At 35.1% G+C, this 72,089-nt stretch overlaps 5 protein-coding genes and 1 non-coding gene across 12 annotated transcripts; 2 read left to right on the forward strand and 4 right to left on the reverse strand.

The window, feature by feature from the left end:
• Nucleotides 1-17,531: 17,531 nt before the first annotated feature.
• LOC111876491 (protein DOUBLE-STRAND BREAK FORMATION) lies at nt 17,532-19,718 on the reverse strand. Its single transcript, XM_023873015.3, has 5 exons — nt 19,604-19,718; nt 19,288-19,495; nt 18,465-18,608; nt 18,157-18,298; nt 17,532-18,041 (listed from the first exon to the last, which is right to left on the reverse strand). The coding sequence occupies exons 1-5, from the start codon at nt 19,666-19,668 to the stop codon at nt 17,881-17,883; spliced, it is 720 nt and encodes a 239-aa protein (XP_023728783.1). The 5' UTR covers nt 19,669-19,718; the 3' UTR covers nt 17,532-17,880.
• Nucleotides 19,719-19,751: 33 nt separating this feature from the next.
• On the reverse strand, nt 19,752-19,825 carry TRNAI-AAU (transfer RNA isoleucine (anticodon AAU)). Its single transcript has one exon. It is a non-coding gene; the product is annotated as a tRNA-Ile (tRNA).
• Nucleotides 19,826-24,102: 4,277 nt separating this feature from the next.
• On the forward strand, nt 24,103-26,472 carry LOC111876490 (protein FLC EXPRESSOR). 2 transcript variants are annotated; one of them, XM_023873014.3, is made up of 4 exons: nt 24,103-24,729; nt 25,670-25,833; nt 25,915-25,967; nt 26,077-26,472. In XM_023873014.3, exons 1-4 carry the CDS (start codon nt 24,218-24,220, stop codon nt 26,251-26,253), a joined length of 906 nt encoding a protein of 301 aa, XP_023728782.1. In that variant the 5' UTR covers nt 24,103-24,217; the 3' UTR covers nt 26,254-26,472. The 2 variants fall into 2 exon arrangements, with proteins under 2 accessions (XP_023728782.1, XP_023728780.1); XM_023873012.3 differs by having other exon boundaries at nt 24,105-24,729; nt 25,903-25,967.
• A 2,091-nt stretch (nt 26,473-28,563) lies between these two features.
• LOC111876489 (preprotein translocase subunit SECE1) lies at nt 28,564-29,429 on the forward strand. The gene has a single exon (XM_023873011.2). The coding sequence runs from the start codon at nt 28,708-28,710 to the stop codon at nt 29,230-29,232; it is 525 nt and encodes a 174-aa protein (XP_023728779.1). The 5' UTR covers nt 28,564-28,707; the 3' UTR covers nt 29,233-29,429.
• A 1,806-nt stretch (nt 29,430-31,235) lies between these two features.
• On the reverse strand, nt 31,236-32,796 carry LOC111876488 (prefoldin subunit 2). Its single transcript, XM_023873010.2, has 2 exons — nt 32,542-32,796; nt 31,236-31,840 (listed from the first exon to the last, which is right to left on the reverse strand). Exon 2 carries the CDS (start codon nt 31,831-31,833, stop codon nt 31,408-31,410), a length of 426 nt encoding a protein of 141 aa, XP_023728778.1. The 5' UTR covers nt 31,834-31,840; nt 32,542-32,796; the 3' UTR covers nt 31,236-31,407.
• A 4,824-nt stretch (nt 32,797-37,620) lies between these two features.
• LOC111876487 (uncharacterized) lies at nt 37,621-41,177 on the reverse strand. Of its 6 annotated transcripts, none has more exons than XR_008226294.1 (10): nt 40,308-41,177; nt 39,956-40,087; nt 39,442-39,873; nt 39,134-39,333; nt 38,827-38,926; nt 38,674-38,735; nt 38,470-38,555; nt 38,221-38,295; nt 38,083-38,137; nt 37,621-38,004 (listed from the first exon to the last, which is right to left on the reverse strand). XR_008226294.1 is itself a non-coding variant. In XM_042898036.2 (10 exons), the coding sequence occupies exons 4-9, from the start codon at nt 39,202-39,204 to the stop codon at nt 38,111-38,113; spliced, it is 453 nt and encodes a 150-aa protein (XP_042753970.1). In that variant the 5' UTR covers nt 39,205-39,333; nt 39,442-39,873; nt 39,956-40,087; nt 40,308-41,177; the 3' UTR covers nt 37,621-38,004; nt 38,083-38,110. The 6 variants fall into 6 exon arrangements, 2 of the variants coding, with proteins under 2 accessions (XP_042753970.1, XP_052623206.1); XR_008226293.1 differs by having other exon boundaries at nt 38,221-38,342; XR_002845029.2 differs by having other exon boundaries at nt 38,221-38,342; nt 38,470-38,587.
• Nucleotides 41,178-72,089: the final 30,912 nt, after the last annotated feature.

The raw sequence follows: 72,089 nt of genomic DNA on the forward strand, positions 1-72,089 counted from the left end.
CTATAAGAAATGTATTGTTGAAGATTTTTAAGATTTTTTTATTAATTTTTAATTATTATTATTATTTAATGATAATCAAGTTTCACTTTTGTTAAATGGTAATATCTAAATTTTTTAAAGATGTTTTAATTTATGTTGTATTTATGCAAAAACAAAATTATAAATTTTAATTGTTCAACTACTTACTTAACAATAACGTCACAACTTTTATATCATTTTTCTTCTACGATAATGTTAATCTAAAAAAGTTTCTACAAACCAAACAACCGTCGATTGTTTGAACAACATAAAATCATTTTTTTTTTATATATAGATGTAAAACATTACATATGATGTAACATCCTAAAAATTTCAACTAATTTAAAACTTTCAAAAGCGACTCATTTATTAATAAAAGTGTTTACAAATTATTCTTTCAAAACATTGTTTAAAATCAGTGTCTCCCAATATAATATCAGTTGTAAAACCAATTATGTGTATGGTCATGCCTTTGCCTTGCCACCGTCCACTGAGGTACCTGAAACCATAAACCAAAAATATAAGCATGAAGCTTAATGTGTTCCCATAAAATACCACTGCACAAACCGATAATAAACCAACAGTCTGCATATATAGTCTTTAGCATGACTGGAATGTCGCACTAGCCTACAGTCTATCTGGTGCGCTCACAGAACCTTCAACATGAATAGTACGCCTCACTGGTCCTTCAGTCTATCTGGACCGTTCTCCGGGCCTTTGTCCTGACTGGTAACCCTTTCGGGCCTGCAGTCTATTTGGGACGCCCTGTGTCTCTTGGCCTTCAGTCTACATTGGTCCGCATCAACCCAACCACACATAAACCATGTCGACATATACATAACAGATAAGCATACATATAACATATCGATATAAATATTATTGGGTTTGTTGACTGGCAACACAAAGTAGAACAGTCTCAACCCACCCACACTATGTCATCATATGCAACAGGTAAACATATAGCCAGTAAACAGATAACAGGCAGATCTAACTGATCACTAAGCATAGCACCATCCTATATACCACGATACACATCTAACAGATCACTACAACATACCAATATGCAATAAACCAGGATAACAATCCAATGGGCCGACCTTGGTGCCTTCGACCCCAAAGTCTAGTGAGGAAATCTCACCTCAAACTGTCTAATATCTCATATAAAAGCTCAGATTGCCGATCCGGAAAATCTCGCGCACTAGCACTAACAAATAATACCAAATTAATAATTGGTCCACAACCCAAATCTTGGGTTCAAGCCCGATTGTTCAACACTTAGTATAAAAGTCCACTTTACCCTTTCCTCACTTGGCCCATAATCTGAGGCTCACCAATAGCATCAAAAAGCCCACTAAGGCCCAACTTCCTAATCGACCTAGAACCCATCTTAGGCCTAATCCAAGGAGGCCCAAACTCCTAAAAGATACCCAAAGATCCAAATGTGTAACTAGAGGTGGCAATCGTGTCGTGTCGGGTTCGTGTCGTGTCGAAACACTAAACGGGTTGAAAGGGCTTGACAATAACCCGACCCATGTAATTAACGTGTCGTGTCGTGTCAACCCGTTTATTTTCATGTCGAGTTTGTGTCGGGGTTCGGGTTAGGGTTATACCTTGAAATATGTCATGTCATGTGAGGTTAAAAGATTGAGCATGTTGAAAGAGTAGGAGCTTGGTAGGTGGAAAGGAAACTAATTGTTTGGAGACAGAATAGATGAAGTCATAGCAAGTCAGATGATAAAATTAAAATAATGGGAGTTTGCGAGGCGGATGACAAGGTCATGACTCATAAGGATGTGAGAGTGGTGAAAGAGACTGGGTAGTTTAGGAGAGAATGGAAAAACTGAAATGAAATTTTGATCTAGACGGCTAAGTTATTTCAACATTACAAAACAATTCAATTCGAAGGTTTTCTTTTACTTATGCTTTTGGTTTTGTATCTTTCTAGTTTATTTAAATAATTCAAAAAACTTGCATATAAATAAACGGGTCATTTTCGAGTCATATTCGAGTTGAAATCATCAACCCTAACCTTACCCATTTAATTTTCGTGTCGTGTCGTGTCAACCCGTTTAATTAAACGGGTTGAAATATCTTACCCAAACCCGTTTATTTCGTGTCGTGTCAATTTTTTCCACCTCTATGTGTAACACCTCGTTTATTAAATAAATAAATAAGAGAATTAACAAATGAACAGTAGCCCCAAAATCAATAATAATATAGCAAGGTGTTGGTCTCGAGGGTTAATTGTCACGATTTTAGAAGTTGGGGGTTAAAAGTGTAAGTTTCGGATGGGTTTTGTAAGAATTTACGTAGGCAAGACTAAAAGGTAAGTTTTGGGACTTCATTTGAAGAGATTCTAGAGGCTAAGGGGTTGTTTGGTAAGCTAGGGATCGAATTTGAGAGGAATTATGGAAGCAGAGTTCAAAAGGTAAAAATTTGAATTTAGATTGAAAACAAAATTAGGAGGAGGGACTGAAGTTAGACAATCGGATCAAAGTTTGGAAGGATGCAGGATATATCCGACGACTTTTCCTTCCCTGTCGTTCTAATAGAATAGGAACCCTAAACCTAACCTTCTAGCAGCCGCCACCACCACCTTGTGACTCCCCAGCCGCCATCTCTCTCCTTCACGTTCGTTTTCTGATCAGACGAGGCCGCCAGCGACCACCTTGCCAATGGAACGCCACCATGATGCTGCTGCCGGCCGGAGACGTCATAGACAACTCAGAGAGCCACCGAGATCGAAGCTGAATCTGGTTCATTATGATTGGGTTATGCGCGAATAGGAAGCCGTCGGTAAGGTTAGCCACCTCTTTCTTTTCTTCTCTGTCGTCCCTCTTGCTATTGATGTCGTGAATGCCATTGCCGCCGCCGGTGGCTTTTGGGGCTGCTGTGGTCGTCCATTTCGGCGACGCCAGCCGTTTAGGATGTGACTGGATGGTTAGGTGTTCAATGATATGTATTGTTACCATATTTCTTGGAATTTTGTGTGCGTTTTGTGGCCGGAAAACCCACTGCCACCACCTCTCGGTGGTGGCTGCCACCGATTGTTGTTTTTCTGCCACCCTTGGCTGCCACCAGTCACTATAGGAGGTGGTTGTGTGTGTGTATTATGTGTGAAGTTATTTATGCAATCCTTAGGCAGGAACCACCACCACCATTGGAAATGGTGGCTACCGCCACCCTCAGCTGCCGTTATTGCTGCCATCTCGGGACGCTGTCGTCGCCATTCGCCACTAGGTGGGTGGTTGTGTCATATTCCAAACAAAGAAGTGTTGTGTGTACCGTTTCTTGGCCGGACTTCACGAGAAGAAGCCATCACCACCACCGTGAGGTGGTGGCTGCCAACATTTACCACTGCCGACCACCACTAGAGTGGTTGTGTGTGTTAGAGTAGTTAGTTGTTTATTTGTGGATTAAAAGCTTGTAATTGTAATTAGCAAAAGAGTAATGAAAAGAACCATAACCACCACCACAAGGTGGTGGCCGCCGCCGTGAGCCGCCATTGACCACCACTACCCCGGTTGGTAGTGGGTGGTGCCCCAATAGCAAAACCCTAATGGGCTTAAAGATTAATTTTAGGCCTATTAGGCCATGTTTGGGTGGAAACCCTAATTAGGGTTTAGAAAACCCTATATGTGAGCATTTGGGTCTTGGACTTATTGGGACCCACCTTTGGGCCATTGGGATTGGATTGTATGTTAAGCCCAAATTATACCATATCATTTATCTAGTAGAGTAAAGGACTTAATGGATTAAGTCCTTAATGGGTTAAGTGAGAAACACTTAACCCTAATCGTCATTTTATGTGAAACCCTAATTTCACTTAGGCCTTAAGTTGGGCCTTTCTATTGGGTTTTGGTAATTGGGCCAATAATGGGCCATCCTAGAATGATTATATGGACTAGAATATTTAGATGGGCTTTAGGGTAAGGCCCATATGAGGGTTTGGTTCCAATTTAGAAAATTGGGCCATAGAATGGCCATAGTTTGGACCTTGATGGTTCTATTGTATTGGGCCCTTAGAATGCCAAGAGTTGGACCAAGAATAAATGATTGGGCCTTAAGGCAAGACCATGTAGAGGTTTGGGCCCAATTTGGAAAATTGGGCCATAGTTGGGCCTTGGTCCATTATTAGACTTTTGGGCCTTTAGATTGGGCTTTGGGCTTGAGTCAAGCAAAGTTAGGGGTAAAGTAGTCTTTTACCCCAACCATGGACTTATGGATATGTGTTAGAACCCAATTATTAATTGGGTGATATTTTGATGTTGACAGATTCGGGAATCTGTCATCCAGCAGCTAGGGTTTTGTCGGCAGGACTTCAGCAGTGTGAGGTGAGTTTCTTTCTAGTAGGAACGGGTTGACGGCCACAATGCCAGCCCGTTTAGATGATAGTAGTTCCGGAATTCGGTCTGATGTCGGGGTGGTCCCTAGAAGTAGTTATGTATGCTTGATGTCTTTGTGATTCATGCATGTTATGATATTTGTTATATGTTCCGGACTACGGTTCGATGTCGGGCAAGCCCGGTGCAGTATATGTGATTATGTTATATGTTTATGTTTATGTTATAGTCAATTTATAGCGCACTTTGGTCTGATGCCGGGAGGGGCCCGATGCAGTGGGCGGGGCCTAAGTTATTCCAGAATTGGGTCCGATGCCAGGTGGGGCTCGATGTAGTGGGCGGGGCCCAAGTTACGCCGGACTTTGGTCCAATGCGGGGCGGGGCCCGATGCAGTGGGAAAGGCCCAGTATATGTTATATGTGTTATTGTATGGTATGTGGTAGTTTGGGGGAGCTCACTAAGCTTCGTGCTTACAGTTTTTAGTTTTGGTTTCAGATACTTCTACCAGCAAAGGGAAGGGCTCGGGATGATCTCATGGCACACACCATAGCTCTCAGCCTGGGATTGATTGAGACTCTGATATTTTTTCATTTGGTTTTGATACAGTATTTGATATGAGATTTTGAGATACATGACACTTGGTTTTCTTTTGATTATGGATGATTATAGTTTTTGATAATGTTTTTCAAACGAAATTTTTGGCTTGTATTTTTGGGATGTTTCAAAATGGGCCCAAGCACCAAAAATGCCCACACATAAAAAAACTAGGGCCCAACAAGGCCCAAATGCCCAAAAAACCACATCTTACGTCGTGACCAGCCTTGGTCACATCATGAGAGCTTGCTCAATCATATCCTAACTCATCACGGCTCAACATAGTCAACTCAGCCAAGGAAAAGTCAGCAGAGCTGCCCTCACGTCGTGAGAATCCTTTCTCACGTCGTGAGCAACCAGCAGATGACCAGAAACGGGACCAACGCTTCTCACATCGTGAGACCTTGAGTCATCACATCGTGAGAACAACCCGATGCTAAAAATCCAACTTTTAAGTCCTTAAATTCAGCCTTCAGTCCTGTTTCTTTCAGAAGCTAACAAGGAAGCCAAAGGCCAATAAAAATGATTACTTGATGGATATGCATGCCCTAAGCATGTCCTAAACCAATCTTAGGTCAAAATGACAAGAAATTGCCCCAAACTCAAAAAGGATTCATAAATCACAACCAGACTCCAGATGAATATGACTAAATCATAGAGAATGACTCATTGATCCATAAAGTTGCCAACTTTATGGATCCCAAGTGTGCAATCTAACATAAACATGCAAAAGGGAGCTTAGAACATAGATCTAGCAATTTGAGATCATAAAGATTGGATCTTAGACACCTAAAATGGTCCAAAACATGCATAAGATGATGATGATGAACCCTCCTTGTTGAACCAACACTCTAGATCCTCTTCTTCTTCTTCTTATAGCCACCAAAACCCTAAAATGGATTCAAAATCACCAAGATGGATTAGGGTAAGGGTTTTCGGAGTTAGGGAAGGTGGAGGCTGAGAAATGAACCCCCAAACCGATATAAAAGGGCTTAAATACATGGGAAACCCTTAAACTGTTGGATTAGTGTCTAAGTCCATAACTATTTTGGTATGTACATGACCCGATTATGAGCATGGTCCTTTTGGCTTGCCTTCACCATAGCAACTTGTAGGATGAATTAAGGAGAGAAATGTTTAATTATGATTTATTAATATATTATGAGAATAATATATTAAAGAAGAAATCATATTGTTTAATTAATATTAGTTAAGAATTAATTTTGTGGCTAAAACAGATTAATTAAACTTACGAGAATGGAATTGTAATTATAAGATAATTGCAATTGGGCTATGGATCACCTTGGAATAATAGGTTGGACGAATTCTATGGGGGAAGCCCATTAGAAATTGTCCAAGGCATGTTCCAGAAGGGGTCCATGGGCTGCTTAGGGCTTAAGCAGTCAAATTAGGGTTTCCTTGTTAGATAACCCTAATTGCCTACCTATTTAAGGATCCCCTAAGCCCCAAAAACGTGGTGACTGGATCCTTAGGGTTTCCTGGACGTTTTGGAGCCTCCTTTCTCTTCTCTTCTTCATTTTGTTGCTTAGTGGTGTTTGTGACTCCATTAGAGGTGCAACACTTGAGGCACTAAGCTTTCTGAAGCCAAGGATTAGATTGTTATTGCTATATAACAATCAAAGGTAATTACTAAACCCTTATTTCAATTCTTATATGATAGATCTAGGGTTTATAGCTTTGGATATTCAATTGCATGTTCATTAGACAAACTAGATCCAAAAGCTATTAGGGTTTACATGTACACCATAGGAATGATGTATTGCTCGAAACCCATCAAAAACTTCATGGGTTTGGGTTGTAGCGCTCCTCACGTTGTGAGCTCTTATTGCTCACGTCGTGAGCTCATTCCTGGATGGAATCTTCATGTAGCCCTCCTCACGAGCCTCCATGCCTCACGTCGTGAGGACCCCTTTTTCACCAAAATCTAATATTTTGCCCCTCTGAAACCCTAATTCGATTCATCCAAGAAAATGGATGTTACAACTCTCCCCCACTTAAATTAGATTTCGTCTTAGAAATCACTCCTTACCACCTCTCATCCACACCGAACAACTAGAACACTTCATCCACTACCCCCGAAGAAAAACCATTACCATTCTGCCTGAAATTCGAAACTCTAACCCTGTCTGACTCCCTAACAGACAGCCCATGTTGAAACACTGACATTACAATTCCACTTCGTGTTCCGACTGGCATAACACTTCCATTCCTTAATTATCTTGTTGTTTCCACTGAAAACAAAATTACTGACTGGTCCTTGCTATCGAAACCTTTCACTACGTAGAAGCTTAGATAATCCTTCAAGTAAATGACTCTTCTTGAAGTTAACGAATCCATGAGCACAATGAGCTACAAGATACAATCCGATAGATAAACATTCTAGTGTTGAACAAGATAATGATTCCTTAACTGCCAAACCGATACATTGTTGTTATAATTATGAAGTCCCATAACTTGCAGACCTACACATAGGTAGAACCATTCCAAAGCACAGTCACACGAGCCTTTTTTACCATCCGAACTGAAAACATCCCTTTTTACACTGAACCCTCCAGATGATGCCCTTGGCATGCAGATTCCTTAACTCACATCTTACTGAAATAAAGGCCTTGTATGAATACACTTGAAATTCCCAACGCGAGTTTCTACCAAAAGCCAACTAGAAAATGGCAACTAATAAAATTTTCTCATAAACCTTTCCCTAAGACTAATGAGCATCCATCCATGAACCTACCCCTAGTCCCTGGCTAGAGACACCACCAAAACATGCAGAAAGGATACTCAAAACATATCGATCGCGAACTTCATTCGAATCCAAATCAATAAGATGTACCAAAACCTTAAAAAAAACCCTTGACTCCCTGTCATGTCATTATCAACCACTGCTACTACGAGCAACGATGTTTAAACCCCTAATAACAGCTTGCGAACAAACTGGGTTATAATGCATACATTCCGCTAAGACTTTCTAATACCTGACAAATTCTCCCAACAACCCTTAACTGTTCCCTTTATCCAACCCAACTGATTTGATAGTCTCCCGACTTCCATCAACGCACCAATACCGAAGGTACCATAAATAGGAGAAATGAGTAATCATGATTATTGGGCCCACAACCCATAAACATCCCTCTCGGCAACATATCATGAATTTACCATAATGCACATCCTCAAGAAACCCATAACCTCAACCAAACAAGGAAGAAATATTGGAGTTCTATCGAAACGAAAAACCTTAATAATTAACAGAAGACATCCCCATAAACTATCGGAACAAGACCTCATACCTTGATTGAGACTGAACAGATTCCACCAATAAGCATCTAGCTCAAGAAGGCTTCCTGAATGCTACCAAAATCTTAGTCTGCTATAAACCAAAATTCCACATCACCATTGAGGGTAAACACACCCAAAGGCCAAAGGAACCTAAAACATATTGAACTTGATGGTAGGTTGACAGATTCCTTGAACTTCAACTGTCACCACTTGAAACTTTCGGAGAATCTCCACTGAATGATAAACGAAGCGAATAAGGATCGAGGATGCATTGACATTAGATATAATGAACCAAAACATGCGAGGAGCTAAATGTACCTAATTTTGAAACTGATTCCCTGATCAACCTCTGCCCAATCTAGACTATAATTAGAAATCCATACAACGAGCTGACAAATTCCTCAACAACCGATACTCAATTTGAGTGATCCCAACGGCTCCTCATCTATTCATTGGCACCCCCAAAAGGAACCAATAGTTTCAACGAGCCCTTGATCAACCACTTTATGCTGAGGGAAAACTCATGTGTCTCCTAGACACATACATCTGATCGCTACCTACTATACCCTTCCTGGACCAAATCCTTAACCGAGATTCCACATAATCGCATCGGATATCCTTATAAAACATCCTCCCAATATCACAAACTCGAACAGATCAATGATCCTCCAAGCAGAATACCCAGTTCTCCTCCACTTAGGGTTCGAACTACCACCCAATGGTGTTGAAACCAAACCATAACTCAATTGGCTCAACCAGACACGACCATCCCTGACCCTGGAATGAATAACACACGTAAGATGATATTCCAGATAAGAACCAATCAAACCCTAAGAGAATTCTGGATTTCAGCTGAAGACCTCTGAAATTCCCAATCGACAATCCAGCACCTGGCTTCTTATACCCAAGGAAGACAGACCGTTGATTGCGTTACTAAGCATCCATATCACATCAATCCTCATACGCAGTCCCACGCTAGCATATTGTCGCCAAACACTGTAACCAACTGGCCACATGATGGGTTTACATCCAAACTCTGGAAGTTACAAGCTTGATCACTCTTTCGAACTCAGAAGACTAAAAGGGAAAAATCTCTGCTAAAGATAGCGACATTCCAATCCATCAATCAACCAATCACTTCCAGCTGCAGTCCCATAGCCAATCATAACAACCGATTCCTTCTTGAGTCCCGCGACTCGAAAGCTCAGTCTCGAGTAAAACCCTTAAGACCTCAAAACCAACAAACTAATCTAAGTTTTCACCACTCAACCCAAACCGATATCGCAACTGGGGCCCAAAACAACTACCAGACCCATCCTCATGCCTGAGTAACCATAACCACAAGATCGATGGATACGAAACTACTGCCACGAATCATGGTATCAAACCATGTTGTCTTTCCTGACCAACCTTTAGAATCCCCGAAACTCTCCTTGATTCGATTATGGATCCTGTGCTTCCAGTGGTACGGGCCCAATACTACCTTCCACATCTATCCATACTTTCCTCAAGAATCATCTCAGGTCCTCTAAGACCTACTCATAATAATATTCCCCATACCTGCTCCAGAGTAAAACAACCGCACCCACCTCCCCTGCCATCAGCTGCTGAAGAATCCCTACTAATGTCAGCTAACCATTTAATGAATACATTTTACATGCAACAAAGCTTAAATGATCTTTAGACTAAAGGACTTAACCCTACAACGGTTGGACTCGGACAAGAGTTGCGCAATAGGTCCAAGTCCTTCATTCTAAGATTCTTTAACCTTCATAGCATGTAATTTAATGTATTCATTTGATGGTTAACTCACATCAATATGGGTCCCACAAAGAACAAAGCAAGCAACATTCGAGCAGAGGAGCCGACTGGCACTAAGACACAATAAAATCCAACGGATTCTCATACGAAATTCTCGATCTCTATCTTCCAGCATCTCGGATGCACCTTCGCCTTGCCCTCACTCTCTCAAGAATGGCTAATCACTCCTCACGCTGACCCACTATGAATGGAAATCACTAATGAAACTTCCACCAGCCCTACAACCACTCGTGCATGCTAATCATACATAACGCTAGATCCCATAGACAGTCAAATACTTGACTCTACTCTAAGCCCTTAATCAGACAAGAACATGAAATAAAGCTAAATTAAACATTCTCAGGCTATAGAATCTTTGTTATATACCATTATGATGCACACACTAAGTGACTACAGCAATGATGTCAATTTCATATAAGAAAGAACCCTAGGCTATCATGCATCATATAATTAGGAAATTCTATCATGCAATTCCTGAAGATCCTTAGCCTATCACTAGCATGTAGTTCTAACATATCATAATATCAAATAACAGTATGATAATTTGGGGTCCACTTACTGGCTACGGCTTATCGTACACATCACATCATTTCTTGATTATTTTTGGAAAACAATTTTGGAAAATCATTTGTAAAACCTTTGCATTTCCTTAGTTTGAGACTGGATTCACAAGGGTGTTCCTCCAATTCACTCAAACCAAGGCTTTAATACCAACTTGTAACATCCCAAAATTTTCAAAAAATTTAAACTTTCAAAAGCAACTCATTTATTAATAAAAGTGTTTACAAACTATTATTTTCAAAATATTGTTTAAAATCAGTGTCTCTCAATATCCAATCAGTTGTAAAACCAAGGATGTGTATGGTCACGCCTTCGCCTTGCCAGTGTCCACTGAGGTACCTGAAACCATAAACCAAAAATATAAGCACGAAGCTTAGTGAGTTCCCCCAAAATACCACCATACAAACCGATAACAAACCAACAGTCTGCATACAAAGCCTTCAGCCTGACTGGAACGCCCCACCGGCTTACAATCTATCTGGTACGCTCACAAAACCTTCAGCATGACTGGTACACCTCATCAGGTCATCAGTCTATCTAGACTATTCTCTGGGCCTTCGGTCTGACTAGTACACCTCTCGGGCCTACAATCTATCCATGACGCCTTGGGTCTCTTGGCCTTCAGTCTACACTGGTCCGCCTCACCCAACCACACATAAACCATGTCGACATATACATAACAGATAAGCATACATATAACATAGGTTTGTTGAATGGCAACACAAAACAATATAGTCTCAACCCAACTACACTACGTCAACATATGCAACCGGTAAACATATAGCCATTAAACAGATAACAGGCAGATCTAACAGATCACTAAGCATAACACCATCCTGTATACCACAATATATATATATATATATATATATATATATATATATATATATATATATATATATATATATAAAACAGATAACTACAACATACCAAAATGCAATAAACCAGGATAACAATCCAATGGGTCGGCCTTGGTGCCTTCGACCCCAATGGTCCAAAACGTGCACAAGATGATGATGATGAAACCTCCTTGCTGTACCAACACTCTAGAACCTCTTCTCCTTCTTCTAGCTACCAAAACCCTAAAATGGATTCAAAATCACCAAGATGGATTAGGGTTAGGGTTTTTTGAGTTAGGGGAAGGTGGAGGCTGAGAAATGAACCCTAAACCGAGATAAAAGGGCTTAAATACGTGGGAAACCCTAAAACTTTGTGAGCTTGGGCTGCAGCGCTCCTCACGTCGTGAGCTCTTATTGCTCACATCGTGAGCTCAGTCCCGGATGGACAGCCCTCCTCATGTCGTGAACCTCCATGCCTCACATCGTGAGGACCCCTTTTTCACCAAAATCTAACATTTTGACCCTCTGAAACCCTAAATCGATTCATCCAAGAAAACAGATGTTACAGTAGCATATCAACTATAAACTCCCGAGTCATTGATAATTACTAATTCCAGTGATTGTACTTCTAAAAAAATCAATGAATAATTAATGAAACCAAACATATGATATATTGTTTTACTAAATCAAATACAAATATATCATTGATGATAAAATAAAGTTAACTTACATTTAGGGATGATATATATTGTAACATCTTGACTTCTAGATATTTTTCATTTTGACCCTTGGTATGAGTATTGTTTGCAAACTTGGTGATTTGTCAACAACATCTTGTCAACTATCAATGTGGCTCATATTTGAAGCGACAAGTAGGCCGAGATAAGTAAAATGAGTCTTCTTAGCCGCACAACCAAATAATACTCGCATACTCTACCTTTTCAAAGTTAACACCCACACTAATCAATTTACCTTTTTGTAATTTTATTTTAATTCGGGACGCCATAAAAACATCTAAGAAGACGAACCAAAGCTCTTGCATTTTGAAGGGACCAATCACACAAACACATCTCAACATCGTCATCAAATAATATGAAACCTTACCTTATTATTGCCAACATTAACCCCTAGAAAGCATTATTCCAAATAGCTTCATTAATATTAACAAGCTCTTCCATAGCAATAATAAACAAAAAAGACGATAAATAGTCACCCTACCGTAAACCGCTTTTAATTTTAAATTCTTCTAAAGGAGACTCATTAATCAAGATGAAAGTCATGGAAGATTTAAGAGTTGGATGCTCTAAAAACATTATCTTCGGTCAAATCCCAAAACTTATTAAAAAAAAAAAACGAAATTAAAACCATCGGATCCGGGTGCTTTATCAATTATCACTAACGCAATCCCACACAACCTTTTTAATCTCTCACATGTAAAATAAGATTCTACAAAATCAAGTTGATGATGAGAATACCTTTTTAACCATCCACTTTACATGCCCTATTTAATCTATTTCGTTAACCGTTGATGATTGATTGTAGAGTTGTAGTTTAGTTTTTGTTTTGTATAGATGGAATGCTAACGATATAATAATAGGCTGAGCACATGCATTATATAAAACTGTATCAAACCTTGGCTAGCTACTTATACGATTTCAAATCCGAACACTAATTTTTTGGCAGTCACCGTCCTTTTTATCATGCTTACAAAAAGAATTATAATTCAGGATTTTCTTATATGTTTACAAATACCAACTTATTCACATAATGACAGTTTCGAATCTTCTTAATTTGAACAATAATTAAATATAATTAGTCAATGATATTCTTTCTTATCTATTTGAATCAATACTTATTTCTATATATAATAACAAATATAAAATAAAGCCATGGAATAATCTTTGGTGCATAAGCTTAAGTTCATTTCAATTGTCTACATATTTTTTTTTATCTGTTTGCATGGTAAATTGTCTCATTAAAAATTGGTAAACTGTATTAAATAGGAAAGGTCTGTGTCAACCAGTCCAAAGCCCACATGAGAGATGCAGAGGTCAATCAGGGAACATTGGTATATCATTTGCTTCCTAACACCGGTATACCATTTGTATTATTTTGGATATACCAGGGTTTGAACTATGGACCTCATGTATGAATATGAAACACGTAATATTTTGCATTTATGTTTTATACGCAAACAATGCATGGAATGATGTAATGACCATTTGCATGTTAATTATGTTTTAGATCACTAAATATCCTAATTGTATGTATTCTAAATGTACACTTGATCCTATTAATTTATAACCTAACCTCATAGTTGCAATTTAAAAGTAAAAAAATGTTGAGTTGGGTCAAACCACAACTAACAAGGGTACCATTTTATTTATGAGAGAGTCAAATGACAATTAAAGAGTCACATGACCATATTCACCTTTGGGTTGCAAACATCCTCAGAAACTAAGGTAAACTAAAGGGAATCTAATCTAACCCACCACCCCTAGGAACATGGCCTTCTAAATGTCTATATATAATTTAGTAGCTAGTAATAACACCAATATATTCGAAACCACAACCTACCAACAATTAATGCAAACCAATTAACAAGATCCGACATGAGGCTGGCTCAAGTCTTTTACAATTTAAAAACAAATTAAAAACCTAGCCATTTCAAAATGTTCATCTTGAACTAATAAATGAAAACTCATTGGTGTGTTATATATATTATAGATAGTGTTATTTAAGATATCAATTTGATCTTTTAAAAGAGAAAGATTCTAAGGTACGTACTACACTTAGATTAAATTGACCTCAACACCATCACCAACACCAACCCCACATATATATAATTTAGAGACCACTGTAGTTAATGATTCTCACGAGGCTTCTGAAACATTTGTATAATTTTTAGTCCTATTCAGAAATCATCGTAGAACCCTATATATATATAGCTGAAAAGGATTCTTTCCAACACTAACACCAACACCTAGAGAGACTGCATTTAATGACTTCCACATGATTCCAAGCTTCTAATCTTTCATTCCAAGAAAAACAGCTCTCTTTCCCTAGTTGTCTTTGGCTTCGGATAATGTAAACTTTTGGATTTTAAATTAATTCCATAGAATTTGTCCTATCACCCATGCAACTATGCAAGTGTCTATGTTTTTTTTTATCGAAAATATAAAAAACAATAACGACAAAATACCATTTGCTTCCTAATTTCTAGTTTTCTTTTCTTATGCCAATAGCTTAAAACCGGCCTACTACTACCGCACTAAACAAAGTAGTCTGCATAAGTTATTGACTTTAGAGTAAATTACATTTTTGGTCCCTGGGCTTAGCTTATTTTTTTAATTTTGGTTCCAAAACCCTTTTTTTTTTACAATTTTGGTCCGTATTTAAAAAGTGTTTGTAACATTTTTATCCATGTTTCCAAGTAAAATGACTATGACTATTTTTTGGAATGAAATTGCAAAAATTAGCTATACTCGGAGACCAAAAATAGTCATTTTACTTCAAATATGAACCGATAAAGTATTACATAAACCTCAAATTTAGACCAAAAAAAATATATTTGCGACCGAAATTACAAAAACAAGCTATACCATGACGAGTCTGACTTCCTTGAGTTCCTTTCATACAACACTTTGACACTTTCTAACTCCATATTATCATTATAGAATATTATATTTCCTCAGTCCCAAAATTATAGTTTATCTTTCATTTTTAGTTTGTCCTAAAATAATAGTCTACTTCTAAAAATAAATAACATTTTTACCAAAATATCCCTAACCAACTAAGCATTTAATAGAACATTAAATGTAAAATAAGGACAAAACTATCATTTTATTGTTTAAAGGTAGTGGTAATTAATGTTTCCTTAATATGTGTGTTTTTTTGTCTGTGGACAATAATTTTGGGAGGAGGGAGTACATGCTTTATGTTATGTTTTTATATGACAATTATGATATTAATTATATATAGTATTAATGCTCTAATATATAAATTTTACATAATATATAAAACATATTATAACACTACAAGAGCCACGATTTCAAATAGTGGTCAATGACCGTCATTTGATTTTTGATTGCATATAAAGGTGAAGGTAATGTGTTGTTCTAACTTATTAGGTCACAAACATGTATGACACAGAGAAGAAGAAGAAGATGAAGGGTAGGGTCTAGGAAGGAGGGATAGTGCAGTGGGGACAGGATGAGAACCTTGTAAACTTTTTTGTTTGAATATTATTTTATATAAGATGAAGGAACCTCAGTCAGAGTGTGTGTGTGTGTTTATTAAATTGATGTAGTAAAAAATGAAGAAAAACAGACATCTTTCCCCGTCTTGAAGAAATATAAAACGTGAGAGCTCCAATGCAAACATTGAATGCAAATTTGATGATTTGGAAGATTCGGTTGTTGGGATGTGTGTGGGTTTTCTAGTTTTATATTCAGCAACACAAATGGAGACAAGAAGGCAATCTTTGACAATTTGTGGTTGTGGGGTATGTGAAAGTGACCAGCATGAGCACAAGACATACTCGCCCACCTTCCCATCGAAATTATAATAACTAACTTCTAAGATCAACATAAATCTTAACTATATCTAATAATATATAGTTATATACCATCAACTATGTTAATAAAAAAAAAAAATTGTATTTTATTGTATATATACAGGTTAAATCTGCAAATTTAATTCTGTTAGTTGTAAATTCGTTTAATAATGTCACTTACTGATAGTGATAGACTCATATTAAAAAAATGTTTTGGGGGAAAAAAAGAACAAAAATAATTGCTAAAAATAAATCTTCAGCATTAAGACTGCCCTGAATTCTAATTGCCGGAACAGAAGGAGGTTGGAATTTCCAATGCAGAAGAGCCCAGGCTTCTATTCAAAAAGTTCCAAAACTGCAAAGTGTCGTCTAAACCATTTCTGAAGGGAAGTAAATAATAATAATAATAATACTGTAATAATAGTCGACAGAAGTGGCAGAAGCAATAGGCATGTGATTCCATGGCCAATGGACCATACTATTATTACGTTGCTGCATACTAACTCTTTTAAACTTTTTTATTGTAGTCATTAATTACATATTACTCACTATTGTGAACCTAAAGTTGATGACCCGAAAAGATTTGTTTATTCTGCATATTGGTATGAGAGGATGGGACATGGACTACTCGAGTGGTGATTTTTTCACAAACAAAGTGGATGTTACGAGTGAAGCAGGTTCACGTGATAGAATGACTTTTCCTGTCGCAAGATCCTAATAGCAGTATACATGAAATTATAATTATAGTGGGGACATCGAGTGAAGAATGTTATGAGCTTGTGAGGTCATTTAGCAGAGAGTTTGGAATAACACACACATTCGAAAATGCAAAGGTAAAACCGAAGTGTTGGTAAAGTAGTGGAAATCGCTATTCTTAATTCTCTCCCAAGGTCATACCGAAAACTTTTAATACCGATGTTTGAATTTTTCAAAGACTTCGGTCATTGCTTCCAAGTAGTGTAAAACTGTTTGAATAAGAGTGGGAGTTGACAGTGGAGGCCGGATAATGGTCATTGGTGTTGTTGTTCCTCATAAGTATTGTCCTTAGTCTTGAAGTCTTCTACAGAAAAGTCTGGGTCAAATTTAATGATGATTGCAGTCAACTATGACGACTCTAAATTTTGTTGCATTCTTATTTTTGGCAATTTAGAAAAACCATCTGATTTCTTAATCATTTGCGGTTTAAATGTCACCAAATTACATTCACAATTAATTTTCAAGAAAATTGTGAGGGTGAAAGATGATCATTAATTAATCAACAATAACAAATGTTGACATCACATCCAACCTTTTAATCATCACTCCTAACCAAACACTCTTAACACTTACAAATATTATTCAAAACAATATAGTTAAACCTCAATATTTTGCTAAATGTCAAGTTAAAATATCTACAGAAATTAAAAGCTGTAACTTGCTCTAAAGAAACAAAATCCAACAAATTAATGTATAAATAACTGAGAAAATTAATTTTATTATCTGAGCCAAAATACCAGATTTTATGATGGTTTTTCTTGGATGAACATGGTCCATAATAAGTACCTGCTCAGGCAATTTATGTTAAAGTTGGGCCAAAGATACTTAGGCCCACTTAATCCCAGACATCTTAATATCTTATCATTAACCAATAGCAACAAGAAAAGGACAATGCAATGTTTTATTATGCTATGACATCCAGTATGTTATTTATTTAATCGTTTTGATATACAATCATACGTTTATAGAGAGAATGACAGCAATAGAAGAAAGGGTCATCGCTCATAATGCCATATATTATATATGCTATATTAACAAGGTAAAAGGGCAAGCACATGGACCTTAGTGTCATGTCATGTAGTCTGATGATAATCGGCTATAGTCTTCGAAGTTGTTGCAGTTTTCGTGTGTTATGCTTCTTAATTCCATTCCTGAACAGAATGCTGGCTGAATGTCGCTTTTCTTTGATTACAGGCATGGAAATGTTGTCACATTCAGCTGTTTTCCTTTTCAAGTACTTTACTCCTTGTGCCTGAACTGATTTCTCACAGAACAGATTATATTGATCAGAAATTAGCATCAAATATAATCTCCCCAGTAAAAATTTCAACAATGATACAACTAAGTGTAATAAGGGGAAAATAAGGCATACCAGATTGTGAAGCAACTCTGATCATAGCAAGGTCCTTCAATCTCTTGACTTTTCTAATTGCTTCAATGTCAGATAATGCATCTGTCTCTTTTGGTTTAAGCACATCATTTGTTTGAAAGCAAGCAAGTGCTTTCTCACATGCCTACGGAATGAAATAAAATTTAAATTGTCATCTGTTCCAAACAGGAACAGGGTATGTATGAAAAGAAAGATTTCACTATTGACAGGTTCCATTTATCTATGTTTTAGAAGTTCCATTTTGTCTTAAGCTATGCTCAGCAAAATCAGTAAATGGAAGAACTTGACACCTTTCTAGAAATGGCATAAAACCGGTTCTCAAAGGCATGCTCAGCAAAAGTGAGCCATTCACCATATGAAACATGTAGCTGATGATCTGTAGCAGACTTCAGTTCTCGTAGAATCAGTGCCTCATATCTCAAAGACAAGCAACTCTGTAAATAATCAAGTTGACACATATATTAAGCAGAAATACATAACAAAATCAAAAGCTGCCATGTGTATATATTCAATGTATAGAATGCAATCAAATTGATCTAGACTTAATCTCATTTAACATACAAATTGATCATGTAGTAGTTCCTATCTTGATCTTTATAGACTAACTATATGACAAACCAAACGCCAGAGAAGTCACGAATAAAGCAATTCAGTTATGTTTTCTTTGAACATGATCTGTATAAGTATAACCTGTTTAATAATGCCAATGAAGTATCATGATGTCTAACATATGATGCTTCAACCTAGTGATCAGTTTACTCATTGTTCCTAACTTCCAGATCACTTTTTTTTCTCTTCATCTCGTCAAAGCTTAGTACCACACATTAAATGCCAATCTGATCCACCAACAATTTAAGATCATCAACGAATATCAAACATGCGATTTCCATCAAATTAATAATTAGTCATATCTTGTGAAAATCCAATGTGATCACATAGTTACATACAAACAGGCATACATCATTACAATATACTAATACCTCCCTTGCAAAACCCTATCTACCAATTTGTACCAATGCACACAAATGAACTTGAGAAAATCTACGAAAAACATATGAAATCAACGAAAAACATATGAAATCAATGAAAGGACATGATATTTAAAGGACCTGCCTCTAGATCGCCGATAAATGCGAAAGCGTGAACGAAAAATTCTATGATCAGAAGATTGTGATCAACAGATTTCTCCTTAAATTCGCTAAGAACACATAGAGATTCATGTCTCATGAAGTCTCTCAGGCTCCGCCGAACATCTAGCATCAACTTCACGTCTCTGCTGATCAAAACCGACTCCAGAATCCGTAGAGTTCCGTCGTCAAATCTGACCAACTCAATGGATTTTGATCCGAAATCGTGTGATTATGTAATTAAAAAAAGTGTTATTCCGAGCAATTTCAAGGGTTTGTAGAGGGAAATTGATGGAAATTACCTTCTGGTTTGTATCAGGGAGCGAAAGAGAGAAATTTGCTGGGAGACGACTTCACTGTCACACATTTTACGATGAATTTGGCGGATGTTTCCGAATGGTTTATTTATATTATTATATTATATTTCAAAACTGGAAACAAAGAAAAAGATGGCCCATGCAGGTTTCGAACCTGCGACCTTCGCGTTATTAGCACGACGCTCTAACCAACTGAGCTAATGGGCCGATATGATTTTGAGGTGTTCAGTAAATATAAGATTTTCTAAATTCATATTCTATTTATTCTCATCCAAAAATTACAAATTAGTAGATACACTTTATTTTCGTTTGACTATGTTACTGATAAAAGATGGAAATTAAAATATGGTTTCTACGAAATATAATAACTTAGTTTGTTGATTAAACTTTATGAAAGAAACAAAATGCATAAAAAATTAAAGTATTTTCGTTAGCATTGTCCACATATTCTCCAAGGGAAAATAATGTGCGGTTTGTGCACAAAAAACAAATCTATTTTCACACACATTTGATTTAAAGGTGTATGAACTCTTGCATTAAATGACGATAAAGAGGGGTCGGTACCGACAATATCATGATTCCACTGATGTGTGGGTTCAACAAGACGAAGGATGGTCCGGTTCACTATCTATCTCAACTATCTCTCATATTCGTTTAATGACTAGTATGGATGAGCACCGGATGGAACCGGTACGACATGAGATTATCAAATACCAAATTTGGTCAAAAGTTGATATCAAGCATTGAACTGTATTAGAAGCCTTGTGGTACCGGTATCGGTACTGATTTGTGGTACTAGAACTAAACCAGAGGGGCGAAAACGGTTAACATAGAGGTGCATCATGTTACTACTTCATGATGAAAACACTCAACAGTTTAGGTTATCTTCTTTCTCTAGATATGCATCCAAAAACCAATCCAAAAAGGTATCATTAAGACATGCATCCAAATACAGATCTGACCTTCTTAGAACGTCTTAACCCATAAAGTCTAAAACTTTAAACATTTGCATGGCTGAAAAGGGCTTAAACCTTATAACTTCAACTTAATCCACACTTATCACCACCAAACTCCTGCATGGATAGATTAGGACTATTAAGCAACCATTTTTATGAATCTACAAGACCTAACATTCATTAAAGGACAACTAATATGCTCTGTAGCGTCCCAAACTCATAAAGGTCCAAACTTTGGGACAAAAAACTCATAATACCCAACTGTGGAGATAAAAAAGGAAACACATCAATGTATAGACTTTCTACCTTCAAAAGATGCACAAGGAAGAATAGTTTCTGGATCTATAAGCTTGCAAGCAACACCTCCTTCTCCAACGGTCTTCTTCTTCAACCAATGAGCATCAAAAGTCACTAATAAGCTCCAAACTCTCACAAACAAGGCTTAAACTCGAGATTAAGGTTTTTGAGGAAAAGTGGTTGATAAGGAATGTCCAAGGGAGGCATAATGTGGTTTAAATGCGAAAGCAAACCCTTAAAATGAGGGTTTTAAGGCTTAGCTAGTATGTCCGACGTACCTCACGTACGCCTGCGTACTAGCAGGACTTCCGCGATCAGATCACATAAGTGCGCATACCCACATGTACGCCCAAGTACGAGTTGAAATGTGAAATTCACTAAATGGGGAAAAATGTGCAAACTCAAAAAGGTTAAGGGCTAAAATGGAAATATTTGATATTCGGATGCTACACCAGGACTGGGCCCATGATTGTATGTTGGGTTGGAATAAACCCCAAGGCTAGGGTCAATGATATGTATTGTATGTGGTACTTTGGAGACTTACTAAGCTTTGTGCTTATAATTTATGTTTATGGTTTTAGATATTTCCGTTTCCAAAAGGAAGGGTCTGGTTTGATCGCATTGCATCCCCTAGAGTTTTATTCTGCATTGAATGTTTATAAATTACTCTGATGATTTGAGAATACTTTGACTCTACCTGTCTTTTGGAACAATGAATGTATAACTTTAACTTATTTAAAATGAAATTTAACTTGTTTATTTTGCACTGAATGTTTACAAATTATTCAAAATTATTTTAATAAAAACCAAATTTTGGATTTGTTAGATTCTAACATCAACCCAACTTGAACAATTTGTAATGGAACACGTCATTCTAGATTCTGAAATACATATTTGATTATTCCGGAGTGAGATAACTAATGTTTTGTGATTATGGTAAATCTAAGCCTAAACTTCCAACACTACATTTTTAATGATCATTCCAGAATGAGATAACAAAATGCATTAAAATAACATATAACCAAATATAGTATAATATGCAACATAAACTACACATATTAATCGTTTTAGAAAACATGTACCAATAAAAATAAATAAGGAAATATTTGCATATACATATAACCACTTACATTAGAATATATAACATAAACCCTAAACCCTAAACCATAATGAAATACAACACATATCCTAACATTTTCTAAAACTAAAACCTAAACCATAACTTTAATTAGATATACTTGGTCTACATGTGTTTGGTTACTTGTGGCCAAATTATCGAGTATCATATGTCTTTTGCAGTAGATGCTTGAACTGCTAAATATGCATCGTTGGTAGGCGTATTAGGCACCCTAAACCAAATATGAATGTACATGGAATAATAAAAAACAACCTTTGACATGGCGACTTCTTTGAATACCTTCTTGATAATCGACGACTTTTTTTTAATTCATTCTTTGAGTATTCCTAACATATTTTAACACAAAAATGCCATAAATATAGGTTAATTTCGAGTATGAAACTCTATAAAAAAATAAATTCCGAGCACACACAACCTGGAACACATTTTCATTTTGGAATATGACAAACTATTCCAGAATAGTGTCATGGATGTTTTGTTTTGGGCTCGTATAGACAAAACTCAAAAAAAATCATCAACAACAAAATTACAATATAAGAACATTATACATTACCATATTAACGAATAGATGATGAATCTAAACAAATCTAGAGTTTGGGTTACTAGGATTTAGTGAGAGGGGGTAATGTTGTTAATGAAAATGAAATCAACATTAAATAAGTCTCAAATATGTTGTTTTGGACTAGTTTGGAATAGTTGTATGTTAACTTACCAACTTTATATCATGTCACATTAGTTCGAACACAGTCTAGAACAAATTTAATTTATGGCATTTGAGATTTCGGACTACCTTAACATCAAATCTCCTGAACTCCGGAACAAACATTATACTGTGAAATATCGTATTCAGAACAATTAAATTATTTTTTAGAAATAAAATAAAGATGATATTTTTAATTATGTTGTCTAATGCCAAACATAAATCAAGATAAACTAAGGGGGTGTTTGGCAAAACAATTTATTAACTGTTCCACACCGCTATAAGCTAAAAAAACTATTTGGATAAAAATAGTTTATAGCAATGACAAACCGCTAATAAGTCTTTTTTTCATAAGTTAAATCTCTTTAACCTATTAATTTATAAGTCAGTAAGCTAATAAGTAAGAGAAATCTCCAAAAAAAAATCTCATTATTTGGCCAACTTTATGAAAAGTCCTACTTTTTTTTTATATCAACTCTTTTACCCTTTTATTAAAATTCTAAAAAAATGGTTGAAATTATAAAATAGGAATAAACTCATTAAGCTTCATAAAACTAAGGATCAAAGACTTCTATAACCAATTATTTGCCATAAAACAATGACTTTAACATCATTTTGAACTCATCATCGTCTATATAATCCATTTCTCATTTAAAATTTTGTTACAAGTAATATAATATATTCAAATTATGTCTTAAACACCTTAGTACAATCTACCTAAAAAGTAGATTAAATGAAAACCAAATATATGGATTACAGAGAAAAATATGAGTTTTATCCATTGATGAATTGTTTATATATGCTTAAGATTTAAGGATAAAATACATATTTTTTCTTTATAATCCGTACAATCTCACTTAACATATTATTGTATTGATTAGTTTATCATCAATCAGTTATTTTTATATGAACATATCAGTTGGTTTTCATTTAACCTACTTTTAGGTAGATCGTACTAACTACTAAGATGTTCAACATATAACTTGAATATTTTATAATACTTATAACATAAATTTATATGAGAAATGAATTATATAGACGATAATGAGTTCAAAATAATGCTAACATCATTGTTTTGTGGCAAATAATTGGTTATAAAGGACTTTAATCATTAGTTTTATGGAGCTTAATGACATTTATTCATATTTATAATTTCAAACAAGAAATTTCTAAATTTTTAATGAAAGGTAAAAGAATTGAAATAAAAAAAATACATATTTTTTATGAACTTGGTAATGAAACTTTTTTAGAGATAACTAGATAAAAAATAGTTTACAAATAAAATTTAGAACCGATTAAAATATTAAAAAATTTCTGAAAAAATTGCGATAAGTAATAATTTTTATTTTTCTTTTCAAACACCCCTTAAAATTACTAAAAAAAATTATTAAAAGGATCGGTAGTTGTTCTTCGACACCAGCAACGTTAACAAATTGACAGAGCCTAGAAGGAAAAGAGAGGGGCTTCACACGGCGGCACTGCGGCAACCACCATAAAACAATCCACAAATGGCCGGTAGGAATTACATCCCACCAGATGCATTAAAATTCAGACAAGATTCTCACTCTCGCCGTGCGCCAATTGAATCTCCTCCGCGCCACCACCAGGTCGAAGACCACATCGCCGTCCACCACCGCGAAATCCAATCACTCCTCCTCGACAACCAACGCCTCGCCGCCACTCACGTCGCCCTAAAGCAGGAACTCTCTATCGCTTTGCAGGACCTTCGCCGTCTCTCCTCCGTTGCCGGCAATGTCAAGGCCGAAAGAGATGCCGAAGTGCGCGAGGTCTACGAGAAGGCCGTCAAAATGGAGGCGGAAGCTAGAATGACCGATGAATTAGGTGCCGAGCTTATTCAGGTCAGAGGAGATGTACAGAAATTGAGTTCAGAGAGGAAAGAACTTAATGAAAAGTTAGATAAGGTTCACGGTGACCTTGCGAAAGAAAGGTCCAAAGGACATCAAGTTCCGATGATCAAAGCGGAGATAGAAGCCATGCACAAAGAACTATCAAGAGGAAGGTAATAATCTTCCTTATCATCTGTTAATTGTTGCTGTAGGAACTTTCCCCATTGTAATGTTGATACTTCGTATAAATTTCCCCTAAACTTCATTCCAAATTTCCAATCAAAAATAGTCAACTGATTTTAGGCCCATTCAGTATTAGCATGACTTTTACTCTTCAATTTAATTCATTGATAATTTTAGCTTGTCCTTGAATGGCATATCTAAAAGCAAAACCTCCTTGCTGACTTCAATCAATCTGATCATATGTTGGGTGTTTCAATCCTCTAAAAAATTGGAAGAAACATTTGAATTGCTAATCTTGATTCCTTGGGAGGAGAAGAAGGGGGTGGGGGTGTGAAAACGATCATAAAATGTGGTTTATTGACTATTATTAAGTGTTGATTGATGCTAATGCTATGCTTGCATATTTTGGGAATTATAAGAAGTGATATAGAATTTGGGTCTCTAAGCCTCAGTAAAAAGCTAAATGCCAGAAATAGCATTTTACTTTCTATTTCTTTCTTATTGTAGCATTGTACTTCCACATTATTTCTAATTAAGGAATTGTACTTTTAAAAAACTACCCTTTATAGGAATTGGTAACCATCTGATTTGAATTATCATGACATATGGTACAAGTTAACATGTTTTTATGTCACTTACTGTTGTTGCCAACAAAAAATATTTATATAATTTTTTTTTTTATAAAAAACTGTGGCACATTCTTTTTGTCAAATTTCATCTCATCCAAGACCTGCGATGCTTTTTTGTTTTTGCGATGTCATCATTATGTGAAAATGGGTTATAACTTTATTGCTAATTAAACGCTATTCAATCAAACAAAGATCAAAAGATTTTGAATTTATTGCTATTCAACATATTAATTATTTATGGAACTAATAAAAGATTAAAAAAGTGTTGGCATTTGAGTTTTGACCCTGTTTATGCAAACAGGGCAGCAGTTGAGTATGAAAAAAAAGTGTATGCAAGTAACCTTGAACAAAGCCAAGCAATGGAGAAAAGCTTGATGTCTATGGCCCATGAAATTGACAAGTTACATAAAGAACTTGCAGATAAAAGAGCAAGGGCTGCAGCTGCAACTGCTACTACTACCCATGGTTATTATTGTTATTATTATTATTTTAAATTTTGTATTATACATTTTGTTAATTTTGAAACATGAACAGGATATGGTGCAGGATTTGTGAACCATGATATGGGTTATGTTGGGAATGCATACACCATGCATCAGGTATGCAATTGTTTGTTTGCAAATTTTATCAAATATGGATTATATACATATTTCAGGAAGAAAAAAAAAAGGAAGAGAAATTTACCATTTTTACATGTTTGAGGTTCAGGGTGGAGTGGATCCACAATACGGGTCTGGAGCTTTGCCGAATGGTCCATATGAGATGCAGCAACATCACATGGTTGATCCTCAGTATGGGCATGGAGTTGTACCTCATCAGCCTCAAGGTGCATTAGCATATGATATGCAACAACAGCATCCTCCTAATAATGCATCACATGGATGAAATTTGTATTTGTATAATTGAAATAAGTGGTGGTGTAACGTTTTAAAAGTTTTTAGGCTTAGGCTTAGGTTTAGCAAGACAAGACATCTTGTGTTGTCCACGGTATGACTTTTGTATGTTAATGTGTAGATCGAGTCATAAGTCTTGAAATGTTGTTTGGGTAAAATTCATAATTGTAATTCAAGTCCAGACATTCATCTAATTATCATAGATTGGTTACATGAAGGAAAGAAATAGAAGGTGTTATAATTATAAATTACTTTTATTTAAATAATATTTTATACCAATAATACTTCAATTATACTTTTGTTATTTTCTTAAAATGCAATTTTGATTATAAAGGTGTTTTAAAATCTTATGATCCTAGATTTAATCTATATTTTTTAGTTTTAGAAAGGGAAAATAACATAAAAGTCATTAAGTTTACACCAAAATTTTAATTTGACTTTAAATTTGATACCGTGTTTTTCAATTTGTTTCCGGTCAAACCGATTGATTGTTTACTGACGTGGCATGTTGATGTATTTGATTATCCATTATACTTCTTTAACCAAGAGAAAATGTTGAAAAAACACAATCTATTATACAGGGGCGGAGCCAGGATTCTAGATTGAAGGGGGCTTACATCATAATAAGAATATTAAATTACTTTTTATAACTGAATAATATAATACGCTTTGTAAAACTGGATAAGAAACTGATAAAGAAAAAATTGTCTAAATAAGAACATCAATAGCTTAAAATTAAAGACTGTTCTTGGGGATCATGAATCAAAGAATCTAATGTACCTCTCTTAAATATGACATCTTATTTTTTCAGATTAAAGATTAATTAGCCCGCTACAAGACCCAACTAATATATCAATTAATTGGCAGTTACAAGAGCTATTTATAAACACTAATAAAATGAATGGGGTAATATATAGGAAAATTAATATAAGTGGGGTAATATATAGGCGAGAAATAATTTTTTAATTGAAACCTCATTGATGAAAAATACAATAAAAAGACCCAACGAATATATCAACTAATTAGTACTTACAAGAGCTATTTTCGAACACTAATAAAAATAAATGGGGTTATATGTAGGCAAATTAAAATAAATGGGAGTTGATGGTGGTGACCAAATTTGTTCGATTTCTTTTCCTTGTATTTTTTAGTTAGATACAAATCATGATTATAATGTGTTCTAGAGAAGGACTGATGAGGGGTGGAGCCGTGGCAGTGGCGTATGCATATAAGAGAATTTAGAAGAAACCATGCAATTAAACAAGATGTTAATAGCTCTTCAAAGTATCGCATTTTCGGACAATGAAGACAAATGGTGGTGGGATATAGGATATTTTGCGGAGTTCTTGGTAGCCGGATATGAGAAGATGAGTTGATAATCATATTCTTCATTTGCGTGATGACAGGCTGTCATATTAGGTGGAATCGTTTTGTTTCGAGGAAGATGAATATTTTAGTGTGACATGTTCTTTTGGACCGACTCCCTACTACTACTAGGGATAACTTAGACAAACGTGGTATTGATATTCCGTCTATTCTTTGCCCTGTTTGTGCTTTGGAAGTGAAGCAACTTGTGTTCTTCAAATGTGAAGTTGCGTCTAGGACGTAGGATTCGATGTTTATGTGTCTCTCTTTTTGGCCCACATGGTATGATTCCACTAGAGCTATGTTTAACTCGATTGATGATCTTCCTTGCTTTACAAAAAAGAAGCTTGTTATTGATGCAATGTACTGTGATTTGGTATCTTTGGGGATTTGGTGTCTTTCACTCAATTGATGATTTGGTATCTTTGGCGATTTTGCTTTTGTGATAAAGCAGTTTCATTTTTTATGGTATGTTAAAATAAATAGTAAAAGCTCTAGAAATTAAGATTGCGCGACTGCATAAGCTTTTAGACTATGTGTAATTGGTGTTTTAGTTTCTAGTTTCTAGTTGTTTTTTAATATATGGTTCTTTTTATAAAAAAAAAATAAATAAACTTTTTGATTATTTAAAATCTCCCACAATTTCAATAAATATGCCAAAAAAAAAACCCTTATATTAAACACGATAACCCATATATTAAACACATTAATTTTAGAAAAACACGACTTATTATAGATATTTTATTAATGTAAACCTTTAGAAAAACATAATTAATCGGTTTTTCTTTTACAGACTTTGAGTAAACACAACATTAATATAATGATTTTGTCGATAATTATCGTATTCCAATATGATAAGTTGTATTTGTTTAATAGTTCCTGTAAACATACAGGATGATGGATTATAAATTTATAATAACCAATTTCGATATTTTGTTCATTTTATTAACAAGAATTTAAACATGTACTTACAAGTTATAATGAAACATTGTGATTTTACGAGGACCATTTTCGTAAATATGTATATCGTTTACAAAATCATCTACCCACAAATTTCCGGTGTGTACCATACGCTGTAGAAATGGCACTTTCTCTCTCACAGTTCACTTCATCCCCATCTCTTCCTGCGTCATCGGCAAGAACATCCACCAATTATCGAATCATCTCAACGACAATCAAATCCACCCTAAATCCAATCACCAATTTCCCCAACACCGCCATTCTCACCGCCGCAAATGGGAAGAAGAACCACCGCTTCGCCGTCATCGTCAACGCCGCAGAAGAACAACAGCAGCAGCCCACCACCGCAGAATCCGAATCCACCCAAAAGCCCCCCTCCGATGAAGAATTATCTGAACTGGGTACGGAGATCAAAAAGGCGATGATGGATAGAGAGATTAAGAAGGATGAGAGTGTATGGGCCGGAGTAGTGGATGAGATAGGCCGGATCGAGTGGCCGGCGTTCAATAAGGTCCTCGGAACGACGGGGGTCGTGCTCGGCGTTATTGCTGGTTCCAGCGTCGTTTTGCTTACTGTTAATGCCGTTTTGGCGGAGCTTTCCGATCGGGTGTTCGTCGGCCGTGGGGTTCAAGATTTTTTTGGCTAAACGAAGACGATAAGGCCCAAGGGGGGAAGAAGCTGTTATCCAGTGTAACAAGGTCCATGGATATACTGTGTTCTACACCTATCTGATTGCTCCACGTCCTCTTGTGTCAATTAGTTTAGTATAATACATTGAAATTTGCATGTATTAGTTTTACTTTTACCTATCTCTTTTTTTTTTATCCATTTTGATATCTTCAATCTTTTTGCTCGACTAATCTGTGACTGTGTACATAATCTTGACAGCATTATTGTTTCCAAATTTGAAATTAAATGGTTTTCATTCAAGGAGTTCACAAAGCATGACTTAATAAATAAGAGATTTTTACTAGAAGAAAATTCTGGCATTTTTTAAAGTGTACATTTCCCGTGGGGTTTGGGGTAATCTTTGTTGTTGTTCCCTCCTCAGATTTTTAACTCGGATATTCTTATTGTTTGTTTTTATTACGTCTCTATCAGTTTTAAAAAAATTATTTTGCCCGTGCTGCTACTTTTTTATATTTTAACTTCATTTAATAATTATTTCTTATTAGTGGAAATCATAATTAAATCACCTCCTCTTCCGATCCAACCCACCCCCCCTTCTTCCGTAGCAACATGAAAATCCAAAATTTTGACCACCATAAATCTACTCATCGATCCTTTCTCTAATTTGGCAAGAGCACCTCTCTGCCCCACCTATGAACACATCGATCTTCATCTTACCAAGAGTTCATGAACAAGGAAACTAGGAAAAATAAGGAAGCTAGAAATCAATGAACAATTTCAGACAATTCAGCTAATCACAACCCAATCTTTACTTAAACCCAGAAAAAACAAAAACTGAAAATTTGGTGAAACTAAAATCATTTTTACACAATCTGAGATGGTTCCTATAAATCACAACCCCATGGATGATGTAAACCAATTAAAACCCTAACTTGCTTGGCCGATTCTTAATTTTGTGCACAATCTAATGAAAAAATGGATTTCAAATTGCACAAAATCAAAAAAACACCAACCTCCTCCTTCGGGAGTAGATTCCAATGGGGATGGGGTTCAGGATAAAAAGGCGGTGTATATTCATAGGTCTTAAACGTGTTAAGATTTTCAGGGCTCATCAGAGGTTCATGGTAAGTGTTTCAGGCGTCGTTTGGTTTCAAATGTGATAGAGAGAGGTGGAATAGAAAGACAAATTACTCCCACAAGTGAAGAGGGGAAAGAGATGGAGCTCACCAGCCCTATGTGACGTTGTTGTAGTCGCCGGAGCTCTTGTATAGTTTTATCGGAACACAGGCGGAGGGAGTATGGCGGCTTATAAGCCGACAGTGACAAGATTGTAATTGATGGAAGGGGGCGAGAATGGTGCAGGTTGCAATGGTGCGATTTCCTTGTTCTGGCTCAGTGGCCGGCAACGATACAGTGATGCAAGTGTAGTGACCGATAATGCAGATGGAATGGTGATGGTGGAAGACGATAGGTGAAGAAGAAGGGGTTAGGGGAGAATGCCTAACGTTGCTTAGGGTTTTAGGGATTCTTTTTAAAAATATAAAAATTCATTTTTGTAATATATTATTAATAAAAAAGGTAAAAAAAAAATAAATAATAAATAAGTGAATAAATTATTAAGGGGTAAATCAGAGACGGTCCGAATTAGAGACGGTCCGAATTTAAAAAAAAAAAAAAAAAAAAAAAAAAAAAAAAAAAAAAAAAAAAGTTGTTAGGGACCAAACACGCAGATTACCTTAAACCATAGGGTCCATCTGTGTAATTTACCCTTTTTTAAAATAAAAAAAATCAATAGATCGCGGTTTGGTGTATTCAATTTCTTTGTGCAGCTTTGCAAACCAAACATAAGACAACAAAGAATTCCATTACCTTTGGATTCCAATTCATTAGACTTATTACATTCCTTACAAAAACATTATGCAAACCAAACACCCCTCTTGTGTTTGTTTTACTTCTTTTCTACATCACTTGTGAGCATTTCAACACATTGGATCGCAAAATAATCATAACAGAAAATCATAGGCCACAAAATCTTTACTATTTCAGAGGTAATGCATTCAAATTAAAAAACAAGTAGCAAAAAACCATAACTACTAATTATCTTACTCTTACAAATCTCAAGATCAAATCATGTTTATAACAGTCTATGAAAACGCACGATAACACGAACAAAAAAAGCATACCAAATTCATCACGCATTTGCAGGACCCACAAGAACACCCTGGGCAGACCCTTCTTTCTTGCTATTATCATCCATGGATTCCCCATCATTTTTCCTGATCCTAATCTTGTACTTAGTTTCAAAATCAGTGAGCTCCTTCTTCTTCCTCTCCAAAGCTTCATTAAGTCTAGAAATCACCACTTCAATTCCTTCCTTGTTTTGTTGGACAGCTGGCAAGACTTCCTTGATTGTTCTCTCAACAAGCACACCTCCAATCATTCTGTAGCAACGTCTGGTGGGATCCAGTGGCTGAATGGCATTGATCACCAATGAGTGCTCACTTACTTCCATCTCTAGTTCTGTGATTTTTGAGTAAATCTGATTCATTTCACTTCTTATGTTTCCATATTTTGCAGCAACTTCTTGCTCATTAATTGGTTCAGCATTGCCAGCCATGATGATACTTGAAGATGATAAACAGAAACAGAAATAGAGATTAGTTATAGCTAATATATAGGTAGAATAGTCATTAAGCTATGGTGATATAAAGCCACTTCTTTAACAGAGAAAACAGTATATAATTGATAATTCCAAGACACGAAAGTGTTTCACGAATCATTCAAGCAAAACTTTCTATAGCAAGAAACCATCGATTCGAATTGGATCAAATGTACATGTAAAATTTATGTTGCAAAAGCATCAAACTTGGCATATGCATTCCTGTATGCCCTATAACATATACAACAGTGAGTTTCAGAATTCAACCAGACAACAACAGAGAAATGATGGCTACTAACCCCTATGAAAAAAGAACTATACTAACTGATAACAGCCAGACGTATGCAAATAAAAGGACGATAGTAGAGCACTTGATAAAGATACCTAGCAATTGCTACTTTTAACAGATTCATGTGGACACAGAATGTCCTCCTGTCATGATCTAACACAGCTTCGTAAGCTTCCTAATAAACTAATGATGTTAATAAATGATAGAATCAAAATATAATTGTAGAAAGTTGAGATGGAAGATATGAATTCTAATACTTCCTTGATTCAAAACGTTGAAATTCTACACAAATTTATGGATTAAAATACGATTTGAAGAAATAAAACCAATAAATATTGTGGAATAGATGCAAAGTGGAAGGTCGAATCTTTGTTTACCTCAGATTTTCGGTTCTTGAGCAGAAAGTGCAATCCAAACCCTAGCTTCTCCAAACGTCGAGAGAGGGAGACAATCAGTGCAAATCAGTTATGGGCTTGTGAGCCGGTGCGTGGTTGGGCCTATGACTGGAGTGACAGCGACGGAGACGAGGGCACAGCGACGGTGACGACTGTCGTAGCAAACCTTTGAAATCCCGAGGGACAAAATGGAAAAGAAAGGCTAGGGTTTAATTGGTTTTCCGATTACCGATTTACCAAAATAATTTGTTATCATCACCGATAAAATAAACGTGCTTTATATTTTATTTTTATTTACATAGGTTAATTTTAAAAAAAAATTATATGTGAGATCTAATGATAAATTTGAATTTATAAGAAAATAAAAAACAATAATAAATTATTAAAATTGAAATATTTTTTATCTTTTTAATTTAAATAAATAAATAAATAAAAACTAACTTTAATTTAAAATTTTTTATATTAAAAAGTAAATCATTAATGAAATTAATATTCATTTATTGCTATATTTATTGTAATCATTGTATTAAAATATTATATGAAATTTGATAAAATAAGAAAAATCCATAAAATAACATGTGAAAAAAATTAAATCAAAATTAACACAAATTAACATTTGTTAAGTTGAAGGAGAACATGTCATGTACAAAAAATTCTTTATTTATTAGGAATGATTTATAATTTACTTTTTCAAAAAATAATACAAATTCAATCAATAAAAAAACATTAAAAATCAAATATGGTCTAAATGAAAATTTGGGGTGTCTTTTTAGCCAACCCCAAATGAATTGGGACTTATTTTAAAGTTTTTTTTTTATTGATTCATCATTTATTTTCATTTAACACCATTGAGAGTTGATTGATTTTTATGTATTTATATTGACCACTCAATATATATTGAATGGTCAATATAGTATAAAGCTTTAAGCATCTAACTCCTCTACTTTTAACATATTTTATTTTTATCCCCTTAATTATATTGTAGTTTTAAATGTTTTTCATTTATTTAACTATTTAATTATTTCTATCATAATTTTTCATTTATTAAATGTTTATATACTAATTTTTAGTGATAACCTTAATTTAAAATATTTTCTATTCAATTATAATATGTTTAAAGATTATTAATTAAAAGAGGAGGTTGTATGAACATCTTAGATAGATAAGGATTAAAGTTAAATTTATAAAAAAAAAAAAAAAAAAAAAAAAAAAAAAAAAAAAACTATGGAAAAAACTTAACCATTAAAAAGCCCATTTAATTAGAGGTCAAAAGTATTAGATTAATAATGTGGCCAAAATATTAAATGATATGGTAGGTTAACCATAGGAGATGCTCTAAGGATTTAGTCAACCTTACTAGAAAAGTCACGTCATACTAATGTGGCCATTTCATTTATATTTTTTATCTTTTATATTTCTTTTTAACATAAATTAAAACAAAAAAAAAACATAATTTTTAAACATAAATAAACATTTTATTATTAAAAATATTACATTAAAAATTTAAAACTACATTACAAATTAAAAATACATAAAAATTAAAACTTAGATTTTTAAACATTCATTACTAATAAAAAATACAAATAACTCAAAACACAAAAATAATCGCCTTATTTTCGACGGCCTTGCATTGAACTTTTAAAATTATTGCTAAATTCCCCGACACAATACCTAGTTGGGGTTGTATGTTTAAAAAATTAGATTGTTAAGTTCTATTTTTTGGTTAAGAGTTATCAGTGTTTTTCATACTTTTTTCGAGAAAAAGAGATGGTTGTCTGTTTTTTCCGAAAATACCTCTTTGGTACTTGTTTTTCAGCTGATGATGTCGCTTGTTTTGATTTGTCCCTTCCTGGTGGTTGACAAATGTGGACTTCCGATGGATCATCCCCATCGGTGTCGTGGAAGTCTTCATTAAGGCCGAGGACATAACCTACATCCGACTCGGATGTTTTTGGTCTTCTGTTGGAGTCGGTGGTCGATTCTGAATGCGCATCCTCATTTAGGATCCATTTTGGACAGTGACGAAAAATTAGTCATTCTTTTTGGTGGCCGAACAGTTTATCGCTTTTGGTAAGCTTGAATTGGTAGACACGGTTGATATATTTCTTGTGAATATTATAATGAATTTTGTACTTTTTATTTTGCATATAATAAATCGATTCCTAAAATTTTTATTAGGTCTCGTTAAATTTTTGGGACAACCAACACCCATACTTTTACACTCCTCTTCTCGACCAAATCTACACTTATAACTCTACTGAAGTTCCGTTCCTTGCTAAACCCAAAACCTTAAACAATCAACTAAAGCTTCTCCTTGTTGACATTAAAGATCAAGAAAGCTCTTTGTAACCACTCCCTCCCTCCCTCGCTCCCCCAATCCATTATTCAATTAATAATGGTGCTTTTTGTAGGTTTTTTCTGTTTAAATTTCCATTCAAGGTTCTCGCGTTTTGTGTGTATTCTAGTTTGTATTGTTATGTTAAATGGCCATCATATATATGTGGAGTCTGGCTTGTAATCCTAAAAACCCACAAACCATTAACTCGCCTTTCTTTTTGTTACATTATAAGGTTAATTATTGGTTAACTTTCATATACAAACCCAAATTCATTTATACAAAATGATGTGGACCCTAGCATGGAGGGTCGGGCTCTTGTGTTCCTAAAGGCTCATGACTGAGTGGATAAAGGAGCTTCACGAAAATGAACAAAACTTTGGCTATGGGGTCCTGTTTTGGGCCTACGACCAACCAAATCGAAGCTTGATATAAGGATCATGTCATAATAAATACCCAACAGGGACTTACCCATTTTAAATGAAGCCATAAACGTTTTTTTCTCTTGTTTTCAGGTTTGTATTTGGCGTATGGTACTTTAGTGGTCTCTTTTAAATTTTGATTCTTATTTAAATGTTCCTAATGTAATTTGGATGGTCATTCATTAGTTTAAATAACTATCATTTTTCTCCTCAAATTTTGTGTGTTTTAAACCAGATTTTGAAGCCCAAACTCATGGTATTCATAGAATAAACGTGGTTTATCACAAACTTCATGGGCAAAATTTCGACGTCGATTACCTTTTTTCGCCAGGCTCTTTGATATCTCAACGCCTCGCTAAAGTGCTCAAAAACTTAGAAAGGTCGTGCCTCAAGATGCAGGAAAGTTTCCAGAGAGAAAGGCTGAATTTTGTGAGAAAATGAATAAATTTTGGTCCTATTTATAGTTGTCGAAGGGGGCATGTCGCACTATTGTTTAAAAGTGTGCTGCGGAGCGGCGTGTTGTCTCGTCCCAGATGGTGTCATGAGTCATGATTTACCTAGGCAACATCGACAAGTTGGTGGAAGAGGGGTGTATATCTTATACCACATGGCGCACATCGGTGGCGTCACGCCTTATTTATCAGGTAAAATTTGAAATCTTCAAAAAAATCATATCTTTCGCGTATGAGCTCCATTTTCGACGCTCTTTATATCCTCGATTTCGTATCGAAGAATACTGCAACTTTCATTTAGATCTCAATAGCTAGTTCACATTCTATTTTTAATTTACAGTCTATGAAGGTTACATTATAATTGACTTTGTGAAATCCATCACTTCTCCGTACGAGCTCCGTCTTGACGTTCTTTATATCGTCGAATTCAATCAACTCTCGTTTACATTTTTTTGGCTAACAAGTAACCGATTTTCATTTTGTATTTTGTGACACATATTGTTGTATGTGTTGAATGTGAAACTTCAAAAAATTATAACTTCTTCATAAGAAGTCAGATTTTAACGTTCTTTGTACCCACTACTTTTTTACTTTGATTATTATGATTTTCGTTTAAATTATTTATCCAATATATCTCCTATTTATAAGTGATTATTGAGCCCAAATAATTACGTTTAAGAATAAGCTTTTATACAATTCAAAAAGTTCTTTCAATCAAAATATATATTTTGTCAGAACATTTATTATTTTATGGTTCAAGAATATTGTTGTTTTTTAGTATACTCATAAACATATTCTGTGAAGATGTCCGAATTAAAAAAAATTATCATTCGTAAAATCAGATTTTTAAAATTAATAGACTTTATAATCCCTTAAAAATATGCAATTTTCTTTTATTAAAACTATCTTAATTGACTAAAATACCATTGCAATTAATTAGATGGTATATTTCAATTAAATTTAATTCGACAATATTTATTAATCACTTTATTAAAATAACTAAAATAATTGGCCCACAATAAATCTTGCATCCACACAATAGATAGTTAGAATACAATAACCTAAACCTATATATATATATATATATATATATATATATATATATATATATATATATATATATATATATATATATAGAGAGAGAGAGAGAGAGGGGATAAAATAAGAACACCTAAAATGTTGAGAACGGGAGAATAGTTATGGACCAATCAATATACCAAAGATTATTACTAATTGTATATTTTACATTAATTATATAAAATTAGAAACCACTTTCCTTAAATTTAGGGATTACTACAGTTTCCAAAAAAATATATTTTTTATTAATAAAATATTTAAAAAAATTATCATTTTTTTAATTTAAAAATTCATTTTTTTTCATATACCATATGATTCATATGAATTCATTCACTAATGAATGAAAAAAATTATAACTTCTAGGTTTTTTTTATTTTAACGATGTTTTATTTAGATTAAAAAAATATTTTTATGTTAAACTCATTAATGATTGAAACGTACATAAAAATAAACTTTTAAATAATATTTAGAATTTTATTTGATTGGATTATGTTAATCATGAATAAATATAATAACAACAAACACTTTAATTAATAACACACAATATGATAGACAAAAAAAAAAAGCTCAAAACAATTATAATCACAAACTAGATAGGTGACCCCCGCGTTGCGGGGATCGGAGGGTGTCGTTTTTGTGTGGAAATATAATACGTTGTTCTAATTGGTAGCTACAGTAAAGTATGTTGTTATTGTCTACGTTTCGCCCATTTACAAATACACAAATATGTTGTAGAATGCTATAATATAGTGACCCCTTTGTGTTGCAATTTAAGTGCATAAAATATAATTTTTTTGCATTTAATTTAAATTCATTTGTAGACCAACCCTGATCACATATACATATAAGGGTCGTTTTTCTTTGAAAGAAGTTTGTTGGAGTGTGACTAATGGTTAAATATGTAGCATAGTTGCACCAATCACCAAAAGAGATGAATATATAAATAAAAACTAAAATCATGGAGATGTAAAAAATTGGTTTAATGGTAGAAGGCTCTTTCATGTTCAGCCAACATCCGAAATGGCAAGCCTCTCTTTTTCTGTATGTGCGTCCATCGCCCTTATCCTAGGCTTTTTAGGTTTCAGCTTTTTTTCATGCCATGGTAATTCATAATCCATCCTAGTTGTTATAATTCCACCCACCATACCATGTTCACCATCTGTATCATCAAACTCAAATCCTTTAAAATCAAATAAAATGAAAGATACTATAAATAGTAAGTTTAATAGCTATGTACTTTAAGAAGAAGTGAAAATGTTAGATTTTCAAGCCAAGTTGATAGCCTCAAGACCCTACAAAACAACAATCATAATAACCTAAGAACAATTTTAATCATAGTTGATTAATTAATTATTGGAAATTCAATTATTACCACCTGATTTGAGAGTTTAATAATGCAAGCAGTTGAGAATCCTTTAGCTTTAGTGATTGTGTAAGTTTTCTCCAAAACCTTAGCAGGATCAACAAACCCTTTAGGTTCATCTTGCATTGTACTTACTGAATTTGACATAAGTTCATGTGCATATTTCCCAGCATCAATACCAAGATCAGCCCACCCACCTATTTAATCACTAATAATACAAAAATAGAAAATAATTAATAAATGAAGACAGTAAAAAATGACCTGAGCAATGTTGACAGCTGATTTGTTTGGCACAACAAAAGATCTGAAGTCCAATGCACATTGCAAAATGATTTGAATAATCTCAGCTATTTGTTTCATATCATCCGATAAAAAACATCTGCAATCAGTTTAAAAAAGATTTAAATTAATTTTATATCTGTGTGTTATGTGAAAAGTGAAAACAATGGTAAACTTATAACTTACATGCGTTGTGAATCATTGAGATTATCCATATGGACAATGTCAAGATCTGTTAAATCCTTAACCTAATGGAAAAAAACAAAGAATAATTACTGGAAAATGAATACATGGAGTAAATAAATATAAATATTAAATGTGATGATGATTATTCAGAACCTTATGCTTAAGAGAATGTAGAAATCTACACCAGGATACATGTGATAACTGAGACTGAACATATTGCTGCAATGTTGATACAAAATGGAAAATCTGGTGCCTGCAACATACAAAAATTGGAATATATATATATATATATATATATATATATATATATATATATATATATAATTGAAATATACAACACATAACATCATATGAATTGCCAGAAGGAAGGGCAAGAAAGTCTTTCTGCTCCATCTTGAGAGTTTGCTTAATATGTGTTTCTTGCTAAAATAAAACTGTTTATTGTCATATTCAAGAGTACCTCAATCTCATCATGATATTGAAATGGGGTTTTTGTACATCAGAATGACGATTATTGTTGGTGAAATGCATGAATTCCTGTATATCAAAATAGAATTCACTCCCATTGCACCCTCTTTCATCCGACTTTGACACCAGCCGCTGAAGTCACTATACTCTGGAAATGTGTATGAACTTGCATCCGCTTCACTGACTTCATTACTACAGATCATTTGCAAAAACTTACATTATTTGCTCATTCACCTACATCATAAGGGTAAATTTGGTGGTTGAATGGTAAGAGGAAATGGTGAAGGCATGTCATTTAACCTGGAATGATGTGTACACGAGATGGGAATGGGTGAAGATTGGCCTGTAATTGGAGAAGCAACAAAAGTCCCATACCCCAACCGAAGTAGGTAAAGAGTAATTTTCCTATTAATCATTTACTTATATGAAATAGGACAGGAATGGAATCGAATTAAATTATATCCCATTTCTGCCAAAAAAATGTGTGATTTTGATTTATGTATATTCCAATTCCTTCAAAAAGAAATGTAAACATAAAAAATATACGTTATGAAATTACCATTGAACTGAAAGAAGTGCAATATGAATTCATCCTCTGTCATTTGACCTCGATGAGAGAGATATAATATGCTGTCACTTTTCCGTAAAGAAGAGAGCAATCTCAATCCATCATCCTTACATATTGACATCATATATTGTGTAATGTATAACCTGAACATTTCTCTCAAATTCCTGAGGGATAAAATCCATCACAATCTACCAAAATCACAAATCTATTATTCGCATTTACTCTATATTGCATATAAATGAATACCTGAACACATTGGACAATAGTCTTTCCTACGAAAGTCAATAGAATAATGTCGATGCGTAAGTTGTGAGTGCTTTATAGAGAAATGCATCCTTATTCTAGCACGTTAGCAAGCCTCTTCTTGCTGTAATCAACCTAGCCCAACAACAAAATTAAAATAGTTCAACAAAAGTGGATCACTCAAAACAATATATCCAGGATTGATACTCCTCTTACCTGTTCTTTATAGAAACAGAGCCTAATTAAGCATAACATATAACCTAAATCGACCAATATTCACATAAATCGGTTGAAATTATTACCAAAAGATGAAAATGAAGCTGAAGTTGAAGATACAGAAGAAAGAGACTCTCACCTCAATCTGTCCTCTGGCAGCTGCCGTGTATAAAATAGTTGACCATTGAACATCTCTAAAACCCAAAACATCTTCACCGGAGCAATCATACCACCAGACATCAATCGTGGAGAGATGCAGCAGTATACAGAAGGCAGCCGCCATAGCCATCTCTGATTAAGGAGGTTTTTCCTCTTTTGGATTCGCCTTCATGTAAAAGATTCCGTGCGACGAAGCATCCGTTTTTGGCAACGTCGTCGAACTGTTCATCTTCATCCCAGAGTCTCCGACGACGGCTGCGTTCCCCTTTTTTCGTTCTCGTTAACACACAACAACACAGGAGAAATTGTAAGAGTCTTTCATGTTACCCTGGCTTGTAAAGGGATCGATTGGTGGTGACGGTGGAAGATTGGTGGAAAGCATTCATTAGGTGGGTACATTCGATGTTAGACGCAACGATTACGTTGGTGAACATCGTGTTTCAATTTCCTCTTGAGTTTGCAACTGTAAAATCGAATCGATGGCGCTGCGTTCGGTGTCTAATAGATTCCGATTGACGATGGATCCAACCTAATAACACGGTGAAGACAAAGGAAACGGGAAAGCACCAGTTGATGGTAGAGGTAGATGGAGAGAAAGGCGGTCGCTTTGTGTAGGTCCAATCGAATAGTCAGGTAGGTGGTATTTTGGGAGAAAGCATAGAAGATGAAGCTATTGTTGGAAAACAGGAACATCTACGTAGGAGAATACATATCAGTGGAATACTTCCCTGGACAAAGGCGGTGGAAGCGGTGACTGCAAAACGATCGGCAGCGGAACATGTAGCAATAATGACAGACGAGCCGATGAGTCACTATTTTAGGGAAGTGGAGTAAAAAAAAACCCAAAAGAAAAAATAAAGTTTGGTCCAATAGAAACAGTTTACTATATATATATATATATATATATATATATATATATATATATATATATATATATATATATATATATATATATATATATATATATATATATATATATATATATATATATATATATATATATATATATATATATATATATAAATGAATATATCCTTAAGGGTATATAAGCTTAGGTACCCAAACCCACCATAATACAATATTTTGTTTGATATATTCATTATAATGTTCTTAAACTTCAACCCCTAACTTGATTTACGTTCAACATTTCCAAAATTTCATCATTATCTTCCTCTTACATTACATCTTTTTGTCGAACATTACTAGGCTATATATATTATAGTTAAAAATGAAAATTATGTAAGAGGGCAACAAAAGTGAAATTTATAAAAATCTTCGAATTAAATCAAGTTAGAAGTTGAATTATAAGAACATTGAACAATTACAATGTATATATATGATACAAAATGATGTAATATAGTGAGTTTGGGTACCTAAGCTTATATACCCTTAAGGGTATATTCATTTTTCCCATATATATATATATATATATATATATATATATATATATATATATATATATATATATATATATATATATATATATATATTAAAGATGAAAGTACGATACAAAGATAAAAAAAAAAAATTGAATACATGTGTAATCGTAAATAAATAAAGGACAATGTAAAGTTAAAAAAAATCAGTTTAAATCACTAAAGAATGAAACAAATAAAAAAAATATCTAATACATTTATAATCATAAATAACGATGTTGTGCTCGTGGTCGTTAATCTTGATGCTACCATCACACCAAAAAACAAAGACACCTGTGATCACTGTTATTCTTAAATTCATACCTGTAACAGTAGTTCAATGATATTAAAAAAAAACAAATAACAAGCTATAATAATGTATATATGCTTCTTCATTTATTCACAAACGCATGTATATACGGATTTAGTTATATTCATGTATGATTATAACCATATGCATGTATGATTATTCCAGAAAAGGAAGAAAAAAAACAAAGGGCAAACAATTAGAAAAATTTTAAGTAATTTTGTTTGCATCAATACAGAGAAAATTGAAGGTTCTATTGGTTTTGCTTGTCATTGAGGGTGTAGCAAAAGGTTAGCTTTGATTTTCATTCGTTGAATACCGTCAGAAAAAGGAAATCAAAGAAAAGATTGAGAAAGAATCGAATAAGCATTCATGTTCCAGTTTTTTAAATTCAAGCATTTCATCGAGCACCTTATGTGCAGAACTTATCTTTCTTCCCTTATTAGCCAATTTAAACGAGTAAAGTACCATACTTGATAAACATACACAAGCAAAAGAATGTCGCCTCTTGAATCTGGATGTAGGTCTCGAATATTTGTAACTAAAACAATATGTAATCAAGTCTTTGCTTGAATAGAGGAAGAAGATAAGTTGTATGCAATTTATGTATCGAATTTGACATCCAGTTTATGTATCGAATTACCTGTATGCGATTCAAACAACACAATGGAAATCGAGATTCAGGTTAGTAGAAAACGATGGCACAATACAGTCGATGATGATGTCATTAAGAAGGAGGCGCCTCATCTGGTCTCATCGGCGCCTCTTTTGTGCCAGTGATGGGTCGAAGATGGTGGTTGCGTCTTATAAAACCCTAGAGAAAGAGAGGATATAGATACGGGAACAAGAAAGGTAAGAAGTGAGAGGGTGAAAATGATAGGAAATAGGTAAAGTTGCAATTCCAATTATGCCCTTTTGACCATTTAAAAGTTACACTTAAATGTCACCAGTTTTAGAATTTTTCATAAATTGTCCGTTTAATAGTAACCACAGATCTTAGTATTTAGATAGTCCATATTTGTTCTCGCGTTCTCAACCTTTTAGGTGTTTTCATTTGATCATACTCATATATATATATATATATATATATATATATATATATATATATATATATATATATAGGGTTGGGTTATAATATGGATGGACAACTATTGTGCGGACATGTGGATAATGTTATCCTATAAGAATTATTAAAAGAATAAGTTGTTTAGTAATGTGAATGCGTTCAACCTCACACAATTGTTGTCATTTTCATGCATTCTCACTAATTCTTATTCATTTTTTGTTCTTATGCATCGTTTTTCACTCATTTTCATTCTTACGGAATATGACTCTATAAACATCCTGACAATATTCTGAAGGAATGAGAATAATAAAAAAAAAGTCTATAATAACCTTATAGACAATTTAATTGGTGAGAATGTGTGATAATGACAATAGTTATGTAAGATTGAATGTATTAAAATTATCAAACAACATATTTTCTTTGTCATTCTCACAGAATAGCACTCCACACGTCCGCACAATAGATGTCAATTCACATTTGAACCTAGCTCTCTCTCTCTCTCTCTCTCTCTCTCTCTCTCTATATATATATATATATATATATATATATATATATATATATATATATATATATATATATATAAGTTGTAAAAGTCGCTAGGTGGTAGTTGGACAGTCGACTGAGGTTAAGGGACTAATCGGTCTAGGCGAGGATTAATTGGTGCCTAGGCGGAGACCATTAATTGTAATAGTATTTATTTTTTAAAAATTAAATATTATCTATATACTAACAAAATAAGTAAATAACCATAAAATTTTGTCATATTCAGTTGTTTAAATATTTAAGTCATCGTATATAATTATTTTTAGACCAATTAGGGATCTTTTTAACAGTTTCAGTCATTAATCATCAAAATTTAGTCATTTATTATCATAAATCTGACTAATCGGGGATTATTTTGAAAATTTTGACTGTCTAACTTTTTTTTCCAGCTTAGATCATCTAGACCACATAGGACCGTCCAAGACCGACTCCGCCTAACTCGACCGACTAACATTAATCATAGACAGTAAGAGACCTCCTAGCGCCTAGGCGGCTACCTAGGCCAATTTTTACAACACAGATATATATATATATATATATATATATATATATATATATATATACACACACACACACAGTGGTGGAGCCAGGATCAAAGTAAAGGGGTATCCTAATTGTTTTTAGGGTAACCCAATTTTTTTCCCGGGGTACTTAGGTTTCCCCGGTTCGGTTTCGGTTTTAAACCCAAATTTTAATCGAATCCTTAGCTAACGTCAATTCTTGTTATATAAACATGAAGTTGAAGTATATTTTGATACTTGATCGATGTGGGACTCAAATTAGATATCAAATAAAGCATGAGGATAACAGGTTTATACAATAGAAAAAATGGTTGAGTTTACATGTGTTTAGCGATGTGAGATAGTATAGCTGGAAAAATAAAAGAATAGTAAACAAAGAATATGTAAGAAGCAAGAATTGATCTTGAGACCTTTGCTTCAATAAGGCAATGCCTTAATCAGTAGACCAACTGTTTGTTTGTGTTTATAAGTGGAGGGATGCGTATATATACACTATACTGATTTTTTTTAGGGATACATAAACAAAAATTACACTACCTAAAAAAATTTGATGGGTATCCCAGGCTACCCCGGGATCCCCTTGGATCCGCCCATATATATATACTAGGCGAATGTCCGCGCGTTGCGCGAAAAACCCCTATATAGTTGAAGTCTTTACAAATATATGTTTTTTTAAAATATAACAATAATGTTGTTGTTAAATTTGATATCATAATTCGGATACTAAATTGATATAATATATTGATTATTTTGAATTATATGATTATATATATATATATATATATATATATATATATATATATATATAAACACATATCTATTATAATTGCACTATCTCAATAGTTTGAATGACTTCTACCCGCGAATTACGCGTTAATGAAATTAAGTATATATAGTTTAATGTTATTTGTAGTTGTTGTTATTGTTAATTATTTTTTTAAAATTTATTTGCTTAATGTTTTAATTTCTATCATTATAATTATTCAAAACATCAAACATTGTTTTTCGATTTTAAATGTAACAATATAATCATTTATATATAGGCATTTGAAACTATTGTTACAGTTTAGTTTTTATATTTATCACTACAATTTATCACTTTTAACTATTTATAAAATATTATTTGGTTTTTTTAAGTGGAAATAAAATATATATTTAAGTTGACACTATAATGTTATATTTAAATTAACAATTTAAGTATTTTTGTCCAAACTCTTCAAAAGTTGTAGCTTTAAACTGATGATGGTTTACATACAACATTTTAAATCTAATAAATTAAGTATAATATGTAAAAAGTTAAAGTCATAACTTTATAAGTAGAAGTAACTATAGTATTTTAAAATTGAAATTTAATTTATTTATGATTACACTTTAGGTTTGATATTTATTTAACATGATTAACCAACTTATAATCATTATTAGAAAGACACTACAATTTATCACTTTTAATTATTTTCAAAATATTCTTTTGGGTTGTTTAAGGTAAATTAAAATTTATATTTAAGTTAACCCTGCAATGTTATATTTAAATTAATAACTTAAGTATTTTATACAAATTGTTCCAAAATTGTATCTTTAAAATGATAATGGTTTACATCCAACAATATATTAAAACTAATAAATTAAGTATAATATGTTAAAAGCTAAAAAACATAACTTTATAAGTAGAAGTAAATATATTATTTTAATATTGAAATTTAGTTTATATATGATTAAACTTTAGGTTTAATATTTATTTAACATTATTAACAAATTATAATTATTATTAGAAAGAAAATGAAAAGTCATGGGAGTTTCAAATGAATGTGGTGAAAGAAAAAATACATGAGAGTTTCAAATGCATGAGGTTCAAGGAAAAATGCTAGATTTATAAGATATATATATATATATAAGACCATGATTGCTTTCTTTAATCATGAAACCATACGCTTACACATTCAGTCTTTAGTTGCTAGAGACATGGTTGTTGGGTTATGAGCATTCTAACACTCCTAAGTGTACATGCAACCCTAAATACCTTGGATCTATGCTTTCTCTATTATACATGCAAATAAGAACTTCCAAGGTATTATCCTAATCTAGCATACAAAACAATGAGTGTAACAAGATAGAATACATACCTCTTTGATGTAGAAAGTCTTCATGAAGCTTGAGTGCCTAGTGCCCCAAGTGTGACACCTCAAATGGTTCACACAACACCAAATACACTTGGAATAACTTGAGAGAAATCTACACTTCATGAAATCGGCTAGCCCTTCTATTACTCACACTAGTGGCCGATTTTGTCAAGAATAAGATCTTTATATAGTGTTACAATTAGGGTAAACCCTAATTGTCATGACTTTCCATTTCCTTGGATCCATGGGTTCAAATACACCATGGAGCATCCATGGACCATCCTATGGGTTTTAGCCCAACTTGATTATCCATGGAGCATTAGCCCACTATACAAGTATGGATGATTTACACAATCAACCCATATATTTAATTAGTCTTCTTTTGATCACTTAATTAATCCTAGATTAATTCTTGATCAATACTAATTAAATAATCTTATTATTCTTATTATTAATATACTAGAACTTATAATGTATTAATAACCATAAGTATCTTATTTCTCTCATTATAGTCTATCCAAGTGCATGATGCCATGCACCCCAAATGGACCATGCCGGGTCGGGTGAAGTCTTACCAATTATAGTTATGGACTTAGACATTAATCCAACAATGACGTCTTAAAGCATCAAGATACATTGGATAAGGACTCATCTTAAGGTAAAAGGTTTGCATTTGATTCATTACTTTGCTAGTGAAATCCAATTTTATTTCCTTCTCCATACACTCTCTTATTTTGTCTCTTAAAATGTTAAGATGATAAAAAAGATGATGATACTTTGAACACTCCTTTAGAACAAAAGATTTATTTTGTTTTTAAAAGCTTAGGAGTGTTATTATTACAAGAAGAAAACTAACATCTTATCAAGTTGAATTATTGATTTTTCTAATTAAAGTGGAGTTATATTGTATATTCTTCATCAACTTCCAATCTCCCATGAAAATGAAACAATTCAAAAGTTGTAATTTTTTTCTTTGTTTGGTTGATTTAATATTGGTTTTAGTTTATACAAACCTAAAAATGTTTCCGTTGCTAATTACATTGAATTTGCCGCTATAATTAAATTATTTTTTATTAAAAACCCAATAATCACTTGATCAATAATATATTGAAAGTATTTAGCTTTAAAACTCTACTCGGCTGAAAGTACGACATCTTGATTACTTGAATTCTCATCAAAATGTTTTTTCTATAAATATGACGCTTTAGAAGGAATACCAAATCAATATTCATTTCAATCGAAAGCTATTTAGCATCATTAATCACCTTAGAGAACCTTGTTCTCTAAACTACACTAAGAACTCAAAACATATTCATTTTTTTAATAATAATATCGAGAAACATATCCTTTGATTGTTTATGTTTTGTTTACCAAATTCATCGTGAATGGTACTTTAGCATGAGCTCTTAAAATTGGAACAAAATGTAGGCCTTTGTTTTTGGATTATCGGATTGTCAATTGTTGCACGATCGATTGAATCACATGTAAAGTTGAGCCCTCTCCATGATATAACTATGTGCGGTCATGTACCTCGTACACCCCTCAAGGACTTAAAGACGCCCCTACTTACAAAAACATATTAAAAAAAACACAATAAAAAATGTGCCCCAAGTGGAGTTGAGCTCTTGGAAACAAACAAATCTGTATCATACAATATTACAGAATAATTTATTTTCATTAAAAGACATATAAATAATATTTAATTTATTTATTTATAGCAAAAAGAAATAGTTTTACATAACACACACACACACACATATATATATATATATATATATATATATATATATATATATATATATATATATATATATATATATATATATATATATAATTCCAAAATTATTTAGATTACGAAAGTTATAGGCAACATCATGAATAAAAGCTCAATGATTCTTTTATAATCATTTGAAACTCTCTAGAATTATTTTATCATCAAATATAATGTTTAAAATTCAAGAGGTTGGTTCCGTAATATTACACTTTCTAGTCTATACAGTTAAAAAAAGGAACAAACAAATAAACAATAATCATGACATTACGTTAGTCACTAGGTCTTACATATGTAAAATCCTAAAAATTATAAGTAAATATTTCATTTTTAATTCAACACATAAACACCATTTGTCCTTACCAACCTTTTAAAACCATGTCACAACGAAAATAGTTATTAGACTACAATCCCAAAATCATAAGTGTGGAAAACATGAGTGGATATGTTGCGATCATGTCGGGATCTTCCTTTTTGAACCGAAAGTACCTGAAATCATAATCATAAAAGCGTAAACACAAAACTTAGTGGGTTCCCAAAATACCACATTCCAAAACATACAAGTGTCATGGGTTACCCTCATGGTCTTTCCTTACAATGTCGAGGGTCAAATCTCGGTCTTACATACAATTGTCATGGGTTACCCCGTAACATTCTGTTTAAAAATAAATAAATAAGTAAATAAATAAATAATAAGCCCTAAAACCACCCGTAATAATTTATCATTATTAGCAGTAGGGTGTTAAATGATATAATTTTCAGAATTTAGGGTCTATATTGTAACATTAGAACTTGAAATGTAAAGAAATTCGTGTAGCAAGGGCTGTTCGGTAATTATTGGATTTAAATTGAAAAGGATCTGTGGAGACAGGGACCAATCTTGTACAAACGAAATGAAGTTTAAGATGGAGACGGGTTTTAAACCCGTCACTACCCTTCCCCTCCCGTTTTTAAGGAACATGGAATCGAAACCCTAACCCTGTTTCGCTCCAGCAGCCACCACACGTTGTTCTCCAGCACCCACCACCCCTCATTCTTACTATTCCGATCAGCCAATCCCACCGGTGGAGCCTTGCTATCGGTGATATCGAGGACCGACAAGAACCCCGGGACAACGTCGCATCATTTTTGGAGATCGGAATAGCGAAGTCGACGTTGTGTTCGTCGTTGCTGCCATTCGTTGTCGCAGCTCTTCTTCTCCGTTTCTTCTGTGCTATGCATCAGCCACGTCCACCGCCGCTGCTCCACGCGTTTATCGCATTGTTGCTGCCTCCGACCATCGTCTGACGCCGAGAAGGTGGCTACGGTCGCATATTTATTTATTTATTTATCTATTTATTTATGGTGTGAGTATGTGCTGCTATTGCTAATCTATGCATGTTGTGTGTGTGTTTGCTTGACCGAACATCGAAATGAAACCCACCACCGTGAGGTGGTGGCTGTCATCTCTGACCATCGTCTGCCACCGCAAGGGTGGCTGTGCTATGTGTGTGTGTAATGTAGTGTGTGAGCGTATTTTTATTGGTATCATGTTGTATGGACTTTGCTTGGCCGGAAAACCGAAGAAAACCCACGACCACCACCACCGTGAGGTGGTGGATGCCACCTTCTGTTGTCGTATGCCACCATCTTGGTGGCTATATTGGACATTCTGATATTCTTTTGGTGCTAATGTGTGTGAATGATGTAAGAACTTGGATGTGTGTTTGGATTGTTGGAATTATCACTCGGACTGTCGTCGTGTGCGGGTGGTTGTCGTCGCAGACCGCCGACCACCACTGCCCGAGGAGGCAGCGGGTGGTGCTCGATTCATTAAATATATATTTACTTACTTAATTAATCATTTAAATTAAGGATTTGGAAACCCTAATTAGGGTTTAGAAAACCCTAATTAGGTAATGTCAATCAACCCTAGTTTTTGAAGTTGGTCAGGACCCGCGTTAAAACAGTTAATTAAATTCTAAATAATTCTTAATAATGCGCCTACAATTAACTTAATGAAATATTGGACTTGATGGATTAATTCCTTAATGGTTTTAGTGTAGAACACTAACCCTAGTTGTCATTTTATGTGAAAAACCCTATAATCGGGGTGCTCTATTTTAGACAATGATCGGGCGCGTATTTGGGCTGTTGATTGGATTATTATTTCACCCGAGAATGACTAAGTCAAACCTTAATCATTCATACCCTTAAGTTATTAAGTCCTTAATGGGTGAAGTGTTCTTACTTAACCCTAATCGTCATTTTATGTGAAACCCTAACCGTCATTTCATGTTAGGTGGTCACTGTTGCAAGTGACTGTGAACTGTGATAGGGTATTGACTCAAGTATCTTCCTGTAGGAAATTGGAAGTGAGTTGAAGCTGGTAGAGTTCTTCATTGCTACAGTGGTTACCTACGCGTATATCGAGGTGAGTTTCGACTCACTGTACCCGTGGGTCGAAGGCACCAATGTCGGCCCACTAATTTTGGTTATCTGTTAGTAGAGGAATGCCTTAGGGACTGTATATAGTCATGTAGGAAAGACCGAGGACTCTTGATCTAATATCTCTTACATGTTCCTTGTTTGGTTGTGATTCTAGAGTAGGATCACCTGTTCGGGTGACTATCTCACCCCTAAGTATTTACAGCCATGCATTCCTTGGATTGTTGATATTTAGTATGCTACTACGTTGTAGTGATATGTTAGATTTGTGTTCTGGTATTTAGTATGCTACTATGATGTAGTGATATGCTAGACATGAGTTCTGGTATTGAGTATGCTGTTATGCTGTAGTGGTCTGTTAGATATGTGTTCTGGTATTGAGTATGGTGTTATGTTGTAGTGATCTTTTAGATATGTGTTCAGGTATTAAGTATGTTGTTATACTATAGTGATCTGTTAGATCTATCTCCTGGTATTGATTATGTTGCTTTATAGTCAACCTGTAAAACTGTATGTTATCTGTGCTTTCTAGTTATCATCTATGGAGTGACCTTAGGGACTATATGTGGTCATGTAGGATAGCCTAAGAACTATTGGTCTAGGCTCTCTTGCTTGTTCCTTGTTTGGTTGTGGCTTTAAAGTAGGATCATTTATTCGGGTAGCTATCTCACCTCTGGTTACTTATGGTTACACATTCTATGGAGGTTGGCTGGTAGCAGGACTGTATGTTGCAAGAAAACTAGTAGGAAGTAGTGAGATGTATGATTGATGTTTGCATGTATTATGTGCCTAATTGATCATGATTGTTTATATGTTGACATATTGCGTTTGGTTTGGGTTGAGGCGGTCTTGCTTTGTGCCGTAGGCCAAGATACCCTGTGTGGGCCAGCTGTAATCTGTAGGCACAGAGGCTCGGGAAGAGAGGTAGGGTTGAGGCAGTAGGCCAACAAACCCTAAGTATTCTAGCACGATGGTTGATTGGACCTATTGTACATTTGCATTCCAACCTGGGGTATTCCATCCTGAGGATGACTGGACTCGTAGGTTGACTAGGCCTGGGGTATTCCAACCCGATGGTTGACTGGACCCGACATGTTTGATTGTGTGTATGATCTGTTTATATGGTGATATTTTGGGGGAAACTTACTAAGCTTTATGCTTACCCAGTTGTTTATGGTTTCAGGTATCATCGGTTATTGATGGAAGACGAAGGCGGGACTGTACACCCTCATCAGCAACATTAAAGATTCCACGTTTCTATAATATTCTGATTTTTAATAAATGTAATTCGTAATAAACAGTTTTCTTAATTAATGAAGTAATAAACTAGGAAGTTTTACCTTAATAAAATGAAATTTTTGGGTGTGAAAATGGGACGTTACAAGTTGGTATCAGAGCCCTTGTTTGAGTGAATTGGATGAGCACCTGTGTGAATCCAGTCCCAAACTAGGATCCAAGAGTTTTTGCAAAATGTTTTGAAAAAGAAATTATAATAAAAAGAGTTGGGTTAAGGACATGAGCTCGATCCCTTGTCATGTTCTTGTTTGATTGTTGGCTTGGGATCGGGAATGTGGACCTTAAATTAATCTTGAATTTCACGAGGATGCGGTGTGTACAGTCATCCAAAGGCTAAACATGAGAGTAGTTCCCAAAATACCCATGATTGCTATGTGTGTTGAGTTTTGATTTTTTTTTTGCTGATATATGAATGGTTAGAAAAACATGTTAGTGTATAAGGTTCTTTTAGATGTACGTTGTTGGATAGTGATGCCTGATTTATGTGATATCTCCTGATTTAGGAAGTTGCTTATATGATGTATGTGCTTTGATTGTGTATTTGCTACGTGTATGTTGATTAGTTGTATATGGTCGGGATTGAATTGCCCTAGAATGATCGACTTGGCCTTACTTCTTGTTCCATGTTTGGTTGTGGATTTAGGGCATAGTCGCTTATTCGACAGTCTATTTTATCTTGTATTGTGTACAACAAGCATGCACAAAAGCAACCAGTGGTGCAGGAGCGAGGTTAATCCTAGGAAGAGTGCCTAGGAAGTTAGTTGTAACTCGCAGGAGTAGTAGGTATTAGCACACCTAGGAGTGGCTTAGTGCAGTGACTTAGAACCTTGGGATGAGTTCTAAATCAACTACGGATAGGTGTGGAATGTAGTATATGGGCCCGTATTACTGAAAGCACAGGATCCGTATGAGATTCAGGAGGAATTTTGAGGCTACTAAGGAACTAATAGGAGGAGGACCTCGTGTGGAGCACTGTATTGTGATGTCTAATTTTTCCTTGATATATTTTCAGTAAGGCGGCTAATGGAGATTCAGGATTAGGAGCCTGAACTGGTGGCCAGGATGGGCCAGGATTGACAGAGGACCAAGTTAGGGAGATCATTCATGAGGAAGTTGTTTCTTTTGTCCGGGGACAGATACCGGAGTTGATTGGGTCTGTCAAGGCTGCTATGATGGAGTACTTTGATGATCGATATACTACACTTTCTGAGGTTGTTGTTGTTGCAGCCACCGTGACTATTGTTGCTGTTAGAGCACGAGGAAAAAGAGATTTTCAGTATCAGGACTTCGATCTTACGAAGCCCCCGGAGTTTGATGGGGTCTCGGACCTAATCATGGCAATGAGATGGCTGTCTGATGTGGAGGGTTGTTTCTTCACGTGTTCTTGTCCAGATGACCAGAAGGTCAAGTGCGCCCTAAACCTATTAGGTTGGGGCAAGGGATTAGTGGAGACTGGTGACTAGTTCTTATACTCCTGAGCAGAGGGTCTCTGTGACATCCCCAATTTCACGGCCCGAAAAGACCTATTTTGTTTATGCTTTATTAAAAATTAGAGTGTTTCTTTTAACAAAAATATTGCGGAATTTGTTCCCAGAAAAACATGATAATTACATTATCAAAGCATTTCCTAAGAAATGTATTTTTATTCATTTTAAAACATTTGGGATGTCATCGTCAATACAGAAACATAAGCATAAATAGAACTTACATTCATTTACACTAGTGATTTACATCACCTTTAATCTCTCAGTGTAATGTTTCTTCATATCGATACCTGTGATACAAATATATTGAGTGGGTCAGGTTGGGAAAAACTGGTGAGTACATAGGGTTTTCACAATAATATAATTATTATTTTTAATCATCAAACAATCAACCCAATTACCCATCCCCATTATCTCCTTTATTTCTTAAGGGTTTACCCTAAGAATCATTTATCCCTCATTCATTCATTCCTAAGGATTGGCCTAAGGAATAGGCACAAAGTCCATCGTTGCCAATAGCACAGCTGCCAATGTTCTCTATTAGTCATAGCTGCCAATGTTATCCTGTAGGCGCAGTTGCCAGGATTGTGTTGTTCTCAACCAGGCGCAACTACCAATATTATCTATTAGGTGCGGCTACCAATGTTATCTTTTAGGTGCGGCTGCCAATATTATCATCTAGGCGTAGCTGTCGGGATTATCACGTTCTCTATTATGCGCACCTGCTAATATTATCCTTTAGGCACAACTGCCAGGATTATGTTGTATCTATTAGGCACAACTGCAATTATTATCCATTAAGCGCAGCTGCCAGGATATTTAGATTACAATTGGTGAACACTTAAATCAAAAACACCTAAGGGTTATGGTGCAACTGCCAATATTCATCTATATCATCTTTCATCCCTCATTATTTATCTACCCATGTTCTACCCAATATATTCCTAGATATAAAATTCATATACAGTTTAAATCATTTAAACCATGTATAAAATATTCATTCAACATCCATCTCAAATAAACACACAATATATATATATATATATATATATATGTACACACACACACGCACACATAGCATGTATTTTTATATAAAATACTTCATATATATATATATATATATATATATGTGTGTGTGTGTGTGTGTGTAAGATGAAAGTGACTATACACTCACCTGATAAGACGATGATTGGACAACACTTCATCCCTTATACCAATCTTTTTCGATGAAACCAGGATGTTTTCTCAAAAATCGGGCTTCACGCAGGCAAAGTTTTGACTCAAAAAACTCTTTTTCTCGGAGACTTCGGGGCTCTGGGCTTTCTTCGGATCCTAGGATGGTACCTTATGCTCCGGGGTGTTTTAAGATGACTAGAGAGGGTATAGAGAGTGAAAGAGAGTGTGAATTAGCAACCATTACCGAATACCCTCGCTTTCTATTTATAGGGTGTTCTGGGCCCATTCATGCCGTGAACATGATAGGTTTGTAGATGTTAGTTGTAAAAGTCGAATAGTTTGTATTGTAATGATTCGCATTTTGTATATATTTTACTAAGTCTATTTTACATGCGAAGAAAAGCATGCGAAGTTTCAGTGTATTAGACTTAGTATACTTTTTGTAAGTTCCCTATAAATAGGGACTTAGGATTGAAGTTGAGGAATCAATATCGAAACACAAAAACTCATTTCAGCTTATTCTGTAATCAGTCTTAATAAAACGAGATCTGATTAATATTTACTTCGTGTGTTCTTTATCATTCATGATTCAATTCTATTGATTCGCATATTAATTCTCGATAACAATTCTCTACAATTGGTATCAGAGTGGGATTCAAACTGCTTAGATCTGATTTTCGTATAAGAATCATTTGCTTTTTGAGTTACAAAATTTACTCAAAATTTTCCGCGCAATTTTGGTTTTGAAAATCACTTTTGATCTTCAGATTTGAATTGATTCTGCATTTGAATTGTTAAGTCGAGTATTCGATTAGCGATTTTTGATCAATTCGTTTGATCGATTTCTGAAATTCATCAAGTTTTCAAGTTTTCTGAAATTTTTGTTTGTTCATCAATGGCGAACTTCAACATGAACACGATGACTTCTTTCTCTCATTTGCTTGGTTCTTCAACCAAAATTCCGATGTTGATTCCAGAATACTATGATCAGTGGGCTGATAGAATGAAAGATTACTTAAATGGAATTGATGAAGAACTTTGGAATTGTATCGATGGAACAGTTCAAGCTCCTGCAAATGTTCAACAAATTGGTTCATCCACCGGATCTCCTGATGTTGAAGATCAACGAAAACGACTGAAGGATAATGAAAAGAGGTGCATGAGGGAACTAAGAGGTGCTCTTCCTCCTGTGGTTTACAATTACATTCGTAGTTGTAAAACAGCAAAAGACATCTGGAATACTCTAAAAGAGAAGTATCAAGGTAGCGAAAAGACGAAGATCAATTCTGTGAAGCAATGTCTGATTGAACTGAAGGAATTCAGACAGAAGGATGCAGAAACTCTCGAAAGTTACTATGATCGTCTGAATGAGCTTGTGTTTTGCTGCAATAGGTACGGTATCACTAGATCTATCATGGAATTCAATTTAACTTTCATTATGGGACTTCGCAGGGAGTGGCGAAGTGTGAGCATGATGATTAAGAATCAACAAAGTTTTGATATAACCAAATTGAATGATCTCTACAATCAACTAAAAACACATGAATCTGAGGTCTCAGAAATGTATGAAGAATCAAAACTCGTTATTGGTGGTCCTTTGGCTCTAGTTTCAAAGGTATCAGAAAATGATGAAAAAGATGGATCAGATGATGAAGGATTTTTGATGAATTCCGATGATGAAGCTGTGGCATTCTATTCAAACAACAGAGTTAAAAAGTTTTTCAAAAAGCCTTTTAATCCAAAAGGGAAGATGAATGATGCGAAGAATGTTACCACAAGGACTGGAGGGGATGAGAGGAAGAAGATGGAGAAAATTGAGGAAAAACCGAAAAATGCGAATGAAGAGAAAAAGTTGAAAGGTGATTCAGGAATCTATTGTCATTATTGCAATGGTGCGAATCACTTCGCAGCTGACTGCATGTTGCGAAAGAGAGAAGAGAAGAAAGAAAAAGTCAAAAATGAAGCATACTATTCTGAGAAGATTGAAGAGTTACATGCTAAGACCAAAGGAGTGTCATTGGTTGCGAAGGGAGAAATTGCTGAAGAAGAGAGTGGAACTTATCAGATCTGGTCTTCAGGATCTGATGATGAAGAAATGAGGCATCCCACACATGGAGCAATGTTCGCAAGCTTTGAGGAATGCGAAGGGAACATTTCAGGGAAATGTTTTGTGTCAAAATCCACTGACAAATCACCCATGACAACCAAGGTACGTACAATTCTTGAATCTTTTAATATTCCTTTATCTACTTATGATGCTGAAATTGTTTCATTTGATGATACTGTGGCTTATTTTGATTCTGTTATTGTGTCTGCTAGTAATGAAGCTAAGAAATTAAATGTGCAACTTAGTGAGACACGAAGAGAGTTAGAAATAAAGAAGAGCAGAGTTGAAAAATTAGAATTGCAAGTCAAAAATATAGACTGTGATAGGAACAATCTTACTAATGATGTTAGGTTATTACTAGCACAGAGAAACATCTATTGTAATTCTGCAAAACGCTTGTATGCAAAATTAACAGCTTTACATCACTCTTCTGATATTAGCAAAGAACAACATAGAAAACTTTTACCTTTTCTTGAGTATGAACGTGAAAAAGTTGATGTTGTTTCTTATGATTGCGAAAGCACAATTGCTCAATTTGACAAAATACCTGATGATAGATATGCATATGGTATTGTCAAAATTGATGAATTTCTGAATGCTGATGAATTGGTTAACATTGTCAATGAAAGTTTGACAAAGAGTGAACAAGTGAAAATCATAAAGAAAACTGAAAATTCAAAGCTTACCTCACAATTGAATTATGCTGATATTGATGAAAATTCTGATAATGTGAGTGAAATCAGTGAGATAGAAGAGGAAGAAGAGGTTGATTGTTCTCAATTGTCAATCATTAATATCAAATCTAAGATCAAAGGTAAAGAAATAATAGTTGATTCAATAGTAGAGGATGAAATTGATAAACCTTCAACTTCGCAACATTGTATGTTTGATAATGTGGAAGTTGAAAGCTGGAAATCTGATGACACAGATGTAAATAAAGAAGAAACGGAAGTTTCAACTGAAACATCTCAAAGGATTGTTGTTGATCAAGTGTTTGAAAATACAAAAGAATTTGATAAAATTTTAAATGATAAAGGCGCACATTATTTGGAAACCAACACTGTGGTATATCCAAATTTTGTATGTACTGATAACAAAATTTTCCCAAATCAAATTTTTGTCACTACTGGAAATGCTGAGAAAGTTCATCCTGATTTTAATAAAATGATTGAAAAAGATAATCAAAAGTCCACAACTGAAGGTTTTTTCGCAAATCAAAGCACAGAAGAAAACAATTTAACTAAAAATCCTTATGTGTTTCAAAAACAAAAATCAACACAAAAATGGGTGGTTAAAGGTGAAAAATCAAACAAAGTTTTTGAAAAAGATGAAAAATCAAAGGTTGAAGTGAAACTAAATTCTCATGAATTCAAATTGATGGTTGGAAAATTTTCAACAGAAAATAATGTTTCAAAAAGAAAAGCAAGAAAAGCAATATTCTGTCAAGTTGTGTCTAATGTAAAATCAAAAGATGAAAAAGAGCAAATTTCAAAAACATCATCAAGTTTTCATAAACAAATCAACTCTGTTGACAAGGTTCCATATGTTAGCAAATATGACAACAATCGAAAATTTGAGAATTCGCAAAAATTTGCAAATAATCAAAAGTTTCAAAATGTTGGCAAATTCACGAATACTTCCTCAAGTTTGAAGAACTCAACTCAAGTCAAAAAGAAATTTTCACCAAAACAACCAAATTTTCCAAATCCTTCAATATCAAAACCAAACAAAGTTTCATATACAAAAGGAAAATCTGATGTAAGAACGTTCAATCATTGGTTCGAAGGAAAAGGACAGAAATATCAAAATGGAAAATTTTCAGAAGAACAAATCAAAAGTGCATTTGATAAGTATACAAATAATTCTTCAACTGAGAATACATCATCTAATAATTCGCAAGTTCCAGTTCAAAAATGGAAACCAGTTATCAAAAATGCGAATGTTGTGAAGGATAAGATTATAATTAATGGAAATCCAAAATTATTGAATGATTATATTTCAAAATCTAGAACTGATGATGTTGATATAATTGATTCGGTCACAAACAAAGTGAAAACATGGTTCTTAAATTCCAAAAATTTGTTTCATTCTACTAATGATGGACCCAAAAAGTCTTGGGTTCCTAAATTTTTTCAATAAATGCAGGTGATATGTGACGAGCAATATGATATGAAATGGTACATTGATAGTGGTTGCTCTCGTCACGTGACTGGAAGGAAAGAAAATTTGCGAGATTACAGAAGCTTGGAAAATGCTGGAGTTGTCAAATTTGAAAATAATCACAAGTGTCAAGTGAAAGGATATGGGAAAGTCACAAATGGAAACTTCACAGTAAACAGAGTGGCATATGTTGAAGGACTTCAACATAATTTGATAAGTGTATCACAACTTGTTGTGGGTACAGGAAATCAAGTTGTATTCAATGAAGAAGGTAGTATCATTTCAAATGTCAAGACGAATGGAATACTCCTCAAATCCAAAAGATATGGTGATATGTTTACACTGGACATCAAACCAATTGTGGGAAAACCAACTGTGTGTTTACTATCAAAAGCATCAAATGATCTCAGTTGGCTTTGGCATCGAAGATTGTCACACTTGAACTTTCGAAATATAAATAAACTAGTAACTGAAGATTTAGTTCGTGGATTACCTGTACTGAAATTTGATAATGATACTTTGTGTGCAGCTTGCGAACAAGGAAAACAACATCGAAAGGGTCATCCGATTGTGATAGATTCAAAAATAGTAGAGCCATAGGAACTTCTTCACATTGATCTATGTGGACCATCAACTGTTGCAACAATAAACAAAAAGCGGTATATTTTAGTTGTTGCAAATGATTTCTCTAGATTTACGTGGGTGTTTTTTCTCAGGTTGAAATCTGAAGTTGCTCAGACGATGATTGATTTTATCAAAAATATTGAAGTTAGTCTGAAGAAGAATGTGCGAAAAATTAAAAGTGATAATGGTTCTGAGTTTAAAAATCAAACTCTTGACAGTTTTCTCATAAGTAAAGGCATTTCGCATAATTTCTCATCACCATATACACCACAACAAAATGGTGTAGTTGAAAGAAGAAATCGATCTCTATGCGAAGCTGCCAGAACAATGTTGACATATGCGAATCTACCTCAATATCTTTGGGCAGAAGCTGTGTCTACAGCATGTTTTACTCAAAATCGATCATTCATTCATCGAAGATTTAATGTTACTCCATATGAAATAATCAATAATCGGAAACCTAATGTAAAATTCTTTCATGTTTTTGGTTGCAGGTGTTTTATCATGAATCTAAAAGATAATTTGTCCAAGTTTCAAGCTAAAGCTGATGAAGGCATCTTTTTAGGATATTCACAGAATTCAGTTGCATATAGAGTGCTAAACAAACGAACAAGAAAAATTGAAGAAACGTTCAATTTAACATTTGATGATTACTATCTTAAACAGATTGATAGTAAATTTGAGAATAAACCAATACTTGTAGATTCACATAATCCAATTGATAATTCTGAAATCAATGATTTTGATTATGACTTGATTTTTGGAATTCCTGGCACGGCCATTGATGCAGAAAGTAATGTTCCTGATAATCAAGCATCAGAATCTTCAAAACATACTGATGAATCAACGATAACTTGTGAATGCACATCAGATATTCACAAGGAACAAGAACATCCAGTTGAGGGGGAGCCTTCGCAAAATCAACTAGAACATCAAGTTGAGGGGGAGCCTTCGCAAAATCAACAAGAACATCAAGTTGAGGGGGAGCGTTTACAAAATCGACAAGAATATCAAGATATAGATCATGTTGAGGGGGAGCATGATGAAACAGAGACAATTAATCTTGATAATAATGACGAATTTCATGAAGTTAATGATAATTTTTTTGTTGTAGGATCTGAAAATGAAGATATGTTTGAAGATGCACCATTAGAATTTGATCCAAAATTTCCACCACTCGAGAAATGGACAAGAAATGATCCAAAAGAATAGGTAATTGGAAATCTACAAGAAGGTGTGTTGACTAGAGCTCAACTTCGTGCGAAAAATGAGGTACTGAATGCGAACCAAGAACTTTGCATGTTTAATGTTTTTATTTCGAAAGTAGAGCCCAAAACTGTCAAGAATGCTATGGAACACTCAGATTGGGTTGTTGCTATGCAATCTGAATTGGCAGAATTTGAACGAAACAAGGTGTGGAGATTAGTTTCTAAACCCTCTGATGTTTCAATTGTTGGAATAAAATGGATTTTCAAAAACAAAACCGACAAAGATGGCAATATTATTCGAAATAAAGCAAGACTAGTAGTAAAAGGTTATTCGAAACAAGAAGGCATTGACTATGAAGAAACATTTGCACCTGTTGCAAGACTTGAAGCAGTTCGCATATTTTTAGCGTATGCAGCTCACAAAGACTTTGATGTTTATCAAATGGATGTTAAATGTGCATTCTTAAATGGAAAACTCGAAGAAACAGTGTATGTTGAACAACCACCAGGGTTTGTAAACAGTGAGTATCCTGATCATGTGTATGTACTTGACAAAGCTGTATATGGGTTAAAACAAGCACCAAGGGCCTGATACGCAACACTTACAAATTTCTTGAAACAATCTAAATTTAAACAAGGATCAGTTGACCCCACATTATTTCGCAAGAAAGTTGGGTGTCATCTATTGCTTGTTCAAATTTATGTTGATGATATTATATTTGGTTCAACTGATCCAGCATTGTCAATTGAATTTGAAAATTTAATGAAAACTCAGTTTGAAATGAGTATGATGGGAAAAATTAATAATTTTCTTGGTCTAAATATAAGGCAAAACAGAGAAGGTATCTTAATCAATCAAGAAAAATATACGAAGAACTTGTTTGAATAGTTTGGAATGCTCAATAGCACAAAGCTCAGAGTACCTATGGCAGTAGGAACAAGACTAACTCCTTCGTTAGATGATCCTGTTGTTGATCTAACACTGTATCGTAGCATGATAGGGTCTTTATTGTACTTAACTGCAAGTAGACCTGATATTATGTTTTCGGTTTGTTGTTGTGCTAGATTTCAAGCTAATCCAAGAGAGCCTCATTTGACTGCAGTGAAAAATATTTTTCGATATCTCAAGGGAACTGTTTCTTTAGGACTATGGTATCCTGCGAAAACAGGATTCTTCATTCAAGCTTTTTTAGACTCAGATCTAGGAGGATGTACTTTGGACAGAAAAAGTACAACTGGTGGATGTCAACTTTTGGATGGAAAGTTAGTGAGCTGGCAATCAAAGAAACAGACTTGTGTGGCTATATCAACCGTTGAGGCAGAATACATATTTGCAGCTGCTTGTACTTCGCAAATTATCTGGATTCAGAGTCAACTTCGCGATTATGCAATAAACATGAAAAAGATTCCTTTGTATTGTGATTCGCAAAGTGCAATTCGCATTTGTCACAATCCAGTACAACATTCAAAGACAAAACACATTGCTCTTCGATATCATTTTATTAAAGATCATGTGGAAGATGGGAATATTGAAATTCATTTTGTCAAAACAACTGAACAACTTGCTGATATTTTTACAAAACCTCTTGATGAAAAATCATTTGTTTGAATTTTAGCAGGTTTGGGGATGATTAATGCGAATTCAATTTTGTCAACACAAGAGTAAAAGCTTTATACAGCAGCTAAGAGTCGAAATCATTCAGAGGTTACTGTTCATTCAGAATGCTTCGCATGGCTTCGCAACCACAGTTTTTCGCATCTGGTTCCAAAATACTATGGTAAGGTTTACGCTTACTGTTTTAGTTATGAAAAATCGAAAATCCAAAAAGATTTTATTTTTTTTGAAAATTTAAAAACCCAAAAAGATTTTATTTTTTCTTTAAATTTGAAAAATCAAAAATACAAAAAGAGTTTATTTGTTTTGTTCTTTCGTTTTTGAAAATTTTCAAAATCACAAAAATATTTTTTTTGGTCTTTAAACTGTGTGTTGAGAATTTAATACAGGGCTACAATGCGAAGAGGTCATACATTTATGTTTCTATGGGAAGGTATTAAATTTTTTTTACAAACTAGTTAGGATGTCCCTAGAAGCATGCTGTTGTATGTAGACCTCAAGCCTCGAATGATTCTATGTGTGACAAATGAAAGCCTTGATGAAATTATCTCATGAACATTTCTCTCTGACAAGGCTTGTATTCGCATAAATCAACAAGAGCTACCTTACTCTTCTCATATGAGTTAAGAGTTTTTTGTTTTGTCCACATCATAATAGAGGTACAATTCGATTCTTAAACAATCTTTTTAAACCAAAATGTTCTTCAAATCTAAAAAAAATTTTGAAACGATTTGTCCTTGAGGTCTTTGGTAAAACCAATCAAAACCTAGACAAATCAAAACTCTGTGTTTAAGATCTAACATCATGAGTTCGTGATGAAAGTGAAACCCAAAAATCATACACCTTTAAGGAATTGACGGGGAACTTTGTTCCAGATTTTTACGAAACCTTTGTTTCAGTATCAAAAATTTCAAAACTTCAAATCATATTCAATTCGCATGCGTGGTCTTGATCAAATATTTACAACCAAGAATATTTGTTACCCAACAAGATCCAAAACAAATTTTTTCTTGAATATGATTTCAGTGTAAGTTTCATTCGCAAATTCTTGTCATGATAAATATTTTCACAAGCCAACTTGTCACTGACTACACTGGTCAAACAAGTAATTTCATTTACAGTTTCTCACCTTATGTTAAGGCTGATATGTAATGAAATTTCAAATCAACCCAAAATGACCTTTAAAAGAAGCCCCTCGAAACTTCTTTACAAGTATTCGATTGTACTTCACGGAAAACTACACAAGCTGTTGATTATCTATCTTGATAATTAACGAAGCAACCTTTGCCTGGGGTTTTACTGCATTCATGTCAAATTAACTTTTTGACATCACTACATTCCAAAAATTTCTTGATTCTTATCTTATTTCATTGGCACAATGCACACACGAAATCCTTGAGGTTCTGAGTAAACCCAACTCAGGCTGATGATTTCGCAAGACTGGCATATGACTTCGCTTTAAATCCCAAAAGTGAAAGAGCCTTGCTTCCATGCGAAGGGTTTTATCGGTTCGCATTCTATAACGGTTACTTGACAGGCTGTCTATTAAAAATGGTTGGTATTATATCCGGTTTTTGAGGAGATGTGACAGTTACTTTTTACTGCATAGTGATCTTTTACAGCGATGATCCGAGATTCAAGGTGCCACATCGGATTACATTAAATGCATCCCGCTTTAATTTCAAATCAAAGTTTGAGTAACCTATAAAAGGGGCATGAAGAACACTGTGTACGGTTACGCAAACAAGAATTCTCACAAACCTTCAAAGCTTTCATCTTAATCCTATACTTCAAATTCCTTTCAAACCCTACAATGGCAGTCACAAACTCAAACACTGATGAGGTCCTTTCTCAATCCCTCATGAAGATTCAAAGCACAAACTATCAGGTTGATCCCAATGTATCCGCTTACCCAGAAGAATTGAAGATGCTCATTGTGGCTTTGAAACGATCACCGTTGTCAACAGCCATGTTTCGATCCTTCCCAGTTCCGATGATCTGGTTATCCCGTGTTGCATCAACGGCTTCCTACAATCACACGGCGGATGTGATTACTTTCAACCTCGTCAGCAACAAGAGGGTGAAACTGTCCAAGAACTTGTTTGTGGAGTTCTTGGAGATTCCCAACAACCCACCTTTTGTGAAACCAGTCAACTCCCAGATTATCCACATGTTTAACGAGATGGGCCATCAGCCGGAGTTGGAGAAGATAAGTGATTTCCGGAAGTCGGGATTGCCCTGTATTTGGAATTTTCCTCAGGTGTCTTACAGGAAGATCTATTGGTCTAGACAGAGGAAGAGTCGAAGTGTATGCTATGGTAATGGGTATATACTATGACATCAACGTTGACTACGCGACTCAACTGTGGAAGGAATTCGTAAAAAGTCTTGAAAACACGAATTTGGAGAAGGGGATATCCTGTGTTAGGTACTGGAGTCTGATCTTGGAGAAAGTCTACGAAAAAGAAGCAATTCCGGTCGTAGCAGATGTCGAAGTGGGTGAGTTTTCACTTTACCAATTTCCAAAAGTGGTAGAAGATGATGAAGTCATATTCACCAGGGTAGCTCGCATTCCGGATGCGATGCTTCGCAAAGTGTTTCCCACTCACAAAGTGTTGGTGAGGCATTTGCGAAACATAGACACAACTGATCAGTCGGGTGTCTTACCTGAAGTTGCTTCTCCATCAAAGAAGAAGAAGGGGAGCAAGAAACCTGTGAAGGGTTCACCTTCACCAACTGTTGAAGAAGAAGAGGTGAAGAAAGATGTTTTACCCTCCAAGTCTGGAGTGTTAAAACATATTCGCAAGGCGGAGGTGAGTAGTAAGGGAGTTACTATTCGCAGCATTCCTGCACCAGTTTCTCCTGGGAAGAAAAGACAAAGGGCGGAAGACGTTGCGAAGAATATGCAACGAACACTGGGAAAGAAGAGGAAGATGGTGATTCGCAATGAATCATCAGACGACGAAGTTGTCCCTGAAACTCCACCTATTTCTCTACCTATCACAACCATGGTAACCGTTTCTCTACCTATTTCTCAACCTTCGCAAATTTCACCAATTATTTCTCAAACCCAACTACTCGAAATAGCTCTTACCAAATCAATTACTGAGGAGGTACCTATTTCGGATACGGTTGTCAACGTATCTGATACGGGGGCACCTATCCCGAGTGTTGCATCCACACTACCCATCACCACCATTTCATCCATATTCGACCATGACCTTCAGAACCCATTCACCACCCTTTTCCCATCCCAATCACCTGAAAATCCTATACCTTCGCAACAAACCTCTGATCCAGAAATCAAAGGAGGAGCGTTTGGTGGTGTTCTCGATGACATTTCCTTTGATTCTGATGAAGAAGAAATTCCTGATCATATGCTGATGACAGGAAAGCAATTCAAGATTCTCAATCAAAAATTGAAGGATATCATTCAATCCCAAGCCGATTCAGGGAGAATGTCTTCGATTTTAGCAATGGAGGTGGATATAATGATAAAAGGGGCTGAGAAATGAATTATGGAGAAAGTCGATCAGTCCGAAAAAAATAACGAACTCTGAATGCAAGCACAAGGGAATAATTTCACGACTACCCTTAAAGATCTTAAAGCTGCAACAAAAGAAAGACATCTTCTCTTTATTCAAGATGTAAAGAAAGTTCGTGAAGACGTCAACTTCAAAATTCAGGAGTTGAAGTCTGACCTTGCGAAGGATCTGCAAGCAGTAAATACAAGACAGGAAGATCTTCACAAGCAGGTTGTGGAAATCTCGTCTCAACTACACAAACTCAACAACATTTCTGTTGTTGATGATCAAAAGGCTGCTACAATGGAGAAGTTTGATCTCCTAATCAAATTGGTCACGGAGCTCAAATCAGCAGTTTCGCAGTCTTCCACTTCGCAAATCCTTACTCCATAATTCTTGTCTCTAAAGATTAACACTTTAGAACAAGCCATTCAGAAGGCTCTAGCTCCGATATCGAACTTCAGTTCTTTACTTCCGAAGGGTGCTCCACCTATTTTCACAGGGGCGCAAGGGGGAGAGAAGAGTCGAAGTAAAGATGTTGATGCGAAAACAGTGGGGAAGGTTATCTCGACTCAACTGGTTGCAACTCTTCCAATCCCTACCAAACCGATTTCTTCAACAACAATAACTACAAAAACAATTTCTAAGGGAATTGTTATTGGAGGAAACGAAGGAGTTTCGAGTTCTCAACCTCAGAAGGATGTATCAGGGAAGGGAAAGGGCATCCTTTATGAAAAATTGAAAGAGGAGATAAAAGTTGATGCTGAAGCTGAACTGGAAAGGATGAGACAGGTCCAGAGCATAATGCGACAACGTGCAAGTGATCCTCCCGCAATGAACAAAGGCGATCCTGCGAAGCTTTACTCTTACGAAACGATAGAGTCTAAAGTAGTAGGAAGGGAGATGTACGAGTTCGAGAAGAAGCCGAAACGAAGTTACGACATTGCGAACTCAGATCATTGTCAGCTGGACTTCCCTATCTACGAAATGCTGTTCATCACAGCACAGTACAAGATCAGTGAGAAATTCGATAATCCGGATGACTACACTCACATGAAAATCAGATTTCATGTTGTTCTTGCGAAGAATCCTGACGAAGTCTGGTCCCTGATGAAGATCAAGAAGGTGCTCACGATAAAGAAAGATGTTCTGTTTGAAGACATGCTTCAGAACTTTCGATATTTTGTCATCAGGGCAGACAACAAACAATATGACTTCACTATTGCTGACTTCCCATTGATGAACTGCAACGACCTTATTCAAGTAGCTCTGATTCTGAAGCACATGGAAGAGAACAAACTCAAAGGCTCAGAGACTGATGTTTTCAAAGTCGGGTTCGCACATGTGAAGACTTACATCGACAACTACTTTGATTGTCTTGCACTGACTGATGAGGAGTTGGCGAATGTGCTTGGAAGAGAAGTGAAGGTTCCATGGGAAGATACTTTGACACAATCAGCATTGTCGAAGTATGTAGTGGGTGAGATTTGCCTTAAACCATTCGGCATGGTGTTTTCGGGAAGAGACACTAAGGGCAAACCAAAGAAGTTCTTGTTCAAAGCTTCGGAAATTGAAAGATACAATTCTTCGCAATATACGCACTTCATTGTACGTATGAATAATTGCAAGAAAAACAACGAAGGCGACAAGAAGGATTTGAAGAAGGTGATCTCCTGGTATGGAGAAGTGCGAAGAACGATTCACTCTGCAATTCAAAAGCTTTTAAGTTGAATTGTATCGACTGTTTACAAAGGGGGAGAATGTAGATGTTAGTTGTAAAAGTCGAATAGTTTGTATTGTAATGATTCGCATTTTGTATATATTTTACTAAGTCTATTTTACATGCGAAGAAAAGTATGCGAAGTTTCAGTGTATTAGACTTAGTATACTTTTTGTAAGTTCCCTATAAATAGGGACTTAGGCTTGAAGTTGAGGAATCAATATCGAAACACAAAAACTCATTTCAGCTTATTCTGTAATCAGTCTTAATAAAACGAGATCTGATTAATATTTACTTCGTGTGTTCTTTATCATTCATGATTCAATTCTATTGATTCGCATATTAATTCTCGATAACAATTCTCTACAAGGTTCACGTCATGAACTTCCATGAGTCACCCCATAGCTTTAACACGTGTTTTCTAGCCCCGATTAGTGTCCCTGACACGTTTCACGTCGTGAAATTCATGTTCACTTCGTGACTTAAGGCGGCTAGAGGTCCTGCCACGTGTAATGCCCATAGACGGCTGCATCTTCGGAAGGTCATAACTTTTGCATACGAGCTCCGTTTTTGATGTTTTTTATATCCACGCGTAGGTGGGGACATACTATACAACTTTATTTTAGGTCACTAAGGTTAAAAAGTAATTTATCATAAACTCACTTTTTATGATTCCAGGTGTCGTGTCGGTTTTGTCGCGAAACTTCGACAAGTCATAACTTCTTTGTTATAACTCGGATTTCAGCGTTCTTTATATTTACAGAAACCTTGTGACATATAATACAACTTAGTTGAGATTATTTATTCTAAATAATCCTCTATCAAAAAGTCATTCTTTTACGCTTATCGTCTCTAAATTGACTAGCCCGAATCTGCGGGCGTTATAGTCTTGATGACTTGGGAGCAGTTCTCGAAGATGTTCCGTGCAAGGTATGTTCCCCTGGTAGAGAGGGAGAGACTGGAACAGGTAGGGGTGTGCAAAAAAACCGCAAAACTGAAAAACCGAGCCGAACTGGCTGATCCGAAACAAAAAAAACGAAACAGAAAAAAAAAACGAAACTTTAAAAAACTGAAACCGAAAAAACCGAATGTCAATAGGTCGGTTTTGGTTTGGATACTTAGGTATCCGTGGATAACCGAACCGAACCGCTTGATATATATATATATATATATATATATATATATATATATATATATATATATATATATATATATATATATATATTAAAAACATTATTCATTTCCATTGAACTTTTAGCCATATCTCAAACAGAAATCATGATCGGCAATTCCAGTTTTACACTTCTACATTGTGTTTTCTTGTATTTTTATTTTTATGTTTATTATCCCAATTATAATGTATGTTATTTGACCTTCATTATGTTTTTATAACACTTGGACTTAGTAATTTTTAGAAAGAAATCATTGGAATGGAGTTTGTAATTTTGATTGTATTTGATTTTTTATATTTAGCGGGTACCTGTGAACCGAACCGTGGTTACCTGCCTTTATACGGTTTGGTTCGGTTTGTTTTTTTTTTGCTAATTCGGTTCGGTTTAGGTTAGTGTACATGAAGTACCCGCCTCGTGGTGACGGTTTATAATTTTATTACTATCCAAATCGAATCGCCCCGTTAACACCCCTAGGCCCAGGAGTACCTAGATCTGAGACAGACGACCGAGTCGGTAACGGAGATCACCAAGATGTTTACGGAGAGGGCTTTGTTCAGCCTTGAGTTTGCCGCTTCAGAGCAGGCTCAGATGACTCGATATTTAAGCATGCTGAAGATGGGCGTTGCGCAGTTCATGTCCACCAGGCGCTATGGTTCTCTCGCTGAGCTTCAAGATGCCGCGAGGAGGCAAGAGATTGAGATAGAGACCTAGGAGAGGGAGCCGTGTCAGACTATTGATCAGTCCATCCTGCAGCGAAGCGGTTCAAGTCCGCCAGCCCGAGTTTAGGATCCGTTAGAGGGAGGCACAAAACTTTTTTATGTCACACGTGTGGCGAGGAGGGACATTTTGGTAGTGACCACAGGTGGAGAGTGCGAGTTTGTTTTCATCGCGGTCAAGAAGGCCACATTAAAGTTCACTGCCCTTTTCTCAGATAGGTGCTGGATCCTACACCCTTAGCTTGGAAGTTACCCGATGGTTGTCAGCGGACCGCCGAGGTCCCGAGGACCGAGATTTGAGTTGGCAGTTCTTCTAGTTAGCTGTTTTGGTTGTATTGGTATTTATCTGTAATTCTATTTGTGTTTCAAGGTTTGGTTGTAATTTTGGATGATCAGTTAAATGGAACTATCCTATTAGCTATATTCTAATTAAATTCTTATTATGAAAGGATTAATTATATTAGTCCTCGATTGTATGCGTATTGGAATTGGGAATGTTGTGTGGGTTTAGATTCTTCTATGTATGTGGATATCAGTGGTTGGGATCAATTAATAGAGTTCGAGTTAGTCGGGGTATCAAAGGACTATGAAGTTCTCATTTTCAATCATATCTCAAGTGGGGGAGAGTGGAGCCTCATAGCAGGAAGACTTGGTGCTAAGATTCTGTTTTCAGTCAGATTTCTCTGCCAAACTTATGCGCAACTGCTAAATCTACGGGTTTCACGACAAGTCATCATCAACTGTTGGATTTTCTCTCCGATTCGTATTAGTCTTAGTTGTGATAGTATATTTAGGGTGTGCTTGTGTTTAGACCCTAAGGTGTTAGGAGCCCAGGTTGAGGGTTTGCATGTCCGTTATCGTCTGATTGGGGGTGAGTCTGAGTGTTGATTGTGGATAACTTAGTTGGGTTGTCGAAGCCGAGCAGGAGTGTGGTCTAGTTAATTTGTGATCAGTTAGTTTTCATTATGATAATGCCCTTTTGATGCGGGATTTGAGTGTCGGCATTTGGCTGAGGAGCTCGGAGACCGATTGATTCGTTCATCTTGGTTGTTGTGGAGGAGTGCATCATAAAGTAGAAGCGAGAGCTGATTTTGATGACGAAATCTAATTTAAGTAAGGGAGAATTGTAACATTTCGTTTAAAAATAAAGTAAATAAACAAATAATAAGCCCTAAAAACCCCAAGATTTATTTTATAAATTATTTTATTTTAGCCCTAAACTCGTAATAATTTATCAGTGTTAGGCGTAGGGAGTTAGATGATATAATTTCTAGAATTTGGGGTCTATATTGTAACATTAGGAGTTGAAATGTAAAGAAATTCGTGTAGCAAGGTCTATTTGGTAATTATTGGATTTAAATTGAAAACGATTTGTGGAGACAAGGACCAATATTGTACAAACAAAATGAAGTTTAAGACGGAACATGGAATTGAAACCCTAACCCTATTTCCCTCCAGCAGCCACCACACCTTGTTCTCCAGCACCCACCACACTTCCTTCTTACTATTCCGATAAGCCAATCCCACTGGTGGAGCCTTGCTGGCGGCAATATCAAGGGCCGAAGAGAACCTCGGGACAACATCACATCAGTTTGGAGATCGGAAGAGCAAATCCGACGTCATGGTCGTTGCTGCTTTCATTCGCGGTCGCGGTTCTTCTTCTCCTTTTCTTCTGTGCTACGCCTTAGCCATGTCCAACACCGCCACTCCACACGTTTATCGAATTGTTGTTGCCTCCGGCCATCGTCTGCCACTGAGAAGGTGGCTACGGTCATGTTTTTATTTATTTATTTATGGTGTGTGTATGTGCTGTTATTGATAATTTGTGCAAGTCGTGTGTGTGTGTGTGTGTTTCCTTGACCGGACATTGAAAGGAAACCCACCACCGTGAGGTGGTGGCTGTCATCTCCGACCACCGCCTGCCACCGCGAGGGTGGCTATGTTGTGTGTGTGAACGTATTTTTATTGGTATAATATTGTATGGACTTTGCTTTGCTAGAAAACCGAAGAAAACCCACCTCCACCACCGTGAGGTGGTGGCTTCCACCTTCTGCCACTGTCTGCCACCATCTTGGTGGCTATATTGAACATTTTGATATTCTTTTGGTTCTAATGTGTGTGAATGATGTAAGAACTTGGATGTGTGTTTGGATTGTTGGAATTATCACTCGAACCACCGCCATGTGCGGGTGGCTGCCGTCGCGGACCGCCGCCAACCACCACTGCCCGAGCCCCGAGGTGGAAATGGGTGGTGCCCGATTTATTAAATATATATTTACTTAATTAATTAATAATCTAACTTAAGGATTTGGAAACCCTAATTAGGGTTCAGAAAACCCTAACGTCAAGAAACCCTAGTTTTTGAAGTTGGTCGGGACCGACATTAAAGCTGTAAATTAAATTCTAAATAACACTTAATAATGCCCCTACAATTAACTTAATGCAATATTGACTTGATGAATTAATTCCTTAAGGGGCTTAGTGTGGAACACTAAACCTAGTTGTCATTTTATGTGAATAACCCTAGAATTGGGGTGCTCTATTTTAAACAATGACCGGGCGCGTATTTGGGGTGTTGATTGGATTATTATTTCACTAGAGAATGGTTAAGTTAAACCTTAATCATTCATACCCTGCAATGATTAAGTCCTTAATGGGTTCAATGTTCATACTTAACCCTAATCGTCATTTTATGTGAAAACCTAACCGTCATTTCATGTAAGGTGATCACTGTTGCAAGTGACCATGACCTGTGATCAGGTATTGACTCAAGTATCTTCTTGTAGGTGATTA

Source organism: Lactuca sativa, chromosome 9 (assembly GCF_002870075.4).
Source record: "Lactuca sativa cultivar Salinas chromosome 9, Lsat_Salinas_v11, whole genome shotgun sequence".
NCBI classification, from domain to species: domain Eukaryota; kingdom Viridiplantae; phylum Streptophyta; class Magnoliopsida; order Asterales; family Asteraceae; genus Lactuca; species Lactuca sativa.

Excerpts from the sequence above, each read along its gene's own strand:
- LOC111876491 (XM_023873015.3), bottom strand. The coding sequence starts at position 19,668 with ATGTGTGACAGTGAAGTCGTCTCCCAGCAAATTTCTCTCTTTCGCTCC. Across the intron at positions 18,609-19,287 it reads CATTTATCGGCGATCTAGAG|AGTTGCTTGTCTTTGAGATA; the intron begins GCAGGTCCTTTA and ends GATTATTTACAG. Across the intron at positions 18,042-18,156 it reads CAGAGTTGCTTCACAATCTG|TTCAGGCACAAGGAGTAAAG; the intron begins GTATGCCTTATT and ends GTGAGAAATCAG.
- LOC111876490 (XM_023873012.3), top strand. The coding sequence starts at position 24,218 with ATGGCCGGTAGGAATTACATCCCACCAGATGCATTAAAATTCAGACAA. Across the intron at positions 24,730-25,669 it reads AAAGAACTATCAAGAGGAAG|GGCAGCAGTTGAGTATGAAA; the intron begins GTAATAATCTTC and ends TTATGCAAACAG. Across the intron at positions 25,968-26,076 it reads ATGCATACACCATGCATCAG|GGTGGAGTGGATCCACAATA; the intron begins GTATGCAATTGT and ends TTTGAGGTTCAG.
- LOC111876489 (XM_023873011.2), top strand. The coding sequence starts at position 28,708 with ATGGCACTTTCTCTCTCACAGTTCACTTCATCCCCATCTCTTCCTGCG.
- LOC111876488 (XM_023873010.2), bottom strand. The coding sequence starts at position 31,833 with ATGGCTGGCAATGCTGAACCAATTAATGAGCAAGAAGTTGCTGCAAAA.
- LOC111876487 (XM_052767246.1), bottom strand. The coding sequence starts at position 39,204 with ATGCATTTCACCAACAATAATCGTCATTCTGATGTACAAAAACCCCAT. Across the intron at positions 38,927-39,133 it reads AATATCATGATGAGATTGAG|GCACCAGATTTTCCATTTTG; the intron begins GTACTCTTGAAT and ends TGTATGTTGCAG. Across the intron at positions 38,588-38,673 it reads CTCAATGATTCACAACGCAT|ATGTTTTTTATCGGATGATA; the intron begins GTAAGTTATAAG and ends AACTGATTGCAG.